General features: G+C 33.5%; 7 protein-coding genes, 1 long non-coding RNA gene and 1 pseudogene across 15 annotated transcripts; 7 read left to right on the top strand and 2 right to left on the bottom strand.

Annotated features, from left to right (window-relative positions):
- Positions 1-12,021: 12,021 nt before the first annotated feature.
- Positions 12,022-18,351, bottom strand: LOC129286268 (transcription factor bHLH48-like). Of its 2 annotated transcripts, XM_054922274.1 has the most exons (7): positions 17,322-18,349; positions 17,082-17,210; positions 16,575-16,640; positions 14,255-14,323; positions 13,910-13,981; positions 13,100-13,307; positions 12,022-12,406 (listed from the first exon to the last, which is right to left on the bottom strand). In XM_054922274.1, the coding sequence occupies exons 1-7, from the start codon at positions 17,853-17,855 to the stop codon at positions 12,369-12,371; spliced, it is 1,116 nt and encodes a 371-aa protein (XP_054778249.1). In that variant the 5' UTR covers positions 17,856-18,349; the 3' UTR covers positions 12,022-12,368. The 2 variants fall into 2 exon arrangements, with proteins under 2 accessions (XP_054778249.1, XP_054778241.1); XM_054922266.1 differs by having other exon boundaries at positions 17,082-18,351.
- An 8,586-nt stretch (positions 18,352-26,937) lies between these two features.
- Positions 26,938-29,365, top strand: LOC129304545 (uncharacterized). The gene is made up of 3 exons (XR_008591713.1): positions 26,938-27,268; positions 28,009-28,719; positions 29,015-29,365. It is a non-coding gene; the product is annotated as an uncharacterized LOC129304545 (long non-coding RNA).
- Positions 29,366-30,323: 958 nt separating this feature from the next.
- On the bottom strand, positions 30,324-31,923 carry LOC129292448 (protein cornichon homolog 1-like). Its single transcript, XM_054930000.1, has 4 exons — positions 31,737-31,923; positions 31,386-31,567; positions 30,809-30,931; positions 30,324-30,724 (listed from the first exon to the last, which is right to left on the bottom strand). The coding sequence occupies exons 1-4, from the start codon at positions 31,812-31,814 to the stop codon at positions 30,649-30,651; spliced, it is 459 nt and encodes a 152-aa protein (XP_054785975.1). The 5' UTR covers positions 31,815-31,923; the 3' UTR covers positions 30,324-30,648.
- Positions 31,924-32,766: 843 nt separating this feature from the next.
- LOC129308221 (OVARIAN TUMOR DOMAIN-containing deubiquitinating enzyme 4) lies at positions 32,767-36,215 on the top strand. 5 transcript variants are annotated; one of them, XM_054949302.1, is made up of 7 exons: positions 32,980-33,119; positions 33,213-33,234; positions 33,933-34,523; positions 34,723-34,844; positions 35,186-35,226; positions 35,741-35,839; positions 35,937-36,215. In XM_054949302.1, exons 3-7 carry the CDS (start codon positions 33,944-33,946, stop codon positions 36,106-36,108), a joined length of 1,014 nt encoding a protein of 337 aa, XP_054805277.1. In that variant the 5' UTR covers positions 32,980-33,119; positions 33,213-33,234; positions 33,933-33,943; the 3' UTR covers positions 36,109-36,215. The 5 variants fall into 5 exon arrangements, with proteins under 5 accessions (XP_054805255.1, XP_054805277.1, XP_054805270.1 ...); XM_054949288.1 differs by having other exon boundaries at positions 33,050-33,119; positions 33,213-33,271; XM_054949280.1 differs by lacking the exons at positions 32,980-33,119; positions 33,213-33,234 and adding an exon at positions 32,767-32,967.
- A 3,129-nt stretch (positions 36,216-39,344) lies between these two features.
- LOC129296421 (receptor protein kinase-like protein ZAR1) lies at positions 39,345-42,902 on the top strand (annotated as a pseudogene).
- Positions 42,903-56,735: 13,833 nt separating this feature from the next.
- On the top strand, positions 56,736-59,704 carry LOC129318469 (transcription factor bHLH130-like). Its single transcript, XM_054963249.1, has 6 exons — positions 56,736-57,636; positions 58,127-58,458; positions 58,568-58,738; positions 58,900-58,965; positions 59,061-59,129; positions 59,229-59,704. The coding sequence occupies exons 1-6, from the start codon at positions 57,168-57,170 to the stop codon at positions 59,298-59,300; spliced, it is 1,179 nt and encodes a 392-aa protein (XP_054819224.1). The 5' UTR covers positions 56,736-57,167; the 3' UTR covers positions 59,301-59,704.
- A 1,278-nt stretch (positions 59,705-60,982) lies between these two features.
- Positions 60,983-64,051, top strand: LOC129318472 (ras-related protein RABA4d). Its single transcript, XM_054963263.1, has 2 exons — positions 60,983-61,557; positions 63,290-64,051. Exons 1-2 carry the CDS (start codon positions 61,331-61,333, stop codon positions 63,729-63,731), a joined length of 669 nt encoding a protein of 222 aa, XP_054819238.1. The 5' UTR covers positions 60,983-61,330; the 3' UTR covers positions 63,732-64,051.
- A 1,452-nt stretch (positions 64,052-65,503) lies between these two features.
- LOC129291061 (protein POLYCHOME) lies at positions 65,504-67,671 on the top strand. Of its 3 annotated transcripts, none has more exons than XM_054928195.1 (3): positions 65,504-65,650; positions 65,875-66,243; positions 66,900-67,671. In XM_054928195.1, exons 2-3 carry the CDS (start codon positions 65,884-65,886, stop codon positions 67,278-67,280), a joined length of 741 nt encoding a protein of 246 aa, XP_054784170.1. In that variant the 5' UTR covers positions 65,504-65,650; positions 65,875-65,883; the 3' UTR covers positions 67,281-67,671. The 3 variants fall into 3 exon arrangements, with proteins under 3 accessions (XP_054784170.1, XP_054784158.1, XP_054784162.1); XM_054928183.1 differs by having other exon boundaries at positions 66,891-67,671; XM_054928187.1 differs by having other exon boundaries at positions 65,551-65,650; positions 65,870-66,243; positions 66,891-67,671.
- A 675-nt stretch (positions 67,672-68,346) lies between these two features.
- Positions 68,347-70,254, top strand: LOC129293162 (3,9-dihydroxypterocarpan 6A-monooxygenase). Its single transcript, XM_054930963.1, is given in 5 exon segments — positions 68,347-69,442; positions 69,537-69,561; positions 69,564-69,791; positions 69,794-70,058; positions 70,060-70,254. Coding segments are annotated over 5 exon segments (1,533 nt in total). The 5' UTR covers positions 68,347-68,524; the 3' UTR covers positions 70,157-70,254.
- The last annotated feature ends 319 nt before the right edge of the window (positions 70,255-70,573 follow it).

The following is a 70,573-nucleotide window of genomic DNA, read 5'->3' as shown; positions in this document are numbered from 1 at the left end:
AAAAAGTCCTTAAAATAGACTTGTATTAGGTTCATAAATAAATATAATTAAAATATTCTTATTCAAGAAAATTGAAGTGAATTGGATTTCAAAAATTTATTAAAATTAAGATATGTTGCTGTTGTAGTTTAATGGCATGAAAGTTCTTCTATAAGCGAGAGAGATTACAAGTTCAATTTCGCTTGTAATTTCAAGCCATTGGTGCCGGCCCCTCTTTTTTGTTTTAAAAAAAGGCCAGGATATATTTGCAGGCTCACAAAATTATTTATAAGGATGATGTAATAAACTTTATAAAGTCCTCCACAATTTAGATTCGTCACAAACAAGATTTCTTAAACTTCAATTTCCTTTTTATTATTTTTTCAGAATCTTTTTTTTTTTTAAAAAAAACTCCTACGCTTATTACTAAAAGAAAGGGTGAGCAAAGCCGCTTTTTTGGGTCAGTTTTAGATGATAACAGAAAAATCCGACGAGCTTAATAGTAACTGATGTCACGATTCGTGCATAAGTCCGACGTTGCAGAGGATGCCCTCATTAATATTTACTTTTTGAATAAACGTGCTCAATATTTGTGGGTGTCTAATTTCTTTTATCGAATCAATTTTTCATTTCTTCAACGCAAGAATATACCCTTTTCTCATAATTAAATATATGTAAATAGAGTGAGTTTTACGCTTTTATATAGCCCACTACTCTTTATACACGGCCAACATGTTCCTGAGTTGCGCATATATAGCTTCTTATAAATTTTAGTATTTTACATTGATATCTCAATTTGATCATTACAATTCATTTACAAGGGAAAATGTCTCTAGGCTAAGTTATTACAAAAACAACTGGAGAGAAAAACTAAATACAGAATAAAAGAAAAACAACTGGATGATATTGTTGGAATCGCATCTTGAGAGTGCTGCTAGAAAAAAATGTTTTGCTCATTAACACTATTAATTATCTGCAAAACATTATTAGGAAGAGCATGTTGAGTGTGGATAGAGTTAATGGATAGAAAGTCTTTCTGCTTTATTGCAATCTGACGTCAAATAACTAATGTAAACTTAAACTTCACGACTCAAAATTTGCTGAATCCAAATCAGTAATATGGTATTCACTTTTATAGAATATGTGAAATACTAATTTATTTTTAAACTATATTAGATGAGATAGTGTTAAAAAATATTTTTTTAACATCAATATCAATAATTTCCTTAGATAGACATGAGGCAGTTTTTAACCATATTTGCTTTATATGTTAATATATTCTCAATTAAATGGCATTGTATTTTTTGAACATGCGTACAAAATATAAGCTGCATCACATAGCCAGCATAAATTACATTGATTATATGTATCGACTCACAAATCTGGACAAGAGGTTTGTTTTTTTTTTTTTTTTACTTATATGCTGTTATCTGAAGGATTTAGATCTCATGAACAGCCTAAATTCACTCACTAAATGAATGTCTTATATGTGACATGATAATAACTATTTGATTTAATTGAATAGTGACAAAAGATTTTGTCATATAATATTTAGAAAGTACTAAATTTTAATTTTTTTAGAGGATATTAAATGAAGATTGTTTTGAATTTTTTAAAAAATATATCTTAATATTTTTTAAGTATTAATAAAATTTAATAGTTGTAATTAGATACTTCTTTTGTTAAAAAGTGTAAGACATTTTTTGAAGAGTATGATTTTAAAAAGTATAAGGCATTTTAAGTCTTTCGACATGTAATTATTAATTTTTTTTTAAAGTGTCCTTATTGATAACAACTTTATATTTATTATAGGGTATTTAATAGGAATAAATATAAAAAATAAGATTAGTTTAAAAGTAAATAATAACTTTATTGAGAGGTGAAATTTGATTAAAAATATTTTATATTTTTAAATAAAAAGAGTATTTATTGAATGAGTGGATCGAATCAAAATTCATTATGGGAATTGGATGCACAAGCGAAAGTAATTAGTGAAGAAAGGAGAAAGGATGAATGTACATAAGCGTGCATGACTATCACACGCATCTATACATAACATACATATATGCATATAAAAACACACGCATCTGTACATAACATGCATATATGCATATAAAAACACACGCACACACGCGAGATTCACTGGGTGGGCCCATATATTCTATCTTTTTAACCGACAATAGTTAAAGAGACTTTAAAATAAAGGATATTTATTGTATTAAAACCCGATGATTATAATAATATAGAGTTTGTTCTGAATTTATTGAGTGAGGAAAAAGCAGAAGTAAGATTCATTATTGCATGGGGCATTCAGCTTACACATTGCACTCGGCCTACGGTTCAGTCAAATAATGCCAAAAGAAAGTGATGCATGTAATTAGTACTTTTTAATCTTTAAGACCCTTCTGCCCTCTGCAGATCAATGAATATAATTGATCCAGAAAACACAATTTTTTCCAGATTCAAGATAAGTTTCTCTCTAACTCTCCAGAACTAAAGAGAAGAGGTAGAGTTGGAAGCTCCTCAAGATTTAATTAAAACATGAGTTTAATATTTGCGTTTCTCATTACTAATTTGGTCTCTCTCTTAATCTTCTTTGATCTCTTCGTTGTTCGGTGACTGAGTAATTGACTTGCCACTCTTTTTTTTTTTTTTTTTTCAAGTCTCTTGCTAGCTCGTTTGGTCATTTCAGGGAATTCCAGATCCATATCCTGCCCGGCTGCCTTCAAATTAACATCCATTCACTGATCTTCCCTGATCGTTTCGAATCTGTGCCACCAAATTTAAAGAACTTTATTTAGGTAAACCTGAGGATCCATATATATATATATATATATATAACTTGGTTATCGATAAAATTAATTCTTCAATTTCAAAATTTCTATCCCATCGCGCCGCATCTTCAGAAATATTTCAGGAAAAATCTAGGGGTACCATAATCACCAACCTAAACTCATTCGAATCCTTATATTGCGTAAGACTTTTTTTTTTAAATGCAATCACATATCGCATGACTCGAATTCAAGATCTCACAATTAGGTGAAATGAATCAATTTTTTTAACTAGTTGAACCAAGTGTTCTTCAATAATAATGATCAACCATGATGTGGCCAAAGGGTGGAAAACTTTGGGCGCCTCTTCATTTGATTAGTTAAAGGGGAAGGTTCAATTCATTAACCTAAACTAAATCCAGACAATTAACACAATATATATTTATAATCAAGTCTCGGCACCAAAAAGAATTCAGAATTTTATTTTAATTAGGGGCGTGGAAATTCTCTGCGTGCTCGCCCCAAAAAAATAATAATAAATATACTTTCTAAAATAATGTCTAAATTAATGTACACTATAAATGTTGCTGGGTGCATTTAATAATTTTGGACTTGTAATTTATTTAGAAGATTTTAAATTGAAATGAGACGAAGATTTTAAATCTCAAAGCTTCTTCTCCATATATACACATATGAATTGGAAAAATAAAATAAAAAAAGTAACATCTTCTAGTAATTTCACCATTAAAGCATTAATGCTGTCATGGTTACGTGAAAATTTTAAATGAAACAAGTGCATTCACAGTAAATCAAAATTAAATTGAACAAGTTTTGTCCAATTAATTTGTGCGTTAAATATTGTACAAATTCTGATTATGTATGTATTGATGATTCAATATCTGGACAGACATACATGGAATCAAATAATCAAACAATAATGTCGTCTGATGAGCCTCCTCCTAATAATCAAAGGAATCATGACAAAAGAAAACAGATTTGCAGGTTAACGTCTCACAGCTTATGTACTGTACTGTAATGTAGTTATGTCTTGTTTATTCTGTTGTTACTTGGATTAATAACATTCTTGTTTTCCGATTACAGTAATAAGAGGAGAGAAAAGCATGATAATCAACGTCCGAAAACTTCTGCGTTCATGGGAGTCAGCAGGTTTGATATTCCTTATTCTGTGCTTAATTGATTGTGTTCATTTTTCAGATTTTGTACAGCTTATAGCTACTGAAAGGTATAAAATTTTCTGGGCATTCAACGCTCACGCAGGCAAGCAAATCGCTGTGAAGCATTCATTTGGGACAGCAGTGTTGTTAAACCTGGAAACAAAGGGAAATCTACAGGTACGAATAAACTTCTATCAGCATATACATTACATAGTACAATAAGGCTCTTCATATTTAAATCAACTTGCTAACCCTTCTATGTTTGCTTGCTTCGCGTGCACCTAGTTTCAAGTGCAGCTTCAGTGTATCTGGGTATGTAATTTCTCCTTTCGTATAGTATCATGTTTAAACACGATGCGAATAAATATCTGATCATTTAGTCGAGTTTCTATTGACATTTTCAACAGTAGTGGAACCCTCGATCTGAAGTAGGAAAATTAAACCTACACTTTTTTTTTGGGCAGGTACGTTCGAGAATGAAGTAGATGCTGCGAAAGCTCGAGACGTGTTTGCCATAAAGTTATGGGGCGAGTCTGCTCGCACCAATTTTCCTGTACGTGGTTCATAAATATTCATGATCGTCGTATCGAAGTGATTAATCAATTTTCTAGCGAGCTTTCATTTCATGATTAAAACACACACACACGTATACCGTTGCAGCCTAGTATCTACGAGAAAGAGCTGCTAGAAATGAAGGACATGAGCAGAGAGGAGTGCATTGCTGCTATCAGAAAGTAAGTTTTTGGTCAATCTCAATCATCAAAGAAAGAAAACACACACACACACACATGCCCGTACAGTTTTAAACGGACATGCTAAACTTAATTAAAATGGTTGAACAAGGATCACTTGTCTGGAGATGAATGTTAGCTTAATAATATTGCACTGATTAAATCCCAAACTTGACGTACTCAGGAAGAGCAATGATGATAAGATGAAGAGGCTGGTTAGTAAGGGCCTCTCAGTCCATCGTGGAGTCTACAGGTTTGCATTTTAAAACTTATCTCAATTCTCAAGTCTCCTATAATCCCTTCTCTCTCTTTCTCTTCAATATCGTTGCACGCAGCACATATATACACATAATATCCATGAAATAGAATCCCAGAGCAGAGTAAATGGCAAGTCAGGACGGGTAAAGGCAAAAACATCCGAGGCCTTTACGTGGGCACATTTGGTGAGTTCATCTGTGAATTGAAGTTCCGTAACGTACATGAATGTGAATTCCTTCATATATGTATGATTTAACAGTTGCCATTTTCCGGGTTTGCATCATCAGATACGGAGGAGGAGGCCGCGAGAGCATATGACATTGCCACAATAAGATTGAAGGGCCCGACAGCGGCTACAAATTTCGACCGGCAATCCTATGATGTCGAAGGCATCCTTAACAGTGATAAGATTCCAATAGGAAAGGGTGCTTCAAAATTGATCAACACATGCACAGCGGACGAGATTCTTCTTCGCATCACTAACAATAGAAACCCACAAGCGACCGCCTCCGACGAAGTAGGTTATCATACGAGCCCTACTAATAATGTTTCTGGGGCAATTGCTGAATCAGTGGGTGAGTTTGGAGTTCCGGTGATTGGATATCCATATCAATACCAGAACACAGGACCATTGGAAGCAGAAAACCAGAGGGTGGCGAAAAGCGAAGCGTTCGTGTATGGGGATACTAATGACCCTACATTTGGAGAGGGGTTTTCTGATCAGTTTCCAATAGAGATAGAAGATGGTACAGAAGCTCTGTGGAATGAAGTGAATGGAGAATCTCTAATGGACCATTTGCTGAGCGGAAATGATTGGTTGAAAGATTCGAGAAAGGTCTTGATTCGATGGCGGACATCGACTGGAGTTTTGCTGAGGAGGTGCCCGAAGAACCAGCCGGTGGGTACCACCACACTGTTAATAAATGATTAAATTTCTTCACGAGTCACCCTAATATTTTGTTTTCCTCGGTTTTTTTTGGGTAAATATTAATGCCTTAGAAACTTTAAATCAGATGCTACTCGGTTCTATTTATAAATCATTTTTATCAATCTCATCAATACCAATACAATAAAAGTACAAGGAATAAAAGTAAGTAAAATTTCAAACATACCCCTATATAACAAATCTAAAAAGTAATGTCCTGTTACTTTTCTCTCTCATAAAGGATAATTTTGGAAATACCTCTTAAATATTACCTAAAAAGACGCACTATGACTTATAAATGAGATCAAATGCACCTTCTAAAATGGGACTTATAAATGGAACTGGAGGGAGTACAGTGTAAGGGTAGTCAAAATAAACAAAAGCATCTCTCTATATTTTTTATTTGCAATTTACTTCTAAGAAATTTGAGTTTTAATTTGCAAATTATTTGCATTCAAATTGTAAATTTGAAGGCCCAAGCTCAACTCAATTTAATTAGCTTTAAAGTAATTAAGAAAAATATTTATGAAACTTTAATCACTAAATCAAGATCATTTGTACTCCACCCATGATGAGTGTCATGATAAAGGAAGTGCTTTTAAATTCAAAAAAAGTGGTAATCATAGAGCTTGAGCACCAAGTCAGGATCATTTATAAATAGAGGAGCTCTCTTTCAACAATCTTACAATCATGATTAGTATTAACCAAATTATCAGTCTCAAATTTCACGTCTACTATTTTATTTTATTTTTTCCTTTTATCATATAGTTTTACTTTTTATTTTTTGTTATATAGCTAGTATAAACCGCCACTCTTTCTTTAATTAATGTATCTCTATTTTTTTATATCTACATTAATTTTCTTTACTTCTCATTCTTACATTCAAATGAACTGTGGTAAGGGAGCCCGAATTTCTCGCATTTGAATAGAAATCAAGTTCTTCCATCATTTTAATACCCCGAGTCTCTAACATGTTTCGCGACACTATACTTGATTATTTTTTACGAACACAAATAAGTAGGTAATTATCATCCTCGACTCAATTAATTAAGATCTATAACTTGCGTTGTCAAAATTAATTGAGCTGCCATTCTTTTCTTTTGCTACCGTTGAGCTGATATTTAACAAACTATCTTAGTGAAATACAATTCAAAGTAAATCAACAGATCTATGAACTCGTTCATTTTGGGAGTATTATATTATACTATTTTGAATTTAATGCTAAATGTAAGGGTGTGTTTGGATTTCAATTGAAAAAAATAATTATTAAAATGTGATGATGTTTAGATAAATTTTCAGAAATTGATTATGGTAAAGTTGATGGTGTTTGAATAATTTTTTCAAAATCAATTTTGAGTGGGTAATTCTGCTATTCAAAGTGACAAGCTATTGATGTTCAGAATTGATTTTTTAAAATGAAACAAATTTTAGCTTATCTCAAATGAAGTATAATGGAGTTTGAGAAAATTAGGGTGTTTGAATAAATTTTTTAAAACCATAGTTTTAAACCTATAATTGATTCTAAAGGGTATTCAAACAGGCCCTAAATATACGTTTACCATATTTTGGCTTTAATTTTTGCAAAGTAGATACTTTATTGCATATTTATTTTATATATGCGTATATCTAAACCTAAATATGATGCTTATAGCTTGATCTGCAGATAATTGTTAGGGATTAATTCATTAATCTGTAGAGAGCCAAAGGATACATTTTACCGCAATATATTTTAGTGTGAACTAAAATAATAAATTAGAGTAGCCTCAATAGACTCGAGAAACCCAAAATGAACAGTGTTTATTATTATAACCTGAGAACAATTCGCGCGGCTCTTTAAATTTTTTGATATAAATTTATGTTGATAATGATATGCTGATTTAGCTTTGTAAATTATTGAATCTGATTTTAATGAAACTTCGTTGGGAATTATGACATAAAAAAAGTAAAAATAGATGTTCTCACCTTAAAAAAAAAATACAAGATTAAATTAACTTTTAGTGCCGTGGATTTTTTTAATTATTGAATAAATCCCTAAATGACTCAAAATAATTTAGGCTTTATAATTTATTAAATTACAGGAATTATATGTGTAATTACTAAGCTGTTTCAAGTCCAGAAATTATAGGGATTAATTTGTTTAGAGTTAAAAAAAACTAAAATTATCCTTGTTTAAGCGAAATTCTGATATTGCCAGAGGAGAATTAGAATGGGGTGGCTTGTATAACTGGAATTCTTATCCATTGCAGATATGGTGGATCCAAATGATTCATACACGCAAATCATGGTAGGAAGCACGCAGCACCATGTGAGAGAAATTACATAAAGTTTCAGTTAGAAAAAGATTACTGTGTTCATTTCTGGCGACAACAACCAATAGCATTGCGAAGAATAGTGTAAAAATAATCGATTTTTAATTTCTGCATGGGCATTTCTGTCAATAGATACGTAAGGCTAAACGTAATCAATAGATACGTAAGGCTAAACGTAAACGAGCAACGTTATTGGATTCAGGTATTCAGTATATACATCTGAATAGGCAGCTACTTTACTTCCGCGCGTTTCTCTGCGTCTTGACCTTCTCATCATCTTTGATGTATATGACTCAGACTCAAGAACAGAAGCGCACAGGATCAGCTTCTTCACTCTGTGACTAAAGAAATTCACGATGATATAGCTAGGTAATTACGTATATATGTTTCGCGTTTAATTGTTGATTTTCGGACATCAGAACCTTCAAATATAACTTGATCGAATTGGAAGGGAGGGAGGAAAATGCTTGGGGCTGCCTGATCTGGGTGACGCTTTCTTGATTTTGCAGGTTTTGCATTATGGTACAGTTCTTAAAATAGCTGATTCAACCGATCTCGTTCTTCTCTTTTGGAAGACAAATGTTGATATATCTTTGCCACCTTTTTATTCAAAGTACTTAATACCCTTGCTTCAAATGACTTCAGTTTGACGAGACAATAAAAGTCCTGACACCCATTTCTTGGCACAAAAATCTGTTGAATATAACCTAATATTCATCCATCTCACTTCTCCTCAACAGTTTACGATATTAAAACTGTAGAAATCGGGGGTTAAGTTTAGTTTGACTATCATAATATGATCCTCGATAATTCATTCTCCTTTTGATCCATTAACTATGTACATATATACTGAAACCATTTTGTGACAATATCGTCGGTAAATAGAAAATTAATTAATTCTCATGTCCGCGCAGGATTTGTGAGCTCTTTATCTGTTAAGTAAATGCTCGAGACGATTGAAGGATGTTTCCCAATTATGACAATGTTTCAGTTTCTGATTGTGCCCAAATTAATAAGGACAATCCCTCAAGATTTCAGGGCGCACTAGAGTATATAGCACCACTCTTATCCTTGTATTCATATATGTATGTATGTATGTACGTACGTCTATTCCTAATATATTTTTCTCCTGAAATCTCCAACATATGGCTTGTATACAATTATATTTGGTTTTTTCCCCCGTCATCTTAAACTCAGGATTACCAATGCACCATTCTACCTATGTCTTGTTCGTGGGGTTGATAAAGCAACAAACGAGGAGAAACCACGTAATGTTTTCTCCCACGCTTTAATTTCATTATTTCACTGTACTGGCCACTTCATGAATCCTCCTTCATAGGTTCAAACTTCTTATAATTGAACCGTATTTAACTAATTACCCCTTTCGATGTATCTTGCAGTATATCTTGGTGAGTGAAACAACTTCCAGCTGTTGTCAATAAAACGGGAAGTGTACTCATAATTCAACTTGACAAGTGTGTTTTTCTTAATTGGAATATCTTTCAATTGAGTGCTATTAATATTATAGTACTTTTGATTTTCTCTGGTTGTTCATTCAACTGCGATAAATAGCAGTCGTGTCATGCGCATGGTTGTTCTTCTTATTAACTCGCTCCTTTGCTAAATTCTCTTTTAGATCCGATCAATGGTTTAATTTTAATTGATGAAAACATGAAAAGAAAGAGTGTGCGGCCAGAGCTCAAGACTTGGTGGCTTTGAAATTTGGTGGACCATTTATGAAAACAAATTTTCCAGTACGCTGCGATATATATCATAATCATGTGTCGTATTTATGTCTGTTTTGTTTTGTTAGTGATACAAGGAATGTAGAGGACGTAACATCTATTTAAAATATTGAAGAGGGATACACAAACTTTCGTATTTCTTGAAGTACCCAGCGATGAGCTTAAATTATTTTATGAGAGATATATTAATTCGTAACATCTAGTAATGACCACACACACACACACACTCTCATTGATAATGATGTGCTCTGGTTGTGCAGACTGTAGTCTTAATGTTGCGTTTTGTTTTCAGATAAGAGAATACGAGGGGGCGTCGGAGGTTATGGCTGACATGACACAAACTGAGGTTGCAGCAACCATGAGGAGGTTTCCCCGAGATGCACTTGAAACTCAGAACATAGAGTTATATAATAGTGTATCTATTTAAACACTTGAACGAACATTAAACCACTCACATTGTCTCCCATGTACAGGTTAAGCAACTTTTTTGTGAGGGCCAAGTCAAGATATCGCGGAGTCATCAGGTATTAAGCAACAATAATAGCATTCTCTCTCTCTCTCTCCTCTCTCACACGCACACTCACGCGTACGTTCTGATGGATGAAATGCAGACATGCATATACTGGGAAATGGCAGGCGGGGATAGCGGGGGAGGAAGACGGAAACAGTTTCTTTAAAACATTCGGTGAAGTGATTAAATAGCTTAATTTAATAATTTGTGTTAAAGAATCTCTTGGGCTTAATTAACAAGAGGGTTGTTGAGTTTGAGCGAACAGAGACGGAGGAGGAGGCGGCGAGGGCTTATGTTGTAGGGAGCATGAGGAAGAATGGGCGGAGGGCCGTCACGAATTTCGGAATGAGGTGTTACAACGTGGAGGCCATATCGAGGGGCGAAACAGACCGACGGGTAATTTACGTGTCAAATGAGGGGGAGGAGGGTGAGGGAAGCTCCTCAGAAGGCTTGGGATTTCGACATGAACCCAAGCGACACAAGAGGAGCAACGCTTGAGTTTGCTTTTGGTGCTCTACATTGTGGCCCTCGCATGCTTTTTCATAGACGGATATTTTCTTTCACATGAACGACTGTGTTCGTAATTTTCAACTCCAGTTCGTTAGTTTAGTGGTTTCTAATTGGGGTCGAGCATGCACGTTTTCACTTTAATTCATCAATTCGTGTCTCACATGCACTCATGCTGTGAGTCGCACGCACCAAACAGAAAGCACCAGAAAACGAGCGAGCTTAAGAAGTGCCCAACTAACTTATTCATGTATGCACCATATTCCTCCGTCTTTATTTCCAGAGTAAAGCTATACTCCTAGACATTATATGTCCACTGCAACACTGCATTAGCTCTCCATTTTAGTCACCTTCCTTCAAATTAATTTCTCTCCCCTCTTTATGTTTTTATGATTATATATATATATATAATAAAACTAATACTTAATGTAATATATTAATAAAGAATCGGATATCTAACTTGTTATAATAAATAAATAAAAAAGAATGCACGGCTAAATCTAATTCTTAAAGATATTCTCTCTCTCTCTCTCTCTCTCTCTCTCTCTCTCTCTCTTTATGGTATAAAGAATTAGTCAATTACACTTATCGTAGCATTCCCGAAAAATTAACACCCATTAGAGAAGCCGACTAGAGAGATAGCTGGTGTGGGGGCTAACAGACGGATTGGAAATGTGGTGGTCAATGAATGGGGTCATAGTCCCTAAATTAAAGTTGGGGGAGAAATCAAATGAAAAGAAAGATGGACTATAGATTGACTTCATTTGATGAAGCGGAAGAGCGAGTGACAAAGGAAAATAAAAGCACATTCTGTAGAGAAAGCAATAGATGAAGCAACTCGGATTTCAACATGGAGGAACTGCCCATACTCCGGAGCTCCAGCAGCCACTGCTCATGGCAGATTCAGCCCCTGATGAACTGCCCCCCAAACTGCAGTTAATTAGCTAAATTCTGTATTTGTGCTTATAATTCCCGGGATCCTCACGACAATAAAATGCAGAAAAATACCAGTGCCATAACCGAATCACATTCACCACAGACAGAATAAGCTTATGCACAAATTAGAATAGCTTCATCAGGCAACTCTTCAAGATCAAGTAATCATCCAAGTTCACAAAGCAACGAGCTCCCTTGATAATTGAGTAACAGTTCGTTCCATAATTTTACAACCCAAATCAATCATCGGCTCATAAATCACTTGACCCAATGAACCCCCTCCCCGGGGAGCGTAGTTAGGTATGCATAGTAATACTTTATCTTTTAATATAACAATAAGAATAGATTACCAGTTCTTATTCCTCTGTGATCGAGGAAAATCCAGGTTGCCGCCTGACTTGGCAAATAGAAGACAGGGAAACCCAGCTCAATGTTGAGGCTGCTCAATTCTCTACTTAATTACTGCTAATACTCTTCTTCATATATACACTACTGTCTACTGCCACTGCCAGCTGCTTCCTTCACATCTCCATCTTCAAATGATTTGGCTGCAGAGAGGCTGCATCGCAATTTAATCAAACTTGATTTTAGTTTCACATTTTCCCTTCTTAGGTCTATTCTTTACATGTTTCCTTAAAATGAACATCTCTGTAAGTCAATATTTGGCGTTTGTAAATTTATTCCAGTCAAGCAAATTATACCTTTTAGATAAAGACTAAAGAAGGGGAGCTCAATTTAATTATTTATTTTGATACCAACGCCTTTCTAAGGTTCTTTTTCTATTTCAGTAAAGACAAAACAATTCCAACCGCAACTAGAGAAGAAGACTCCATATATGTGCCTAAAATATAAAATGAGACACACTATTCATAACTGGTGAATAAGTACATCTCCTTGTGATTTCTATACTCCATTCATTCAGTACTATAAGGCATTTTCTGAAATATCATATTAAAAAATATAAAACATTTTAGGCCTTTCAGTACAGTTTTTCCAACAATACCCTTAATTAGAGATCTAATTAATAAGGTTTTCTAATTAAGATAACCTACTAAATAAAGTTAAAGATAAAACGTAATTTTAAATGTCATTGACTAACTCATTGAGTGTAAATTAGTTAAAAGTGCCTTTAATACCAAATGGAGAGAGTACTTAATATGATTATCCATTGAATCCTAGGTCAATGGGAGCAAGAACCATGACAGACTGCAAGTGGAACTTGTCTTCTGAGAGGAGACATATTCTGACAAACCTGAATTTGCCAACGAGTCATAACTCAAGAGAGAGTATTCTGGGGTCATGAAATTCCGGTTCTCTTCTTCCCTTCCCCAAATCGGTTGGGTGAATGCATCCAATTGCCACTGTTGTTGATATTGCTGTCTATTTCCGTTGTCTGGAACTTCCTTCCACACTGGCTCTGTAACCATGTCGGGGAAGTTGCAGTCCACTCGAGATGCACCCTACAAGTAGAAGGGAGAACATCACACACTCAATCTCAACTCCACATTCGAATTTCCTCCGCGCTCGAATTAGAGATTGAAGCTCAGGGACTTCAGTAAAAAATAACAGATTCGGGCAATCAATTGCATGTGTTTATCTGCCCTGCTTATTTCTACTTCCCATGAGATGGCATGACATCTGACAGAATGTCTTAACTGACTACAAAGTACAAACCATGCTTATTTCAAGTTCACTATTTAAGTTTTTGGGCAAGGAAATGTAAAATAGATAAATAGATAGATTCAAAAAGGGCAATGGTAACACTTTCACAAGTCAACACGACTAGTGAATGCGCAAAGTGGAGCACTTGAGAAAGGAATATATTCCAGTCATATCAGGATTACAAGATTTTGCATCCCAATCTATCAATTTTAAATCGCATAGATTTACTTGTCGCTGACACCAGAGTGATGAGAATATCATCCCACAAACATGCATTCAGAACCAAATCTGAAGAGTTCAGAGAGCTCCCAAGCCACAAACAAATGCAAAGCTTACATATTGCTGCGATTCATGAAAGAAAATGGAAATTCTGTAATGAAATCAAATTCAAATTACTTACTTCGGCGGCCAATATGCTGTCAAGGTCGAAATCAATTCTTGGGCTAACTGCTGCTAGTTTCATTGACAAGAACTGAAGCGAGAGCCCAATTAAATCACAAAAAGTTTCAGTTGGTGAAAGATAACTCAAATATAACTGTACTGTAGTTCAATTTAATTTGCCATTGATATGCTGAGGGAAATGAATTTAACAAGATATTGTTACTGTAAAACATATCAAAGAAATCCAGCCTCTTTTAGAAATTTATAAGCCACATCACATTTATATTCAGAATCGGATTAGCAACTGGGGCCTTTTCATGAATTTAAATCAATCCTTTAAATGTCTGGGATGCGAAAGTCCGACCTCCACTTGACGTTGAAGAGATTGAACATGGTTGATGATTTCATCCAGAACTAACGCTGTTCCTGAAATCTGTGTGGAGACTGTCATGTCAGATATCATGTGAGATGTGACGTTATAGAGCAGCTATATAGGGAAACTCTTGAACAACTATCTGCTAACTCGGACTAGCCAAAAAATTAAGATTATTCGGCTCAATATAAGCTTTGTGCGCAAATTCCCCAAACCAAAAAAAAAAAAAAAGGAGAGAGAGACTCGACATAAGCAAAGTCCAATTTATAAAACAGGGTTGGGTCTAGCTAAAAATGTTAGCTCCCCACAATATAATAAATTAAGATTTAAATTTTTATTAAAAAATATTCATATTTAATGCTTAGTTATATCTCGAATAAAATTATTCTTAATAAGAATATACATATGACTGATCAAAAAAAGGGAAAAAAAAAACTAGCTAATTTATGCAAAAGTGACAGAAAATTGTTCGAAGAAAAAACGGCTTCAAGCAGATTTTTTCCCTTGATCGAGAAAGATCTGCAGAGGAGAATTATTAAAACAGCAACATCATCAGAACAGGGACATGATAAATTTTCTTGCATCGCTGTCAAGCCCACCCATCCCCACAAATGCATTTATTTATCAACCTATTTTAGTCATACAGTTTAATATGCCTACCAAACTCACAAGGATGGTGATACCATCACCGTCACAGTATAGATTAAAATTTCACTCCCATGGAGAGCTCCTAGACACTCGTTTTCAACGCACCCCCCATACGTGACGTGTCTTCCAGTTATGGAAGCACAGTGCTTTTTTCTGTTCAACAAGCCGCGAGACTAAAGAGTGAAGACCGACAAGAAGAGAGATGCTCAAAATCCAGAACACCTATGACGTATGCTTTTTGTCCTGCATTAAGAAGGATCCGAAGGAATGACAGTTTGAGTGTTCTCTACCGGTTAATGGACGATCCATGTGAACCACAGTAATTATGTATAGATTATATAGAATTTGCTTCCATAAAATAGATGATTATTATCAGCCACTCTTCTCAACAAAAACAATTTAAATATACAGATCTAATGTAAAATAACAAAAAAAGACAAATTTCAATATAGAAAAATTACTAGTATGAAAATGAATAAGGGTTGAGGTTATTCTTGAAAGAAAAGAGTTTGCCCAGAGATGGTAAAATTACCGCAAATGTCATTGAAAATTGACTTTTGTTCGTGTGAACAATAAAACAAGATCCTGTCTCTACTTGCTTGGATAACAAATTTTATAGAAATTACACGAGTCCCATATACAAATTTTAATATAAATGGATGGTACCCTTTCTATAAATTTTACATCATATAGACATATAGATATTGAATGGATATGTGTAAAAACATATATTTGTTGTAATATCTATAAACAAAAAAAAAATCACACCAATGATAAACAAACTCCAGAGGATTTTTTTTTTAAAAACCAAAAAACTCAAGTGTTGAAGTCACGCGTCTTTCATTCCTTTTGGTAATTGTCCGTGTCGATTATTTCTTTTCCCCGGGGCCATCCGTTACTTTTCTTGATATAAAAGCAACCAATTTTTTTTAAGGGGAAAAAGGGATCATATCCTTTTTCGGTTTAAAAAAAAAAAAAAGGAACCACATTCAGACCACAATAACAACAGTACAAAAGCTTACCGTGGCTTCGTCGATTTTATTTTCAAATAACTTAAGTTAATAATTAATTTACAATCTAAAAAAATAATAATAAATTTCCAATTTTCACTCATTAAATACAAAATAACATAAGCCAATATTTAATAGATATGTGTGCGCGTATACATATCACCATCCTTGCTTATTTCGTTTAGTACAAAAAAAAAAAAGTAAATGGTTTGGCCGAAAATATTATAATTTTTTTTAAGTAGATCGGATACATAATATAATTTGTGATCTATTCAATAAAAATATAACATTTAAATTATATTAAATATAAATTAATTTTAACATTAATAATAGTAAAAAGAGAAAATATAAAAAATTAAAAGAATGAAATTAACTAAAATAATGTTAAATAAAATTTTATTTAAACGATTTAGAATAGATCACAAAAGAAATGATGTACTGATGTACCTAAATTTCTCAAGATACTAATTCATATTTATATTAAAAAAATATATAAGGGATAAATTAAAAGTTAATATGAAGTTAGACAAAAATTAATGAGAAGACACCTTAGTCAAAGAAAATTACTATATAATACAAGCCATAATTGCAATTGCAGATGATAATAAAACCGTCATAAATAAGTTCCAGTAACCAAAGCACATCGCGCCTACCTTATCGCAGCCGGGGACCAGCTCTTGTAAAAGCTTCATACGGGCGTTAATTTTCTCTCTCCTGGCCTGCACGATTGTTAATATGAAATTATAATTAATAATAGAAGCATTTGCACCGCCCGTTTGAACAGGTAATAAAATCGAATTTTTTGGGTCAAATTTGAATTTTTAATGAAAGTTATATAAACAGTAAAAAAATTAATAATTAATTATCAAATTAGAATTATATTTTAAAATAAACACTAAAATTTTTTTCATAGATTTGATTTTATCGTTAAATAATATATTTTACTTTTTAAATTAAATTAAATAATATTAAATATAATTTTATTAATAATTCAATTGTAAAAAATAATATTTTTATAATAATTTTAACAGTTAAAATCAATTTCAACATCCATACATATTACATTACAACATAATTAATTATAATTAAAATTAATTATATTTATCTGAAATTGAAACGGCCCTAGTAGTTAAACAATTGATTAGTGGTTAACAAGTTACCCTTTCTGCTAAGCTATGGCTGTCTGTAGCCTGACCGCGACGAGCTCGAACATGAATGTATGGAAGTTTCTCTCCGTCTCCGGATGTTTCTTCGGCGACGCTTCTACTCTTCTTCGAGGATTCTTTATCCTGTATTTTAAAGATTCGGTCATTGTTCCATGTTTCAAGCGCCAAATTCATCCAAATCATCGGAAACAGAAACCCTAACTCTTGCTTGATCACAATTCCATTTACAGATACCTTCTTCTCTCGTTCCTTCCTCTTTGCGGCCCTCTCGTTCTTGTTCTCAATCGGGGGGTTAGAGGCGATAATAGAGGTGGACTTCGGATTTGAATCGGTTTCCGGGGGTTCATGCTTCACTCTGTTTAAATTTGCTCGTGAACTAAGTGGAGCCAAGTTGGCCTCCTCCGGTGACGAGTTTTCTTCAGCAAATACGGAAAGCTTAGCGGAGCGTTCGATCAAAGCAGTGTTGGAAGGGAGTCTAAAGGTGTCACTGAAAGAATGAAATCTGTGGGGTTTCTGATCATTGATATGGCTCAAGGGTTCCCCGAAGGCGCGGATCACCGCGGCGGCTCTGTCAGAGTTGGGCGAGCGGAGGATCTCCTTGGCCTGCGCTGCGGGGAGTTCGAGAAGTGCAGTGAACGAGCTAAGATTTTCTGGGGCCGGGGCTATGATTCGCGCGATTTCCTCGTTGAATTGAACGGATTCAAGTGCGGCCCGATCGCGTTCACCAGTGAGACTGAACCCAGTGGAACCTCCTGTAGTTAGCTCCATCGAGTGGAAGTCGAAACAATCGATGATGATCCGATCAGTTATGAGAAATGGAAGCTAAGCCTTCGTAATTTCTGGAGTAACTGAAATACCCGGTTGATTAATTTTACCAGTTTTGAAGCATTATAACGTTAAACGAGAGAATAAGGTGGATTAAGCCGGAGGAGGTAAGGAAGAATGGAAGGCAATTGTAGGAGAAGACAGTGAAATGAGAATGGGAGAGGCGGGGAAGGAGGGAGTGTGTGTGTGTGTGTGTGTGTGGGGAATTTTGAGAATGGAAAGCGGTGAATCAATGGCGGTCAAGCCGGTGGAATTGGGGTGAGTCTTATCCTGGGTGGCTGGAACTGCTTGACAGCCATTTGAAGTATTGCGAAAGCAACGTGGGCAACGTTACGGCCTACGGGGAGGGTGGTGTGTTGAGTTGAAAGTCGAAACGGAACGGGACGAGTATTTTTGGTACTTGCGGACAAAAGCTGAGTTAGTGGAGGGAAGGAGAGTAACAAGCTTCGGGCGGTCCTAGCAATTCTGTTCGTCCATTGTTACCATGGTAAAACCGTCAGAGCAACCAAATCCGGGGACCACCGAATAAAGGCCCTTTTTTCGTTAGCCTTTTTTTCCCCAAAAAAAAAAAAACATGCTCCTATTACTAAAGGAAGAGAGAGAGAGAGAGGATAACAGTTAAGTTTCAGGATAAAAATTAGTAATACAAGTTAAGTTCAAACCATTTTTAAAATACTAACAAAGTTTTTTATCCTTGATGATAAGTCTAACCAAAATTTATAAAAATTTATAAGTTTAGCTTTCAATTTCACAATTTTATTATAATATATTTGTAATTTATTTTTAAATTTTTAACAAACAACACAAACATTCATCTTTAATCTTGAATAGTGTTAAGTCTAACAGTTTCATGAATTTACAATTTTGCTCCCTATTTTGTAATTTTATTATGATACATTTGCAATTTATTTTTCTAATTTTAATGGCAAATGTCAATGTCTGTCTTTAATATTAAAAAATATTTAGTCTAATAACTTTAGGGATTTACAAGTTAGGTTCTCAATTTTATAATTTCATTATGTTGAATTTGTAGCTTATTTTTTAGATTTTAACAAATAACACAAATGTTCATATTTAATGTTAAAAAATATTAAATCTATTATTTATTCTTTGCGTGTCACCTATTTGTCAATAAAATAAACAGATCACCTATTTCTTCATTGCCTATTATTTATTATTCAACGCTATTAAAATTTTAAAAATAAGTTACAAATGCATTATAATAAAATTATAAAATTAAGAGTTGAAATTATAATTTTTTAAAGATGTCTGACTTGTTATCACTAAAAAATCAAACGACTTTGTTGGCATTCTAAAATTGATTATAATTTAATTTAAATTAATTGATCATTTTAGAATTTAACTGTCATAGTTCTTCCTATAAAAAACGGTCACATATACCTTTTTATTTTTTTTATAAGTGAAATTATAAATTTCAAAAAATATTTATTACTTTTTTTAAAATTAATTTTTATAAAGCTCATCAACTCAAGACAAATTTATTCCATTAATTATTGAGATAATTTATTTTAAAATTTTAAATTTAAGACATGATTATTATATTTAGTCATTTTTCTTAAAAAATGTAAGAATTAGTTGTTTTTTTCTCATATTTGAAAACATACAGAGTAATTTTTTTTGGGTAATGACCTTTTTGTAATACACATATTATATATCTTTATTAATATGTGTGTACACACCAGTGTAAAATTGGAAATTTATTATGCAGTGAGATGACTTAAAATACGTGGTCTGTATGGAGAAGACAAACGGAGATTGACAAGGGAGAGATTTTTCTCATGTCCTTCAAATGTATTAATACAAATGGAATGTTATAGTTATAAATATAACATTACATGTTGGCAATACGATAACCAATATAGACGCACTTATATAAGAGGCAAAACTTAAAACCATTAAGAATATGGGGGGCAAAAATTAATTGTCACGTTTTTTTTTTTTTACAAAAAGAGTTGAAAAAAAAAAAGAAGCGAAAAAGTAGTGCTTTGTGGGAGAGCCAGTGGCCGGGGCACTTGTCACTGCTTGGATATCAAAAGTTTCTCATCCATATTGTTAAATGATGAGTAATGGATAATATATTAGTGATAAAATCCATAAATATGGGCGCGAAAATAGATTATAAGGAATGTACAGGTTACATGATTTGAAAAACAACGAGTGCGCATGGAAGATGGAGATCTACAAGCATCAGTATCCATAACTCATAAGAGATTAATCCCAGCTATCGATGCGTTTAATCCCAAGCTTTCTGCTTTAGTCTAATTTAGTGTAAAAGAAATCGCGCTGGATATGAGTTATGAATGTGACTCCTCTTTGTTCATCATTTCAGTTCTACCTGCAGGTGTGTGTAGAAATTAGTTCTACTCATGCATGATTTCTAAATTATATAATTTATTTTCAAATCAATATTAAATATGTATTATTTTGTCGTTATTATTATTTGAAAAGTTATAAGTATGTTACTGTCATTCGTGTTATTGATGGATATTTTACCGGTGCTTAATTCCTTTTGACATGATCTATGCATAGTTATTATAATTTTAATGTCTTGAAAACACATGTCATATAGATTTGATAAATAAATTTTATCTTGATGGTGGGAAGCCTACTTTAGAAATTTAGGATCAATATCAAGCAAGAGTAATTTGTGACCCAAGACCGTGTAGTTCAAAAGAAAAACTTACCAAACTACTCTCTCTGTCTTAAATTATAAAATATTTTTAGATAAAATTTTACATATCAATAACCCTCATTAAATACACCTTATAATTTTATTTTTTTAAAATAAAAATAATTTTTTTTAAATACCCATTATTTAATATTTTAGAATAAAAAACTCATTTAAAATATACTATAATTTGAGATGGAGGAAATACTGTAATATTGATGATATTTATGAAGTCATAAATGCTGGATGTTGAAAGAACACCGCAAAAAATTAGAGCAACAAAGATGAGGAATTGAGATGGACAATGGTTACAAAAAGGAAAAAGAAAATGATCCATAATACTTGCATGTGAAAAAAAAAAAAGGTTTAAAACATTCTTTCAACCAAGAAATGATAATTTAAGATGGCTTGAATACGTGCGAAGAAAATTATTGAAGTTCGTGGTGAAAGGAATTGCAAAGATGATATTTGTTCCTATAAAGATATTCCTTTTGATTTTATTTGAAAAACTTCTTATGGAAGTAATTTTTAAAATATTTCATAATAATTAAATTATTTTTTAATTTTATTTTAACATAAAAGTATTTAATATAATTATATTATTATTTAAAATTAATAAAAAAATAAAGCACACATCATTTTTAATCAAATAATTAAAAATAAGAAAAATAACATTAAAATTCTTTTAAATTATTTAAATGATATTTTAATCTTTTGAAACGTAATAATTCTCTTGAAGCTTCTAAAATTTTTTCTATCATTAAAAAATTAATATAAAAGATTAGACTGTCCTTAATTAAAATAAAAATCTCAAGCTTTAAAAGAAATGATTGCAAACTACTAGTGAATTCTTGTAATTTAAAAAAAAAGTTGTGAGTATTAAAATAAAATTTGTGAATGGCAATTGAGATTTATAGCACTTGCAATGCTTGAAAAATATTATGATTTCAAATATAAATTTACGAATTGTTTTTGAATTCTCACAAATTTAAGAAAGAAAGTTATGAATCTTATAATAAAACTTATAAATGACGATTGATATTTGTAATACATAAAGAATATCAAAATTTAAAATGTGAACTTTCCTATTTATGTTGAATTATTGTGAACTTAAGAAAAAAAATTATGAATCTTATAACAAAATTTATAAATATCGATTGATATTTGTAACACTTAAAAATATCAAAATTTTAAATGCAAACTTACCAATTTATATTGAATTATTGCGATTTTAAGAAAAAATTGTAAATTTTAAAATAAAACTTGTAAATTAAGGGTGCGGAATATCTATTCTAAAACTTGAGATTTTTATTTCAATCGAAGGCAATTTAATTTTTTATATTAATTTTTTAATGATAAAAAAATTTATTGAGACTTCAAAAAAATTATAACATTTTAGTGGACCAAAATGTTATTTATATAATTTAAATTTTTTTTTTGAAAGTGTTTACAATAAGAATCAGAGGGAGTATTTACATAAAGATGGAAGGCATATTTAACAAGTTAGTTAATTATTGATATACTATAATATAATTTAAAAATTATGTAACCGATTTAATTTACAACTAACATTCCTATATTTATATTAGTTCCAATTTATGTTTACGATTTTTTTATTTTTTTTAAATCCAGCTGTGTTTTAAGATGTAAATGTCATTTTCACTGATACGAAAGGCGTGTTTTTTAACTTGTTAGGACAGCGAAAGAAGCAACTAGGTTCAAAGTCGACTAACTACCACCGAAAAGCAACCATGAATATTCAAAAGTCTAAAAATTATGGGACCGATATTTTCGGTTTCCCTTTTTTTTTTTTACCAATTACTCTTCCTATCTCCCTCGCCTTTTTGATCTCGACTTTAATGATTGAAATTTAATATATCATAAATTTATTTCTATATTAAATATTATAATTTGATTTGAATAGCTCAGCAAATCATTTTTTCTTAATCTTGAGATATATTAAATCTCAACTATTGAAATAGATCTCGAAAAGATTGGGGAAGGAAAGCTGACTATTAGAACAAATTGACAAATTGCAAAAACCATTAGGACAATTTGGAAATTTTATACGTGTTTCACAGTTCGCAGAGTCATTCATTCCCCAAGTATACCCTATACCCTAAGAACTAACTTGGAGTTGGAAGACGAGTCCAATTCTTTTTCAAGAAAAAATTAGTGTTAACTCGAGCTAAATATCATATAAGACCCAAACTTTAATTTATTTTTATAAATTAAAATAATAAAATTAGAGAATAAGGAAAAAAAATGTGTCATGTGTGTTGAAACTCTCTAAACTCTGGAGTCTGAACAACTCAGGTCAAAAAAGAACAACGTTAAGCATAGACTTTTTCCCCGTCGAAAACAAATAAGAATAAAATAATATTATTGCCCCTCTCAGCTTTTGCCTTTACAGGTCAGGCCCACTTCACTGACCTCTTGGGCAAGTTACGATCTCTGTCTGATTCACATTTTCCTACTTTGATACGTTTTCCTATTTGGGCTGTGTGTATCCTTGGGCGCTGGTTTCTCCTTTCCTGCGTCCCAGCAATGTTAAGTAATGTTTTTTATTTTAAAAAATGGTGAAAGTTGAGTGTAACAGTGTTGTGTTGACCACGACAACACTGATGCTTTTGCCAGCAACATTCGTGCTTAAACCTTTTTTGAACACAGGGCATGGCCAAGGCCATGAAAATAAATCATCATTAGCTCATATTAGCAGATAATGAATCTCTGTACCCTACAGGTCAGTCGTTGATAATCTTAATGTTTAAATACTCTTGATGCACTCAGTCAACAAATTAGTGTGTACATTTATTTATTTATCTAAGCACATGATCAAAAGTCATGATTTAATCCTTTACGATTGGGTCTTTGATTTTCTTTTTTAAAAATGAAAAGAGGGTGTTCATTTTAGATTATATTTAAAGCGTTTCATGGAGTGAGTGTAAACATTGATCTTAGGGAATCTCTCACATTCCAGCAATGAGCGAGGCCTCTAAAATGTTTAAGATTGCTCACCATATGTCACAACTATTTTGATTATATGAATAATTAAATTAGAGTCAAGAATATGAGTTTGATTATGTGTGTGTGTGTGTGTTGGCCTGAATAATCGGTCACAAGTTTCATGTTAGTTTGAAAAATATGACCCAAATAAAAATAAGTTTTTTTTTTTACCCAGATCATATAACTTGTGAATTGTATGGGTTAACCTTAATGAATAAAGAGTGGCCCAATAACCTATATTAGTTGAAAAAAAAGAATAAAAGAAAAAATGAAAAATATGTTAGATTCATGCTTTTGATAAAATTGATTGGCATAATTAGCTAGCTTAATTCATATATTTTATACAAACATTATGAGTTAATATTTTAATATATTTAAAATGAATTACGAAAGAATATCATATTAAAACTCATTATCATATTTATTTAGGCGTGTTTTTTCAAAATAATTATAAAAAAATAAATTGAAAAAAATGAATTAGATTGGGGTTTTTTATATCCTATATGAAAATGTATTGAACCTAATTTAATCCATATTCTTTTAAACTTATATGAGTTAACTCATATAGTTTGAATTGGCTTATATTCCAACATCAAATCTCATCTAAGTAAGTTGAGATAGTAGCCATTTAGGCTATGATTGGTTCATGGGATGGGCGGGGTGGGAATAAGGAGGGAGTGACCAATCTTGGCGTTTGGTGCATACGAGTATCCATTCAAATACAATGGCTCACAAATGTGAGAGGTTGATTCTAGCTTGACTCAAGTTATTGACAATTATTCATGCTTAAACTAATACCATTGCTTCCGTGCAACTAAGGCCCGCCGCTTCTTAGAACCAAAAACCAAGGAAGGGAAGGTAAAGCTAAGGTGGAGAGCAGCTCGAAGCTAAAGAGCTGAAGCAAGGACCGTGTACCAGCCGACCATATTCCTGGCAAGTAATTATACATCATGTTGCTTCTGCGAAACTTGCTTTGCCATTTGCTATTTCTGTTGTTGATCTTCATCTGATTCTGGTCCTCCAACGCTTAAAAAAGAGTCCTACGAAAGAACGAGGGTTTGAATTTAGCACAGCATGATATTCTTCTGACGATCTGTGATTACTGATTACTGATTACTGATTATATGGCCCCACCCCTCATAACCCAAAGGATGGTGTCCTTTGCTATGAAATACTGCTTTAATCACATGCCATGCATTTCTACGCTTCTCTCTATGTTGATCTCTCTTTTACTTTCTCCCCAGTAGGATGCTTTCTTATCCCGCAAGGTGAAACAATGGACCATGAAAATCAAATGATAGATTTTACATTTTCATGTATGAATTCACCTTAGTCTAACCGCTCCTTATAAAGGATCCAAATTATATACCTGTTTTATAAATCAGGCTCTTATATGACAGTTCTACATGTAGGAGTATACGTGTTGTCAATTGAACCCGGCCCCACTTTTAAATATTCAAAACCACAGTCATTTTATTTTAAAGTCAACACTTTTACCAAGCTTGTCCTTTATTGACAGAACTCAAGACTGGATCATAAACCCACACAACTTTTTTTTAAAATTAAAATTTTTAATTATACTAATATATATATATATATATATATTACAAAATATTTAATTAAATATTAAAATATAAATATTCTTCACTCATTATTATCATCAATTTTATTTAAAAATAAAACATTAAACCCTTCAAAGGGAGGTTCATTTGGAGGAGGAGGTGCTGTTTCAACAACAACATCAACTTCATTTTTATCACTTAAAATAAACATTCAATAAATTATATTATTTTCATATATTAATTCAAAATTTTAAATAAATGATATAAATAAAGTTAAAAAAAAATATAAGTGCTTAAGGCTAGCCCAAATACAAGCTGTTAAAGTCAGGACTTGTGAGGGCAAATCATAAAAAACATTTATACTGAAATTTTTATTTTTTTCAAGACCGACCCTCGAAAAATATAGAGCCTGAAAGAGGAGCCCACTGAACCCAGCCTTATTGATTGCGCTGGGTGGGAGAAGCTTGTTGGGGGGAAAGATGGGGAGAGCAACGTGGTTGAGAGAAATGGAATGGGTATACGATTTTGCCCCTAAAACTTGAGTAAAAATAAAAATTGAACCGGAGGTCCCTTTCTAGGTTCCTCAAGAATAATTTATTCCTCTCAACGGAATGGGTATACGATTTTGCCCCTAAAACTTGAGTAAAATAAAAATTGAACCCGAGGTCCCTTTCTAGGTTCCTCAAGAATAATTTATTCCTTGGAAATTCTTCAGATTCTCCCGCGGGGTTGTGAAATAATGATCCATTTGCAGAGAGAAATAAAGATGGAAAAATTAGCTGTTTGGGAGAAGCTTTCAACACAAGAATTGGCTCTGTCCCCACCTCGCTTCGTCTCCATTTTGTCCCCGTCACTCTCAACCAGATGCGTCTTTTTCTCTCTACTATTTCCGTACTCTCCTTTTTTTTTTTTTTACTTCGTTAACCTGTTGCTATACATAAATATCGAATCAAGATTCCATGCTCTCATGTTCATTAAAATAATAATAATAATAATAATAATAACACCAATCGTTAAAATTATGAGGTTTATCTTTGGCCATTAACCTTAAAAACTGGACTAACAACTCTTATCAACTTTAAGGTTTGGGCAGATAACCCTCCTGAAACTCTAAAAATTGATGCCAAGGTAATTTCTTGGACTGTAAAGCCGTGTGCAAATAAAATTTCTAATAAATTATATTATTTTAGCAAAATAACCGATAAATTAAAAACTGTAGAGTTGTTTGTGTAAAAGTAAAAGTTTAATAGGGTTTATTGTAAAGTTTTAAAAACCAAGGAGAATTGCAGACAACCCGAATCTTAAAGTTTATGTATAATTTAGCCTTTTCTCTCTCTGTTTTTTTTTTTAAAGTAAAACATAAATTTGAAATGATATTTTGATTGTGAACTTGAAAAGTAACGGTATATTAAAGTGAAGTAATAACGACAAGGAGGAGCATCCATGGATGGAGTAGCGTGAAAGTGGAAGACAAGAATAATATTCGCTCGCAGTCCGATTTGGGGAGGCAAGAGAGATGAAAGAATAATATGGAAACCTGAAAGAAGGAAGGAAAGAGAAAGATAAGAGTCACACGTCTTGGGCCCCCCACCCGGAGAATATACACCGAGGAAGAACCCAAAAAACCCAACTCTCAAATTGGCCCAAACATGAGAGAATTAAATTCCACCGATTCTGTCACAGCAGAAAAACAGGAGGAACCAAACGAGACAGCTAAAAGCCATACAAATGGTGTCAGTTTCGTGGCATCGTTTCATTTTGCCAACCTTCTCTTATATCCAACCAACAGCTCTCGCTCTGTAGCCCATCGCCCTCACCCACTTGAAAAATCAAGAAAGTGAATGGTGACTGGTGAGGCTGTGAGAGATCAAGTGGGGATGATGATGTTGTGCAAGTGGTCCAGAACGATTAGGACCAGCGTTCATGATAGAAGGTCCACCCAAACAAGACTACAAGTGTCACTCACTAATCAGTAGTCAGGCTCCCCAGAACCAACCTTAGGGAGTTTAGGATTGATTGCGTTAGATCTACACATCAAAGAGTTCAATTCTAAACATGACTCACATCTTACCCTTCTCTTGCCAATTGAGTCCGTCCAGGTATTATATCATCATATTGCTACTCAATTCAAATATAGAAGATATATCTCTATCTATAAATTACTTTCTTCTATTCCATATTGTGTTTCAAACAAACTCCCAAGAAATTAAACTATCAACTTCCCATCAAAGGCATGCCAGACTAGCATTTGGACACAAAGGGAGAGAAGGGGAAAAAACCAAGTGCTAAACTGCTAATACAATCTCATAAATCTTAAACCCATGCCTTCTAGCCAGGGATAGAGGAGGGGGACCACTAGTAGGATGACCCTCCAAGTTTTTTTTTTTTTTTTAAATATTATATAGCTATTACAGACTCCAATCCTTCAAGATTTATGAAATTCTTGTAATGTACATGCTTCTTAATCTTGGTTCCCTTCTGATTAAATCCCGGCTTAAGCTTGCTACTGGCTTTCTCGTAGCACAGCTTGAGAATCACAAACAAGTACAAGAAGGAAAAAAACAATTCTTCTTCCTCTTTTTTTTGGGGGGGGTGTTTATCATTACAAAGTATAGAAAGACTAAATAAGTCATTCCGTAACAAATACAAGTCTTAGGATTACTATTAACTTTATATTTTAATGCGTTTTGATTTTTAAATAGTCCACAAAACTTTAATCATCCATCCCTTTATTGCGCTGAGGTGGTGGATGTTGAGAGAAATATATCTTTGATTTCTAATTAAGCTGTAACATTTTAGTGACTTCGTTGTAATTTTCTGTTGAAAAAAAAATATTCAGCATTCAGCAACGAGTAGCTTTGAAGATGTGAGTTGTGTCAACATTCTCGCAACCTTCAAGTAAACCAGCTTCTATGCAAAGGGAAGTTGATAGTTTGGATATAGGGATGGATGATACGTTAGGTTTCAGAAATACAACTATTAAAGAGAGCGGTGTTGCTTTCAGAAATACTGCACACAAATAGTTTTCTAGATTTGTCCCTGCCCTTGAAGAACCACAAATAATCTAGGTCCAAGTTACACAGTATTTTCCCGAAGAAAGTCAGCAGTGCATTTTGTACCATTCTAATCGTCGTCTGGCAAGTAATCATCATCTCTCATATATCGAACGAAAGGGCAACCTTTCCATCTCCGTGAACAGTGAACTGTTAACTTTTTAACTTGACTAATGCAGATTGAATTCAAAATTCCCACTAAAATGAGAGGAAAGGAGGGAAGGGACACCGCAGATAAGCTTTCACATTGGTTATCACATCAGCAAATGCCCATCCATGATAAAAACGACTGCTTGAATTATGATATAATATTTTTCATAACTGCTGTTTGGCGTCTAGCTTATTTTCCCATGGAAAAGAAATGCTGGGATAGAACCTCGAGAGCAGATAGGGATCTCAACCCAGCTTCATCCTCAAAACACATTTTACACAAAGATGAGTGAAGAATTGAAACAAGACGATAAATTGCAGACTCAGACAACTTTGTACAAACAAGAGTAAGAGAAATCCCAAATTCAATTGTAGAACCAAATAAAATGGTGAATCAGGAATTTAAAATAGGCCTTTTCTTGTTTGATTATTTCATTATTCTTTTGCTTGTATTATAGTTGACAACCAACAAAATTGGTACCATGTCAAAAAGATTTGTGTTTTCAGAATTCAAAGTTCTCTAAGTAAATGGCATAAGCATGTCTCCAGAAAACCACCCAAATGATTTCCCGGCTGTGATTTTGCAGTTTAGGCAATTATCTATGGTCATAGATACCAACAATTGATATGAATTTGGAACAGGATTTCAGGTACTGTTCTAGGATCCGTTTCCACCAAACTAGCTCCATGATGACAGGTCTGGAGGCAATTCCCTGACAGAAGGGGCTGACATGAGGAAGATGATTTGCAAATTCTGGGACAACGACGATGAGGAAAATTCCAGCAAAGTTATTTACCCCATTAATGTATCTTCTCATAGATAATTTTTTTATGGTCAGAAGACACATCACACAACCACTTCACAAGATCTAAAATTTCAGACTAAGACTAAAATGAAGATATTAAAATCTTTAATCCTTATTAAGAAGGAACAAAAAAGCATCATAAACTACTTCAAGTATCTGCAGTACCATAATCTGATTCAATTAAGCATGAACTGCTTTCACGAGGTCAAGGTTGTCAAAAATCATGATAATTATTTGATGGGCTTGAATTTGAGTTAAATTGATTCGTAACATGGAAACAAAGCTTTGATGAACAAGCAGTCCAGAGATTGACTTTTTTTGCCCCCCATTTTCTCGAGTAAAATTAAATTTCAACACAATATATGAGGAGCTTGTGTTTTGTTCATATTTCAAGCCAAAGCTTCCATGTGAGGTGTATTAGAAATTATTTATGTGCTTATAGCTTCAGCTTTAGAGTTACATTGATACTGAAGAAAGATTAAGATGATGAATCACAACATAAAATTTGCCAAAACTGCAAGCCGAAATGCTACTGCTAAAATTTGACATTGGTTATGGCTGTCACATCGCTGAATGTTATAACATATTATTTATAGGGAGTTATATCTCATCTTCCAGGCAAGGTTCATGTGCACCTTCACACATGGTTAACTGTTCTTTCAAAAGTCAAAACATGCCAATATTGATATCATCATAGGCATTTTCCGAACAAATCAACATATTCTGACTTCTGCATCTTGCATCAAGCCCTCTAATCATAAAATTACTTGATCTGTGATTTGAAACCCCCCCCCCCCCCCAAAAAAAAAAAAAAACCCTCTCTGCATGATCATATTCGCTGATTCAAACATGGAGATAGAAAACAAAAGGTAAAAAAGATGAGGCAGATTCATGTATTATAATATGCTTTTGGTTTAACTAGATGTAACATTTCACGCGTCTAATATATATTTTAAGACTCAAATATAACCAATCCAACCTATAGATTGAAGTTAAATGGAACAGTACAGACATAATCCCATCCATGTACGCGGACACATTCCCTTTTTTCCACCCTAACACATGTATAAACAAAAGTCAACTGAAACTTCGATAGTTAAAAGAGTACCATAAGATGAGGGTAACATGAAAGAGTTTTACTGATATATACAATCCAAGGAAAAGTAAGTTTATTTCATAAAATTTCAAGCATAATGATTCTAGAAGCCTCTAAACCCCAGCTAACTGTCCTCTGATAGCTATTTCTTTAACCATCCTCCATCTTTCATTAGCGAAGAGGAAGGGGAAAGAAATGAACACTCTGATGTATTTTGATCTTGTGACCTTTTGGTCTTAAAGAATCACTTTCTATTCAAAAAGGAAAAAAAAAAAAACCCAGTAACTTGAATAGTTAGTCTTTACATGAGATCAAATGCTAATGATCCACATAACAGTGCCAATTACACATTTCAGAAGGACTACAGACTTTTTCTAGAACTCAAAAAGTGTAGACCGGACATCCTCAAACTTGAAATTGTGAAATAATATTATTCCTGCAGCGATAATCCTACAGGAAGACCTTAATTAGAAAAATTAAAATAACAAAAAGAAGTAATGATGCAATGCGTACTGTTTCAAAGTCAGTGCATACCTGAAGACAACAACAGCAAGAGTCAAAAGATACAAGGCAAACTTGACTATCCGGTATTTCTTCTCGGCATGAACTGCCCTAAACATTTCAGTGACATCAAGAAGATGCTGCTGTTTCGCATACCTGAATCATTAAAATGGCAAAATCATGACAAAAACATGGGAGGTCTTTTCCAAAATCATACACAAAAGTATATTAAACAAAACACACGCACATAATAGTTCATTTGCAAATTAATTAAACTCAGTTATCAATTTAGTTGAACTTTCATTTCTTATATCTAAGCCCAAAACTTGACACATACTCTGGCACATTGCACACATACTGTGACGCAAACGCCATTAAACATTTTATTCGACCACGATCCAACTAAGGATTGAAGAAGCAACTGTTATCACATTCCAGGTTTTCCGCCCTCTAGATGACAATTGTTATAGCCTATGAAACAAGAAGAAAGTCAAACTCTCAATTATCCATAATGATGCCAGAATTGAATAGCAACATCTGGAGCAAGGGCATCAGACCTAATAAGCATAATATTCTTTCAAAAGTTTCAATGGTGTGTGAACGTACATACAGCATCACATGGTAGCCAGTGACAGGAACTGTGACCAAGATCATGAACCAGTGCCCAGTGAGGAGGAAAAGAGCGCAGAGTGCCGCCTGCCCAATAAACTCAGGAACAACGAAGTAATTGACCCGGGAGGAAGCCTCATATGGGTTGACATAGTCAGCCTCCAAGTCTGTTAAGATCAGAATCTTCAGGAGGGAAAGAGAGGAACTTTAAGATTCGTTGAACTTAAAACAGCAGTAATGTGATGTGAATACTCCATATCAATGCGATCGCGTCGGCATTAAATTGACTATGCAAGGATAACAAACTCAAACGACAGTAAGTAATAAAGATATCAGAGAGAAAAAGAAGTACCTGATAACAAGTGGAAGCAAGAAGAGCAAGGTTGAGTGGGAAACAAATTATAAGCCAGAAAAACAAATTCCAACCCATTTCCTGAGGAAGAGAAGATGGTTGCCAGCGGAGGAGGGTTTTCACACAGGGGGGCAGATGTGTGCGTTTTTCCTCCTTCCTTTCGGCCCCAAATGAGGGAGACTATTAGAATGAAGTGTGGACTTTTTATCGGCGAACGGGGCCGAAGCCCATGCAAACGATTTGGTCCTTGATTTTTTATCTCTTGTTTAGTTTATTTTTTGGGCCGAGATCTCTTGCGCAGGCTTTGACGGCATATTGTTTGTATTCCCGTATTTTAAAAATAAAATCGCATTATTTGTCAACTATAGTAAAAGTTTTTGTTTGGAAAAATAACAATTAAGAATTTCATAAAATATTATAAAATAGATATATTAGAATTGTATATTTTGCATAGTTTTTAAGAAATAAACGATATTAGCACAGTTTATTATATGTTTATTAATTTGACTCCCATCTTTTTTTTTTTGGCTAGAGTCCCATTCTTGATTAGAAAATAACGCACCATTACTATTATTAATCTTTTATATTACGTGTTCATGCACACACACATTCTATATCTCTAAGATAAAATTCATAAAAATGATGCCATTCATAAGTAGTGCTCATACAGTCCTACAATATTATTCCTTTTTTATTTTTCCAAGCTTCTTTTGACAATAACATTTGTTTCGTTACAAAAGGAAAAGGATATGAGTATTATTACGGTGAAGATCTATTCAATACATGGATTTGTTACTATTTAATTGGTCACATGTTTTTTTTTTGGCGTTACGTAAAATTTTAAAATGAATTCCATTATTCATGACGTACAAACAAGGTAATTAATCATATATTTTACGGCATATATCAATTTATTGATGTAACACTGATACTAGAAAATGTGCGTCGGCACGTCAAATCCCACGGGGATCATAAAAACGACAGCGTAGCTGCGTTGGATATTGATCCCATCATTGTTTTCCGAAACCTGGACCTAAACGGCAGCGTGTTGCGGTTCGGTGGTGGAACTATGAGGCTGGAAGTGCAAGTCAGGAGCGACAGAACGGAATTGACAGAGTTGGGAGAAGGAGGCGCGACCAGAGGAGTGGCTTCTGTGAGAATCAAAACAAATTTATCAAAATTGCTATCCAAAATCCTGTAACTATTACATTTGGGGGAACTTGGTCCCAAGGTTAGTGTGCTTATTCTTTGCTTCAGCATTTTTTTCGTCGGCGTGTAACTTTTCTCCAGAGTACTTATCCTGATTCACGTGTTTCCCTCTCCAGCTATTTCTTTAGAATTCCCATTAGCTACTCGCTTTTCACATTTATAACATTTGAACAGGTTTATTTCCCTTATAGTTTTCATTTCAGTTCTTCCTTAAATTGCGGGATTCCTTGAAAACCTGTTTCGTTTTTTGTTATGTTGTTATTGTAGGTCCGAGCAATCGCAAGACTCGGTCTGTTAGCTTTTCTCAAATTTATATACCTCTTCATGTATGTTATGGGAGCATTTCGACGGATTAGAATTTAGTATGACCATTCTTTGTACTTCAACTGACATGGCCATTTTATCACAAAATGGAAAACGGGAATGCGAGCAAAGAATATTGAATTTCCCGTCTTTTCTAACTGAAATTACCTTTTTAACCCAAATACTCTTGCTTTACACCAGCATGTTTTGAATTCTGATTTTGAGAGTGCAATTTATATGCGATCTTCGATCCAAGAAAGACCAGAGTCCTGGAGTTCGGTAGCCACTTGGGCTCGTTTGCTACTGGATAAGAGCTTTCTCAACTCATGATATCTTAAATCTTGTCAATAAATTGTATGAAATTTGTTAGGTTCAGCTTGTTACGAGCACAAATTCAAAGGGATAGTCTATTCAAAAGACTAGTCTATTAGATAAGTGAGCCCTTCACACTTGTAACTATAAACCACACTTCACTTGTAAACCTTCTCGATATGCGACTTCTAACATAGTTCTCCTATTGCAACTTAAACATATGATTGCAAATCGACTCAGAAACAGAATTGGAATAGTGAAGTTTCTCTGCATTAGTTGTTATTGTTGAATTGATTTTAAATAGTTAAAATTCATATTCCTAGGAACGTTATTTTGACTAGTTGCTAATTTTTAGAGCTAATTGTGACGCAGGCAATGTAAGCATGAGTGTTTGCTCTCCAGTTTGCTTATCTTCAATAAATGCCGTGGTCCTGAAAGGTCGTGCAAATCTGCTGATTAGCAGCAATACCTGTGGTCTTTTGTCCCAAGGAAAGTCTAGTTCATGTTTTATCCATTTGTCCCCTGGGAATTCTGAGTTACGACATGTTGGTCTTTCTGTTTACACGACACTGTCTTGTCCAACCATTATGGGCCAAACAATCAGGGGAGGTTACTTGGGATCTTGCTTTTCCAAGCAAAGGGACAACATTCAAGTCGTTGGCTCTGTAGGACCTCAGAGGAGGAATCTTGAAATTTCATTGGCTTGCCAAAGTTTGAATATGAGGCTTTTGGTACCTAAACAAAAGCTGCTTCCTAAAGCCAAGTGTGAGGCGGGACCAATAACTTGGCCGCTTGGGTGTGCATCAGCTGGCTTGATTTTTGGATTACTTGTTTGTAATTCAAGTTCCCAAACTGCATATTCTGAGACAGATACAGAGGATAGGAGAAAGGAAGATGACTGCAGCGAGCCATACGTGAAGTTCTCACATGGGAAGAAAGTTTACACTGACTATTCTGTAATTGGTGAGCTGCACATTCTTTCTACTGATAACTTTTTGCATTGTGATAACATAGATATGCATGGTGTAGTTGGTTACATACAGTAATGCAATTGCATATTACATAAATTGCATAAATATATAGAAATAGATAATAGATACAGATATAAAAATTAACTTTCATATATATATTAACTGCATCATAAACTTTCCACATTTTGAAGGAATTCCTGGAGATGGACGATGTTTGTTCTGCTCTGTTGCTCATGGGGCTTGTTTAAGATCTGGTAAAACTTCTCCAAGTGAAAGTCATCAGAGAGAGCTAGCAGACAAGTTACGAAATGAAGTATGTTTTTTGTTGCTTATTTGTGTGGTGGTGTCCTAATAAGCTTAGAATCTCCCTTAGTTCCTCCACCCAAAGAAAAACAACATACAGGATTGAGCACACAGTTAGTCTACATTAATTTGATTTGTTTATATTTCCTGCTGAATAGTTTGTCACGTTTAAATATTATTCCTAAATCAGTGAAAAGTGTTACATGTCTTGACAAAAATGAAAATCGTCTTTCCGTTTAAATCAGAAACCATGCTGTTTGTGTTCTCTTGTTCCATCCTGCTCCCATTAATTCATCAGCTGCCATTATCCCTGATTTTTTTTTTTTTTCATTTTTCTGTTACATTGGTCAGGTTGCTGATGAATTTATCAAAAGAAGGGAAGAGACAGAATGGTAGGCTTTCAAGTTACATATCCATGGATGTTTGTGATTTTAACACTTGGAAGGCCTTTTTGTTAATTCTGAAGACAGATATTTTTCAATCTGTGTTCTCTCTGCAAACGTCACTTATGGATATATGTTCCCAATTAGTGGGGAAAAAAACAGCAGATTGATTGGATCAGATAAGTTATGCATCAACTTCTGGCAGATTAGGTCTGTCTCTAGTCATTTGTTTAAAAAAAAACGTTAAATAATAACTAGAGTAGGTCTTGCGTATTACATGGATTATGAGAAATCAGTTGCAATGGCTCGTGAATAGTGTAGCTTATTAGAATTTTTATAATATACATGGAAATGCCAAATCATTCATGTTTGAAATCATTGATTATTTTCGTTGATTGATGTATCACGAGGATGTCTGTTATGCCTGAATGAGAATGAGAAACTGTGAAACACATACTATTATGATCCCGTGGAATGATTGTTGCTGATGAACTAGGATCCGGTTGTCACATGATATCTGCAGGTTTGTTGAAGGTGATTTCGATACTTATGTTTCCCAAATCCGGAAGCCCCATGTGTGGGGAGGTGAACCTGAACTTTTCATAGCTTCGCATGTTCTGCAGTTAGTGGCCTTCTCTCTTGAACAAGTTATTTAATCTTAATGCATTTGTGTACTTAACAATTTTGGATGTTGAACTAATATGAGGCCAATTCTGCAGGATGCCAATCATAGTGTACATGTACGATGATGATGCTGGGGGCTTGATATCTATTGCTGAGTATGGCCAAGAATATGGTAAAGAAAACCCGATCAGAGTTCTCTACCATGGCTTTGGCCATTATGATGCATTAGAGATTCCTGGAAAGAATGGTCTTAAGTCAAGACTCTAGCAATTTACATGCTCGTCGCAAATCTAAATGAGATGAGCATATCTACTGTACACTTAACAGTACAACAAGGTCAATTGTTTATTTTAGTTAAAACTTGAAAGAATCAATATGGTGATAACTTTGTTTTCGTAACTAGAACAAAAACAAGAACAAGAACAAGAACACTGCTTCCTTAATCTCCTGGCAAACAATTCCGCGTGCACCTTTCTGCTTCCTGGACGGTGGTGGCTTAGAGAATGTAATGTTGTATAGCGAGTTCGGGCTAGGCCTAAGGATGGCTTCAACTATATTACATGCAATGACAAAAGTTAGCGAAATGGCCGCAGTTTAACCCAAAAATAAATTGCTACAAAGAAACACTTCGTATAAGATGATGGTTTAAGCTCCTGCTAGAATATATGATAAAGATTTTAAATTTCTAGGACTTCCTTACGGTGATCCCTTTGGTGTCCTGTGGGTTATATGGCCCCTGGAAGTTATGGTATGCACTCTGGTTTCGTGGCAATCTGCTTAGTAGTGCTGAACGCACATGGCTGCCTCATACCTTTTTATTTTTACTCATTTATTTATTTTTGAGTGGAGGCTGGTTCATGCTTTTTAGAAAATGGACTTTTGAGGTGGGCCATGCAAGCTTCAAAGTGCTTAAAATTATTGTTGGTTGGCCTTTCGGTTAAAGTTAGAACGGTGGAGGGTAGGAATGAAAGGTGGCCCTAGTTTTGTTCCCTGTTCTCTTCACCCTTCTTTTCTTCCTTTTACTGTTCCATTGTCCTTTCACTTACCCCGTTGGCTTCTAATGGACCTTCCACTTTGAATTTCTTGTGATCGAATATTATTAAATTGTAAGATCTGTGACAGTGCTAACAAATAGTAATAGCTACTGGGGAGAAAAAAAGTCACGACTTGTGATGATATTGATGATTCTGTTACCTAAACTCCAGCAAACAATAATAAGGGTTTGGAAAGCCTTGGATCCAAATGGGGCATGGATCATGAGCGAATTAGGTGGTACTTTGATTAAATTAAGATTGAAATCATGTTTACATAACTTTGTCAAATGAACAGTGGTATTCGATAGTGAGGCTTTGTAGTTCGAGCTAGGCTACATTTGGATTTTTCCCCCTCCTGGCCTCATAGGAAGCACTGGGATTCTAGTCTAGAAATTGTGCAAGGGATCAAGCAGAGCACGTGACTCAGAGAAAATTCTTCCCATTTGGATGAAAGAAGCAGTCGCTGGATCCGTGAAACTTGTTTTAATTTTTTGGGTCTGAGGAGGAAGCAGTGTTGTTTAGTGGCAAAACTGAGAAGTAAGAAGAGAGTCACGAGCATGTTGTCCTTGTTATATGATTTTCTGACACCACGCGCTGTATAAACAATTTTTTAAAAATCGCTAGAAACAAAACAAGTAGCCCCTATTTGGACGACTCAGTCCATTTATATCTCCATCTGATGCCGCAGATAACGGATTTTTGTCAATTATTTCTTGGTCCCTTTTTGCCTTCAAATTAATAATTCTTGGACCTTTTTTTATGGGCAAAACAATTAATTATTTTTTAATAAACAATAAAGTATTTTTCTTTCCAAAACTATTATGCGTCTCAGCCCCATAAAGTGGCAAGTGTTTTTACATTGTATAGTGCATGAAGGGAAATTTTCATCTCGATCTTGTTAAAATGTAGATTTTTTAATAAAAATTTCATAGGTTCTTATTGAATTATTTGAGATACTCCGTAATAACAATAGTATTTATTATTTTGCAATGCTTTTATAGAAAACCGACGTCATATTTAATACAATACCGAGTATGAAATATAAAATCCTTGTAAAATAAATAAATAAAATAATATAATATAGGAATTTTTTTGGAAAAATGCTTGGTAATTAATTATGCCGCTCGTTAGTTGAATAAGGATTGTTGTTATTTTTGGATAAAAGTAAAATAAAGAATTACTCATTTGATCTTTGAAATTTTGACTTCATTCTAACTGAATCTTTAAACTTTAATCCATTATAACTTAATGTTTTATAATTTTAATCATTTAAAATATTAATTCTTATATTTAAAAAAATAAATTATAAAGATTACAATTTTGGACTAATATTTTAAATTATCAAACCCTTTTAATCTTTATAAAGATTACAATTTTAAAGTATTTTTAATTTTTTAATTTTATTTTTTAAAATATAGAGATTAATATTTGAATGATTAAAACTATGCAGATTGAAAAAAAAAGTGTTGTCAAGGGGAAAAATTAAGGAATTGAGTTGCAAAATTATAAGAATCAAATTACAACGAGTCAAAATTTATAAATTGAATTATAACTTAATCAAAATTAAAAATATCAAATAATTAATTTTTTAAATAAAACAAAGAAAAGTAGAACAAAATCAATATCAATATAAAATTTATATTAAATCACACAATTTACAGATTACAAATAAGTTACTTATTGCCTCCATATCTAGCTTACTCCACACTACCTGTGCCCCTTCTATAAAAATTATTTTAAATATTACCAAAAAAATTATTTTATAAAATTCCAATCCTTTGTTAACCATTTTTTAAACAAAAATTTAGATAAGTTAGATTTCCAAACTCATTAGTATTGTTAGAGCATGATTTTAAATTTAAAGAACATTTACAGAAATATTTATATATTGCTTATCAACAATGATCTTATATTAGCAGCAAGATTTTATCTTACAATTCCTAAATTGTGGATTAAATATTATCGAACTGGACGAATCTTAATTAGTTATTTGTCAACCATATATTTTACCCCGCTGGAACAAAAACAAAAACAAAAAAACAAAAACCCTTTGTTTTACCTGGGCCTGGGAGGGAGGGAGGGGGAAAGAGAAAGCGAGCGAGCGAGCTACAGTGGCTCCTGGACGTATCTGCATGTTCGGTGAGGCATGAAACGTGGGCTATTTTTTTTAAAAAAAATTATAATACTTACTTTCCTTCATAAATTATTAAATTAATTATAATATTTTATTTCAAATAAAATATTTAAATTATAATTAAAAAATAAAAAATATTATATAATTTATTTATATTTAAAAATTATATTTCTATATTTTTATCGTATTAATATTGATATAGTTGATAAAAAAATTTATAAATAAAATGAGAATATTTACTTATTTTAATATTTATAAATAATAATAATAATAAGTAAAAAGCCCATAGTCAGGAAAATTCAAACTGTCATGGAATTACCACCTCGAAAACATCCCTGCGACAGAATTCAAATGCCAAGCCATCCTCTTCACCTTGGACTCCACACTCTGCAACCTGTGACCCCTTCGTTCTAAACATGCGTTGCAAATGATCCGTTAACATTCCCAGCTTCTGTTTTTTAATCGCCACTTGAAGAATGGAAATGCATCTCCCTCTCCCCATAGCTTCCATTCTCCTTTGCTTCTTAGCTCCCTTCGCCTCCTCATTGAACTCCGATGGTCTCTCTCTGCTCGCCCTCAAAGCCGCCATCGAGTCCGACCCTTCCGGAGTTCTCAACTCGTGGTCCGACTCTGACTCCACCCCATGTCACTGGCCCGGGGTCGTCTGTGCCCATGATCGAGTCACCCATCTTGCCCTGCCCAACAAAGGCCTGACTGGTTACATCCCATCTGAGCTCGGCTTGCTCGACTCGCTCACACAACTTGGTCTTTCGCACAATAACTTCTCCAACGCCATTCCTTCTCGTCTGTTCAACGCGACCGGCCTGGTCGTTTTAGACCTCTCTCATAATTTCCTCTCTGGTCCCATTCCAACTGAGATCGGGTATCTCAAATCACTCAGACATTTGGATTTATCCTCAAATTCCCTTAATGGCTCGCTCCCTGAAGTTCTATCCGAGTTCACTAACCTCGTTGGAACCTTGAATCTCTCGTACAATCACTTCTCTGGTGGGATCCCGGAGTCATTAGGGCGACTCCCTGTGATAGTCAGTTTGGATCTCCAGAACAACAATCTGACAGGCAAAATCCCTCAAGTAGGTTCGTTGCTAAACCAGGGTCCTACTGCTTTCTCCGGCAACCCCGGTCTCTGTGGGTTCCCTTTGCAGAATGCGTGCCCTGAAGCTCAAAATCCCGAGAATTACGCAAGCACCGAAGACCCTGAAAACCCAAACACCGTTAACCCTGGCTTTCCAACAGGATATCAAGAAGCGAAGGCGAAAGTGAGAGGTCGTTCCGTCCTTGTCCCCTTAGTTTTCGGCGTCTCGTTGGTGGTAGCGGCTGTTTCTTTGTCTGTGTGGTTGCTGCGCAGACGACGGACGGTTGATTTGAGCAAGTTGGGGAAGCAAAAATTAGACAATGAAGCCGATGAGGAAGGGGCGAAGGGCAAAAGGGTAAATTCGTGATCGTAGACGAAGGGTTTAATCTGGAATTAGAGGATTTATTAAGGGCGTCCGCATATGTGGTGGGGAAGAGTAAGAGTGGGATTGTTTATAAGGTGGTGGCTCCTGGGAAGGGGTCGGGCGCGGTGGCGACTGTGGTTGCCGTCCGGCGGTTAAGTGAGGGTGATGCCACGTGGAAGTTCAAGGAATTCGAGGCTGAGGTGGAGACCATTGGAAGGGTCAACCACCCTAACATTGTCCGCTTAAGAGCATATTACTATGCAGTTGATGAAAAATTAATCATCACTGATTTCATCCGCAATGGAAGCTTGCACACTGCTCTTCATGGTATTAAATTTCTCAGCCGTTGTTTCTTTATTTTTAATAACGCTGGTTCTCTCTTCATTGAATTATCAAACTATTTTCGGCCAATTATTATCTTGCCATACAGTTATTGGAAATTATAACCAAAATTTAAAATTTGGGCAACTCTTGTGCAAATTGTTCAGTATCACTGTTTCGTCATGTTTTAGGCCAATGTATACGTGCTATATCTAATATGTCTATATGAGTGGAGTACTGAAGTGAGACCATTGTTAAGGCAATAGGTGTATTTCGCTTCTTTTTTGTTGCACTAGATTAAACGTTCTGGGATGTTCAGTAGTATATGGAGCCTAATGATTGTTCACTGTTGGTTTGGTTTTGCTACTCATCAGGATTCATGATGGTCACACCATGAGGTCAAATGGTTAATCATGAATTCAAATTCCACTTTTTACTTTTAAGGGCTAATAGTATGATCATGCGATTGTTATCATAATGGTTTGTAAATGTGGAGGAGCCGGTGAATTAAAGCTGTTTTAATCACCACTGTCTGGTGTAGCTTTCCCGTCCTTATCTTCTTTGTTCCGCTCTGCATATTTTAAGCCACTGGTCGTCTTGTCCTTGAACGAATATTGTATCTTCGCCTGAGACTCGAGGCTCTAAGTGGCTGTTGTCCGTGATGATACCATAATATGACTTAGTGCTGTTGCACCTTGGCTATCCCCGATATGGTTCCTAAATAAATGGACCCTTTTTTACGTGGTCCACCCTGGTGTGGATAGTGTGATAACTGCGAAAAGTCTAACCGGATGGTTTCGACCCCATTCTGGTGACTGAAAAATCCACGTCTCCAATGCGATCGTCTTTATTCCCCGTTGATCTGCCTTGGATTGTGAGCCTCTGGCGGTAGCTGTCCTGTAGCGAATGATCGAGCCCAAGCTGCTTGCACGTCTTTCTGAATGCCAAGCTAGTGAACTGGTGGTCCATAAGAGTAAAAGCTTTCTTTTTTGTTTTTTGGGGAAAACAAGGGGCAATGTTAAACTCTGGTGCTAATGATTGTGAGGTCACTTTCAGCATTTACTCTCCACTTGAAAGCACTGTTTGAAGCTTTTTCTGCACCATGTCTGGTGTTTTTTGGTTGCAGGTGGACCTTCCAATCCTTTGCCGCCATTAACATGGGCAGCGAGGTTAAAAATTGCCCAAGGAGCTGCAAGGGGCTTAATGTACATACACGAGTTCAGCGGTCGGAAATACGTGCATGGCAACGTTAAATCAACAAAAATCTTGCTGGACGACGAACTCCATCCTTTCATATCTGGATTTGGACTCACTCGTCTGATGTCGAGCTGCTCAAAGTCTGCAAGAGGTGCACCAAAGCGGCAGAATTCAAAGCAGTCTATTGCAACCTCTGCAATGGGAGCTTCCCAGAACCAGTACATGGCCCCGGAGGTGCGCATGAGCGGAGGCAAATATACTCAGAAATGTGATGTGTATGCTTTTGGGATAGTGGTGTTAGAACTATTGACAGGGCGGAGGCCGGATTCGGGAGCAGAGAATGAGGGGGAAGTGGTGGAGAGTTTTGTGAGGCAGGCATTCAGGGAAGAGAAGCCCTTGTGCGAGATTATAGACCCGGCACTTTTGTCTGAGGTGCATGCTAAGAAGCAAGTAGTTGCAGCATTTCATCTGGCACTGAACTGCACAGAACACGACCCAGAGTTGCGACCGAGAATGAGAACAGTGTCGGAGAGCCTTGATCGCATCAAGGCACCGTGATCGATTGAAGAGAAGTGCTCAAAATTTTTTGGTTAGGGTGGCTGGGTTTTAAGGTTGGATTGGTGTTGAATTTTGCTAAGATGCTTGGACTTAGGAGTAGGAGCAGCTAGATGTCTGATGTACCTTTGTGTTTCACCATGCATTTTTGTCATGAAAGCCAATGCAGTGCCTCGCCTCGGTTATACTAAAAGCAGTTGAATTTGCGGTTTTTAAATTTAAAAGAAATGATTAATTATGAGCTTTTTTCTATTAGAGTTAATCTTTATTCGAAGTACAATCTAGTGTTAAATGTGAACATTTTTATTAGTGAATAGTAGGGATTTGAACCCTCTGGATTGAGGGATATTAACTATCAAATTATAATCTAATGCTGTGGGGGAAGTTACAAATTTATCTTTAAAAAAATAAATAATAAACACACGTCTTTACCTCAACACCATAACATTATGATCAAATGGTTAATATCACCCGTCAACGGGCAACCATGGGAGCTGAAACTTTGAAATCATCCCTATAACACTAGTTGAATTCTTGGACTCAGACAATAATTAATATCATAATATCTTTGTTGGGTAAAAACGATTGAAGCCCAACTAAAGTAAATTAAATAAGAGGGGATTGAAACCCCAAGCACTCTTTTTCTCCAAGGGGACCTTGAATGAAAAGGCACCGTATCAAGCAGAGAGGGATCTCTGAAGGCCTTAAAATATTATAACATCTTTTTTTCGTTTTTCAAGATATTCTCATAATTGATAGCCGTGACACCAATCCCTCCTAATACCACTTGAAGAATTCTTTCTTCCAAGCGATATTTTCTATAGGCATCTCTAAAAATCAAACTTTAGAATAATGCTCAAGGGGCACAGTTCATGATCATATATGCCACATTCACTTGATAAATATCACAATATTGTAATCATTCCTCGATCACCTGCCCTCTATGAAGCCTTGTAGGCAAACGGTTTTGAATAAAAGATATGGCCCAAAATAAGTTTTTTGGTTAAAATGGCCCAAACTTTTTGAATAGGCTTAGGCGTGCAAAAAAAAGGAAAGCACGGGCCCCCGAAGTCACGCTGTTCAGCTGGCGGCCTAATATGGCCCATATGCTTCATCACTCAGATAAAATCAGATGGTTCAGGTTTCGTAATATTTTAATTTTAAATTTTAACAAGTACGAAGTCTAAGATTAAAAATATATATTTAATTTCAATTTTTTAAGAAATAAAATTTAACATACTTTTTAAATAAGGAAGAAAAATTCACTGCCCCCGTTTTTTTTTTTTTTTACCAATACTGTCTTTATCAAATTTGAACAGCCAAAATGTCATGTCAACAGTGAGTATCGTGCGCTCAATGCTCAATCCAGATGGCCAGCCACCTTCTGGCTAACCTAATTATAGAACATTACAAAGCACTCTTTAAACCATTTGTCATACTCTAATATATAATGCTCTCAAATGAAGATTCAAGAATATACGTTATTATGTAAAGTTTATTTTAAATATTTTTGCTCATGTTATTATTTTATTATAAAATACAAAACCTCCTCCCTTTTGCTAAAAAAAAAAGGGATAAACTTCATGCAATTTGTAGATTCTTAATCTTAGAGGATTTAAATTTTAAAGCTGAATATGTATATGTATTTATTGTTTTTTTGTTAAAACGTTGTAGATTTTACAGTTTTAACGATATTTTAAAAATTAAAAAATTGTAGAGAATTAGCATTGCTTTTGCCGTACTCATTTTGAGTCATTCACAGAAGTTCCGTGACGGTGTTTCTATTTTCAGATAGAATTGGAGCGAAACTGTTTAACATTTGGATTGTTATTTTCAGGTAGAGAGATGCAAGAACATAGAACTGGATAGAGGTCACGTGAGTCGGTGAATGCCCACCAAATTAAAGGCAGAAACGTGAAGGAGGCCATGCTTGGCGCAGGAGATCCAAACATGTCTTTGGTAATATAGGAAATAGGAAATTGAAGAGGAAGAGACTTTGGGACAACACACGTGTCGTTGCTTCAATAGGAAGCTCCATAGCCTTGTCATCTTCAAAAAAAAAAAAAAAAAAAAAGAAAGAAATTGGAAATAAATGCAAGAGAGGATGAGAGGAAATTGAGGGCATCACGTGTGGGTGTCTCCTTCCACACAAACACCACCTTTTTCACTCTCCTTTTCATCCCTCTCTCTGTCTTGTTCCTCTTGTTTCTGGTTTTTTCCCCCTTTTTATTTCTCTTCTTTATCCTTTTTAATTATAGACTTACTTCATCATGACGATAATACAAAGTATTGGAATTTATTTTATGGTTCTAAACATATAAGATGAAACCTTGATATTTTAAAAAATTGTACTATATCTTTCATATAATATTTTCATTAAATATTTTATATAAATTTTATAATAATTTTAGTTTTTAAAAAAGGTAATAAATAAAAAAAGGATGTAGTTGAAAAATATTTATAAAAAATAACTAATATCTCATACTTTTTTACCAAGTAAAATTTTTAGAAAACATTCTATATTGGGATCTGAGAGGAGTTAATTATTTAGAGTTGAGATTCATGAGTTTATGTAAACTTTTTCTTTTTTTTTAGTATTTTTACTCGTATTATTATTTTTCACAAAATATAAAAAATTATTTCTCTTTTTTTAAAAGAAAAATTCCATTAAATCTTTTAAAATTGATATTCATGAATTTATTATTTTTTATAAAATATAAAATCACTTTTTTTTTTAAATTATGTTATCACAGGTGCCGGCCGCTCATCTCCATTCTCCACTTCACCTTTACAGCTTTGCTTTCCCATTTCTAATTGGGAATGACAGACTGTGTTGCTCTGCAAAGATTGTAAATAAAAAATGTGACCAGTAACGTTATTTAATATTTATAGCCTTTTAAAATTAGAACACATCCTCGTTACATTTTCAAAAATAAATTATTAAACACCTAGTTGTTAACAAAAGATATAAATGGACAAACGAGCAAATTAACTTTTCAGTTTTAGATTCAATAATATCATAGGTCAAGAACTCATTTAATATATAAATTGTTCCCTCCACTTTAAAAAATAATGTAATTTGACCTTTATTATTAATAAAAATTAAATTTATCTATTAATTAATCAGAAAATAACAAAAAGGGATACAATAATTACAAAAAAGGAAACAAAATTGGGGTTCTTTTTTGTAATTTTTTGATCTTTTATTATATTTGTTGGTCTTTTTTTATAATTTTTAAAATCTTTTCCTATCATTTTAAATCAACTAATAGTAAAAATTAACTTTTATCAACCGTGAAGCCATATTACTTCGTTATTAAAAATTAAAAAAATAATTTACATAATAAATAAGTTTATAATCTATTGTGTTATTTGACTTAAAATTTAGTGGATAATTTTTAATTTACCCAGTATAGATCATTATATATAGTAAAATGCATGATCACCCTATTGATCTACAATAGGATGAATAGTACTTTAATTTTTTTTTTCAATTTTTAATTTTATATTTTGAATGTTATATGAGACCTGCGGTATAAGAATGAGTGTGGGGTTTATTATGAAAAAAATAATGATAAGCATGAGACCCATAATAAAAATAATAGATATGAGGCTATGTCATTTGGTGTTTATATTTTTTATATGTATCAAATAATAATGTAAAATATGTTTGTCTCACCGTAAATCTATTGTGGGATGAACGGACATTTTTTTAACTTAACGTTAGAAATAAGTATGAGGTTTATAGTGAAAAATTACTGATACATTCTTTTCGTTAAAAAAGATAAGGTATTTTTAACTGAATATCACCTCCCAATAAAGTAGTTATCTACTTTCCAACTCACCCTATATTTCTATATTTATTTATATTAAACACCCTACAATAAATATAAAGTCATTATCAATATAAGCACTTTTGAAAAAAAAAATACAATGATTACACCTCAAAAGAATCCAACTTCTCAAAGAATTTCTTATATTTTTGAACGGATGGAGCATATGAAACCTGTAATAAAAATAATCCACATGCGTGAGATGTTATTTTTTGGTGCTTTTGTTTTTTATATGTGTAAGATAATAACATAAAAAGTGTTTTTTTCATGGTAAATTTGTAACATCCCAATTTAAATTTTAATAGTTAATTTAGGTTAATAGAAATTAAAAAAAATATTTAGAGGTAAGCAAATCAGTAAGAGATGATTATTAAATCTAACTTAGGATATAATTCTAAATTAAAATTTTAAAAAAATATTAATTAAAAAAATTATTAATTAAATTATTATTATTATTATTTATTATTATTAAAAAAAGAGAAAAGAAGAAAAGGTATGAGAAAAAGAAAAAAAAAGAGAAGAAGAAGAAGAAGAAGAAGAGAAGCACTTTCGGCATCCTGTGTGCTGCAATCATTATGTATATATAATAATAATAAAAAAAGGGAGAGAGGGGAAAGAAGAAATAAAAAAAATGTATGACTCATTGAATTTTTATAAAAACTCACATATTTCTTTCGTTTCTTCATTCTTACTTGTGCACGGGCTGAGGTTGAGAGAGCGTCTAGTTTTGCCGGTGCGGGAGATCTGAGTTTTTAATGTAAGAGTTTTTAATAGGATATTTAGGGTGTGATTTTAAACTTTTCAAGACTAAATAAGTGTTCTAAAAAAATTTTCTTAGTCATCCTTCCTCTTTGATTTCTGAATTTATGATGGTAGAAAATTTAGGATTTGGAAGAGGGATGAATTTATGTTGAATAAATATAGTTTTTGAGGTTGTTAGTAGTATAATAAATGTTCTAGAGTATAAATTTGATGATCATCTTTGAATTTGTGGCTTATGGATCAAATTCTAAACTAGATCTGAAAATATATGTTGATTTATTAAGGTTTAGATGATTATTTGGGATGAGAAATAAATTATTATGGTTATAGGATTATGATTCTAAGCTATAGACTCAATTTTTAATTTTTGGGTATTTTAGGTATGAATTTATGAAATTAAAAGAAAATTTTGATAATGAAAATTAGTTTAGAAGCTGATTTTTAGATTATTAATGTTTATTGATAATTAAAAGAGAAGTTAAAAATTTTACTTAATAGTGTTGACTCTAGATTTGTATTAAGATTAAGATTAAGAATTATGTTATATTTTTAATTCTATTATTAGAATTATTTTATTAGTTTCAAAAATTAAAACTAATATTTATAAATAATATGTTATTTGTAGATTGTATTATTGGTGAAGATTGTGGTGGGAGAGAAATTGTAAGGAATAATTTATTGAAAAAGCCACAAGATAACCATACTTTTAATTTGTGATTAGTGTTACTTCATGTTAATTGGGTGATTATTGAGAAAATTATGAATTTTTGTAATATTGTATAATTATGTAATATTATTATGAATTTGTTTGATTATTGTAAGAGGTGTTGGGAGACTTGCTATCATTGTTGTATTTATGTGCCACGTGGTACGCCTCTATTGGAGTTCAATAGGTGGCTTATAAGGGCTCAGGCTAATTTACCTTTGGTCGGGTAATTTAGCACCGAGTAAGGGTTACGGCTCGAGATTAATGGAGGGATATAAAGATGGTTATCTGTGTGTATTGTAATATTTCTTATATTTGTTGAAATTATATTATTTTTAATTCTCACCTAATAAGCACACACTTAACTATTTATATATACCATCATAAATTGACTATGGTTACTGAAACTTTTGAGTTTCATTATATGGTTAACAATTTTTAAGAGAAGAGCCACGAGTGACACGTGGAGGAATCCCAGAGGCTTAGTGGCATAGATCCACTGTCTCTTTTGGGTATTTGATTTATGATTTATAATATGTTATATTGTCAATATTAGGGCTTTTTGTTTATTGACAATTATATGAATATATAAATATAATTATGCCTTTCAAACTATTTATATTTTTGGTACACTTTGAATGATTGTAATTTTAATATTTGGTTTACTTTGGATTTGTTAAAATGACATGATTATGAGGCCAAATAACTGGCTTGTTTTGAAAATTAACTAAATTATTTATTTTACTTATTGGGAGTATAAGGATGAACAAATGTGATTTAGTTTACTTGTTGGAAGTATAAGGATGGACAAATGTGATTTAGCCTAATGGCATGTGGGAGGTAAAAATTTATCTGAAATGTTGTATTGTGCAAGTTTAAGCCAATTATAAAATATTTTTTATATTAAATTTATTGATATAAAATGTGTTGGGTGGCTGTAACCCAACTATGATTGAGTTAAATTATTTTAAAAAAAAATTGGTGTGTTACAAAATTTATGGTGAAATGAATGCTAATTTCTTACAATTTCTAGATTTTGTTAAGATCACATGCATTTAGAATAAAATTAAACATAGCTATATAAATAAATTTACTATTCATCTAAGAGTGTTTTTGACAATGCTTTACGATATTAAAATAATTTTTTAGTTTTAAATCATAAAGCGTGGGACCTGCATGAAAAAGAAATAGGTGTGGGAACCTTGGCTAAAAAATGATAGTAGAGATTAGATTCAATGAAAATGATAAATACTTTGGTATTAAAAAATATAAAATATTTTTAATTGAATCTCACCTCCAATAAAATAGTTATCTGCTTTCAAACTAATACTATTTTCTTATATTTATTCTTATTAAATATCCTATAATAAATATAAAGTCATTCATCAATAGGAATACTTTTAAAAAAATATAATGATTATACTTTAAAAATCTAAAATTACTTTACATTTTTGAACGAAAGGAGTATAAAATTTGCAATGATAATATAAATTTAATTTAAAAAGAAGATGTAAACTTTTTATATCTCAAAAGATCATGTGGGCTTTATTGTAAAAATAATAGGTGTAAAATTTATAGTAGAAAATGATAGTTGATATAAGACTTATAGTAAAAATAATACACGTTGGACATACAATGAAATTACAAATTCAGCAAAGATAAAGTGTACAAAAATATGTATTTAACTTAATGATTTCGTTTTCAAAATTTAATTTTTAATTATGCAGGAACAATACTTTCTAAAATAATAAACTATTCTTTATATTAGGGATAATAGACAATTTAAGAGGGGTTTGCATATTTTAAAAGACTGAAAAGAAGTATATATAGCCATAGTAAAATAATAGAGGAGATGTTGGTGTATTTTACTCACATATTTTTTAAAGTTGCCAGCTGGTTCGGATCAAACAAAAAATATTAGCTATTGACGGCATAACAAATTAATATTTGAATTGTTGTTAGGAGAGATATCAATATGTAATACTTGCTTGTATTTCAAATGGAATTATTTCCAACAGAAGAATATACTTGCATGCAATAAAAATGTAAAGCTAAGCAAGAAATTGTAAAATAAACTTTTTTTATTGTTTAAATTTTAATTTATACTGGAATAACAAATCCTAAGATAATAACTACTTTCTTTGTTAGAAAATGTAAGGTATTTTTTGAGAAGTTAGGTGTTAAAAAATATAAAGTATTTTTAATTTTTCAATGTGTAATTATTACCCTGTTTTTAAAAATGTCCCTGTTGATTAATGCCTTTATATTTATTGTAAGGTATTTAATAAAGGTAAATATAGAAAGATAGGGTTAGTTTAAAAGTAGATAAATGCTTTATTAGGGATGAGATTCAATTAAAAATATTTTATATTTTTGAATGAAGGGAGTAATTCTTTGTACTATTTTCCTATGCCAAAGTAACAAATTTTTATCAAAGGAAAAAAATTAAAGTAGTATGTGTAAAAATAGAACGAGTTGGTGTTTATATTTTTATTATGAAGGTATGTTATTTATATTTTCAATATATGTAAATAAACAATAAAAAATAAAAAGGTTGTTATAGCTAATGTGTTTCTGCTTAACTCGGCCTATGAGTAATAGATATGAAAAATGAAATATAATTTTATTTTAAAATAATAAATTATAAAACAAAACATATTTAAATGTTAATTCTTGTAAGGATGACAAAGCTTGGGATAACAAAATTTTTTATATTTATTACATGCACGGATAACAGATCATAAAATATGTTGTATGAAAATAAAACAAATTATTATTCGTATTTTTTATGCACTAGGTAAAATATATATTATTAATATATAAAAGAAGCCCATGGTTTGAAAATCTATAAAAAAACATTATTGCAATTACATGCTTGAGAGATGATCATAAAATATGTTTGAAAATTTGGTTAAAGATATTTTTGTATTTTCTCTTCCCTTTCTTTTGTGTTTAATCTTTGATTTTGTTTTCTAGTGAATTTTTTAATTTTTTTTCCTTCTAACAAATGAAAATGAAAATCCTAAAATGCATAAATAAATTATGGAAAAATATTAAAATACCCTAGTCAAACTTGAATTAATAGTCAATGTTTATAATTTTTAACAATGGGATAAAAATATTCTATTTTTTAAACTTTTGAAAAAATGCTTAAAAAAAAGTTTAGGATGTCAGGTACTTCCAAAGCAAAAGTTTTAAAATATTTTTTAAAGAGTTGGATGTTAAAAAATATAAGGTATTTTTAATTTTTAAGGTGTAATCATTGCCATTTTTTTCAAAAATGCTTTTAATGAATGAATAATTTTATATTTATTTCAAAATGAAACATTTTATTAAATAGGAGTAAATATAAAAAGATAGTGTTGGTTTGAAAAAAAATATTCCCTCTGTCTCTATATATAAAGTGTTTTCTAAAAGCTTATTTTGTCTTTAAATATAAGGGGTGGCAATGATATTTTTAAGTAAGTAAAAAATTTTATCCTTATTTTAAAAAATGAAATGGAACATTAATTGTTTATTTTTCCTACCACCATTATAATATTAATTATGATATTATTAAAGATAAAATTAAAAAATTATTGTATTTTTATGTGATTTCAACTAAATAACAAACTTTTATTGATATGTAGAAATCAATTAAAAATACTTTATATATAGAGATGGAGGGAGTAATTATTTTATTAAGAAGTAAAATTTGATTAAAAATATTTTATATTTATAAATTAAAAAAGTGAATATTAGTTTATTCTTAAAGCTACAGTGGGTTCTAAATCTAAATTAGAGCTAACAGGCCAAGAAAGTATAGATTCCTTTCTGCTCTAATAATAACAATGTCCGCATTTTTTGATGAAAACGAGATCCTTCAATTATTGATGCCCGTTTTGGAAAAATCCACGATGTCACACCAACGTCACCTGGGAATCAAAGAATGTCGCCTTGCATGTTCCATACCATGGGTATTATGATGAGTCCCCTCGAGCCACTTCGTTCCCCTCTGACATCACTTTTCTCGTCACGGCAAATTGACCACGGTATTACCCCCCCAATCCCCCCCCCCCCTCAATTTTTTTTTTCAAAATGCTATAAATTTAAAAATATTTTACATTATATTATAAATGAAAATTTAACTTTTATCAAGTCATATTTTAATTTTTTTAAAATTAATTTGTGTCAAACTGATTTCAATATAACCATATAAAATAAAATAAAAAATTATTCAAGAATTTTGTCATCTTTTTATTTTTTATTTAGAGAGCTTGATATTATCAACTCACCTTGTGTTGAGTTAGAGGTGGTAAATAAATCAAATCTAAATAAGCTCAAAAAAATATATTTAAGAGTTTAAAATTTTTTTACTTTAAGTTTATATTGACCATCTAAATAAGTCTAAACCCAAATAGGTTTTGTTGAAGTACCCAATTTCTTTTTTGTTAGTAATAATATGAAATTAACATTCATCTCAATTTTCACTTAGCCTTTATAAATTAAAGTTTTAATATTTTAATAATTATTTGTTTGAATGTCTTTTGAAAATGGTAAATGTTACTTTCACGTGAGAATGCAAAATATGTGAACTGTAAGTCTTGAAGAGGATTTATGAAGACAAGATGAAAGTTTGAGTAAGTGTTAATTTTATATTTTTAATAATAAAAAAGAATTTAGATATTTATTTAGAGACCATTCTGATCCAAGTTAGCTTAAATTTTTTTGGGTTTTTTGAGTTGCTTGAATAAACTAAAAGTTTATAAATTTCTAAATGCAACCCTAAGAGTTTTTAAGTTCATTCAAACTAGCCCATTGAATCTGGGCTGAATTATCACTTTTAGCTTGATGTAATGTAGGCTCAAAATATTTGGTACTCTATGCAAAAAGAAGAAGAAGGTTTTAAAAATCTGGAACATTTTTTTATTTTATTTTATTATTATGTTAAAATTGATCTGACATAAATTGATTTGAATACAAAGTGTTAGAAAAGAGAAATTTTAAAACTTAGTTTGGTAGAAGCCAAATTCTCATCTATAGTATAAAAGAATATCTTTAAAACTTATAGTACTTTGGCAAATAAATTTTTGTTTTGGTATGGCATCATGGTTAATTTACCACGCATCACCCTTGTATTTGTTAGAGTCAGTTGTTTTGGCTCAATAGACCATCTTGAATCTACCAGAAAAATAATATTTTTTAATATTCGGCTCTCTTTAGGCTTGGCTAAAATACCTAAATAAAGATATTTTTTTAAAAACTATAACATATAATAAATATTTATTAATTTTTTAAATATTATGTCATTTTTATATTAAAATACTATATATTTGAGTGTATTACTATAGTTATTTAAAAAATATTAAAAATATTTATATTTTATATTTTTATTATTTTCAATCAATAAAATATCTCAAAGTAATATTTTAAATATATATTGATTTTTATATTTTAAGACCTACATATTTTTTAAAAAGATTTGAGCCCTATACATCATTTTAGTGTCAAAAAAATATATTTTACATTTTTTATAAAATAAGAAATATAATTTTAAATTTAAAAATTAAATTAAAAATAATGTTAAAAAATAAAATTTGAGAGTGTACAAATTTTTGGCTTTATTACTAGATAAACAAAATAAATAAAACAATAACTTTGAAAAATTATTTAGTTGCTTTATTATTGGATAAACAAAATAAATAAAACAATAACTTTCAAAAATTATTTAGTTATCATTCATGACAGATTTAGTTAAAAATTAAGAATAAATTAGAGTAAATACCCCTTATATGTGAGGTTAAACAATATAAAAACTTAAAGAAAAATAATTTAAAAAATAGTATTTTACTCATAATTAAATAATTATTTTATATACTATAATGATGACTATTTTTTTTTATATTCTTAAAAATAAAAAGTATAGTTTATACAAAAGTTATTAAAAAAATTTGAACTATCTAGGTAAATAATTTTAAATTAGTAGTCTAATCTTGATTAAATTGAAGTCAGCTTGATCATAATTAAAAAAATATAATTTAATAAAAATAGATAAGATATTTATATATGAACATGATAAGAGTAATATTTAAATAACCAAGACATTTGTTTACAAGTAAATGAAACATCTATAAGAAAATTACACATAATACAACAAAACAACAAAGAAGTTACTTAAATATAAATTTGATAAGTGATTATTTTTTCTTTTATTCTTTTAAAGTCAAAACAATACTTTATATTTAACAAAGTTACTTAAAAATTAAAAATAATTCAAAACATGTAAAAATATAAAAAAAATTTGGTATTCGGGCCAGCTGAAGCCCAAAAATGTTAGGGCTAAACTTGATAATATGATTTTTTTTTAATATAAGGCTGGATATTTTAAACCTAGCTTACCCAAATTATCAGCTCTAATATTTTTGGAACCACTTGTTCACTTAATGCTAATGTCTGTGCCCATGGAAATATTAGGTGTGTTTGTATTTAAACTAGCAAATTTTTTTAATAAAATATTGATTAATAAAACATGATTATATTTGAATAATATTTTTTAAAAAATTGATTTCGATGGTTAAACATGTCTGAGTAATTTTTTAGAATTAGTTATCAAGGCAAAAAAAAAATGCTCAAATGTTAATAATTAATCATCAATGGAAAAAAGAAAGATAATGCAGATGGAGCTTCAGAATGTAAATAGAGTTTGAAAAAAATTATAGATATTAGGATAAAAATTTTTAAAATCGAACCTAAATATGATTCTGGATATGTATCCAAGTAGGATTGTTGGCTCACAAAGTCAAGTGACCTTAATTAACTCAATAAACATGAGCCACTTAGATTCTACCATGAATAAAAATTGGCTTGAGTGGAAAAGAGGTACAAGGCTTGTAATTTCCCTCACCTTTTAAAAGGAGATTAACACGAACACGTGTTTAACTGCAAAAAAAATTAATACTATGTTAATCTGAGACATGCATATATGGTTGAATTAATTTAAGCAACGAAGATGGTTTTCTTGTTTTACTTTTTCATGGATCTGCAAAAATGAGAAGTAATGGGGCCACATCTTGAGGGTGCAAGCCTGTAAAAGTCTTTATTTGCAATCCCGAATACTTGAATTGTTTTTATATTATTATTAAAGGAAAAAAACACAAGAAGTTAATTACTTTATATAGATTTATTTTCACTCTCTCGATGGTTAGTCTCAGATGAGCACTTGTTTAAAAAAGTACGATATAGTCTCGAGTTTCATAAAAATATATTAATGTTTTTAAATAAAATTGACACAGGCTCCAAAAAAAAAAAAAAACTCTAGCAATTTAAGGTTCCTGGCCTGCCTGAATAAGCTAAAAAATAGAGACATCAAGACTTGGCTATATAATTTTTTTTTATTTGCTCGGGCATTTTAAAACCTGGTTCACCATACCATGGACTCTATTCAAAATAATACCTCATCAATATCTCACTTCATGGAATTGTGAGTGTTTTGCAGCAATTAAGGAAGTCAGCATTGTTAAGGACAAACCCAGTACGCTGGCACGAGAAAAGAAGGGACAACCTAGTGCAAGTTTACAAATATTGACAATAATCGTATAAAATAATTTTATTTTTGATGACTATAAAAAAACTTCATTAAAATTAGCTGGACGTAGCTAGAGAAGAGCTGAGTATGAGAATAAAAAAATATTATTAAAATATATAAAATATTTTCTGAGATATTAAATATTTAAAAATGTGAGGTATTTTTAAAATTCTAAAATACAACTAATGCATTTTTTTAAGTGCCGATAATAAATAAATTATTTTATATTTATTTTAAAAGTAAAATATTTTATTAAATAAATATAAATATGAAAAGATGATAGTATTAATTTATAAATAATTAACTATTTTATTAAAAGATAATATTTAATTAAAAACATTTTATATTTTTAAATGTAGAAATTACCATATTAATATCACAGACATGGAGGACAGGAGACGGATCAGGCAAGCATAATAGTTAGTATACTATTACTATTACTGTTTATAAATCACACTATTACTGATCTCTGTCTCTTAGATTACATGGAAAAGGGCTGCGCCTGCGCGTCTAATGTAAGGAAAGCCTAATGTGAGTGGTGCTTGGTGGAAAGGGAAGTATTATAAAAGGAAAGACGGCGCATGTGAACAGTGGAGAGCGAAAACGACGTGTTGACAAAAGAAAGGAAAGCCCGAAAACGACAAGGCGTAGAGGTGGTGGTCGCGCCGTAGCAGCATGAATTTGCCGTGCCCAAACCCACATTACCGGGTTAATGTATTTTTTAATTATTAATAATAACATCCATGCTCTAACAACTGTGACGTCAGTGAATTTCACCGCAGTCAGCCCCTCTTATCCTCCCCACTGGATGGGCCTCAAACCAATTTATTATTGTTCTTCACCGTTTTAAAAAGAGTCTAGACGTTTTCTTCAACTTCACCATGGTTTTCGTATTTTCTAAGATATTATTTATTATTTCAGGATCACAATGTAAATTATTTTTTAAAAATTTTATTTAGTTCAAAATATAAAATATCGAGTAAGTATTGTATATTTTTAATTATAAGATTACTTTCTTAAGTAATTAATAAATTTTTGAAAAAAATTAAATATTATATATATTATATTCAAGAAAAAATTGAAAAGGTGTAAATTTTTTTTAAAAAATGTAAGATTTTAATCATTTGTTTTAAAAAATATAAATTAATAAATAATAATTTATATTATAATCTGAATAAAATCTGCATTTTAACGAACTACTCCACAAGAGTGTGTGGTGAGGGTAGTTCAGGACCTGTGAAATTTAAATGAATGAAAGACACACGGGACGCCGATTGATGGCTTCTTTGTACTTTATTATTTGGCTGAACTCGCGCTGCAACTTTAAATAAATACTGCCTCCTCCTCTCTCTCTGTCTCTCATTATTCACAAGATCTTCCTTGCTTTCAAGACCAAATCTGAAGTTGTACTGATAATCTTTATTTATATATTGCTGCCTCCTTGTCCTTTTCACTGGATCTCTCTTCCCTCATATCTCTCCTTCCCGCCTCCCGTCTCTGCTCTGTTTTACTTTTAATTCATTCACTGCTCTTTCTATCCGGCTAGGGTTCTCTTCCGTTTCGGTTGCTTCTTCCGGAAGATCTTATCTCCACCTGCTTAGGAACTAAGCTGATAGAAAAATTCTCAGAATTTTCTCGGATAAAGGCGGTCAATCTTTTTCACTATGATTCCCCAGCTTCTGATATCCGCTTGACTTCTCCTGCTTGCTTCGAACTATATAGCGGTAGGACGTGACGAAGTGAGGATACGGGAGCATTTTATGGATTCCAATTCCTTTCTCAATTATCAGCACCAACGTCAGCCCAATTCCGGGTTGCTTCGGTTTCGCTCTGCCCCGACTTCGGTTCTTTCAAATTTCACCCAAGCCCTTGGTTCTGATCTCGGCAAGGGCGATAATCCGTGGGAGACTTCCGAATCCGATAAATTAATCTCTAGATTCGTAAATAACAACGAACCGGATTCTCCTGGTTTCCAGGAATTCGAAGCCAAGGCCCCTGAAGCACCGGCCGAGACAGCACTCAACCATATGAACTCTTATAATGGTTTGCCCCCTCACTACCCGAGGCAAAATTCTACGGCGAGTTCCGCCATGGATAGTTCATATGGTCATGGACTGGTGGGTTCATTTGAAATGGATCCTCAAACGCAGCCGAAGGGCTTCACTCCGAATCTTCTCAGGCAAAGTAGCTCCCCTGCCGGGCTTTTCTCCAACACTTCCTTTCCAAACGGTATTGTACTTTTTCTGCTTCGTCTTTTCCTTTCTGATTTTTGTAGCCTGCTTTTCAGATGGTTGATGGTTCCGAGTTTTTTTGTGGTTTCGGAATTGTATTCGAGGGATGAGAGTTACAAATTATTGCTAGGAAGCTTAGCAGATTTTAGAATATCGGTTTGCTGCATTTTTAGCGAGAAAATCTCCTGAATGGTATCCTGATAACTGATAATTTATCGGCTGAACTGAACTACCAACAGCTTATTAGTTGCGTTGTGCACGACCTGCAACTGCATCTAAACGTTTATTGAATTCTAGCTCATGAAATATTAAACACCCCTATGCTTGGCATTTTTGGTACTCATATCAACTTTCATGATAATTCCTTCCATTTGAGGATCTATACAATTATGGTAGATGGTGGATATATTGGCTCGAGCCCCCAACCCTGTTTCTTGAGTCGTTTTCTTAAATCTCAGTCGAAATTGCTGAATTGGTCGGTATTGTAGGGTATTCCAATTCTACCATTAAGGGTGTTGGAAACTATGGTGGGTCGAATGGCAGGAATAGTGAAGGGAGTCCGTCCATGAGCAGATTGAAGAATCAGTTCGGGTTCTTATCAAGAAGTGGTTCTTCCCTGGGAATGTTATCACAAATCTCTGAGATAGAGGGTGAGAACACCGAAGCAACCAACCCTGACAACGGGGGTTTGGGATCTGTCAATGCTTTTGACCCTGGGTTTCCGTACAGTTCCTGGAATGATACGTCCCATCTCTCAGAAAATCTCGGTGGCTTGAAAAGAGAGCCAAGTAACGGTGAAAAATTATTCTCTAATTCTCAGGTATAGCAATGTTGCTCATCATTTTCTTTCAGTTTTTTCTTGCCCTTTTGTTTTTCCAGTTTTATTCTTCAGGTACTTGTTCTTGACACTAATAAGTTGTGATACTCAGAATGGACCGCTTGGAAATCGGGTTCCTATGTTATCTCATCACTTGAGTTTGCCAAAACCTTCAGCAGATATGAGTGCCATGGAGAAGCTTCTTCAATTCCCAGACTCTGTTCCTTGTAAAATAAGAGCAAAGCGAGGCTGTGCTACCCATCCTCGAAGCATTGCAGAAAGGGTAAGAATTGTGTCTCTACACCATTTTCAGCGCATGGAATTCACTATCAACTTTTCGTTTGCAAAATCTCAATATGAGAAATACATTCTTCAGAGTATATTGAACTCATGAATTAATTCGTCAAAGATGATTCTAAGAATAAACTGTTTTTGGTTTTTTAGGTTAGAAGAACTCGGATCAGTGAACGGATGAGGAAACTTCAAGAGCTTGTCCCAAACATGGACAAGGTAAGCCAATATGAGACGTCCGGATCTAACACCGGAATGTAATATATAATTGCCGTGGAAGTCTTTTAGTTGAACTCCATGTTTGTCTTTGACAGCAAACGAACACAGCAGACATGTTGGACTTGGCTGTTGAGTACATTAAAGATCTTCAAAAACAATTCAAGGTATAGATACACAAGGAGAATTGAATTGGATTACCCAGGTTATGAATGACATGTTCTCATTGATGATCTGCTCTTTGAAACTTTCACCACTTTCTGCAGACTCTCAGCGAGACAAGGGCAAACTGCAAATGTATAAGCACGCAGAAGTCAGATACAAATCATGTTGTTTGAGTTGCTGCTGTGCTGGGTAGTAAGCGAAGCATGCAATGTGGGATAGTGATAGAATCGTGCCTTACAAGTTACATGCTGCTCGGAGAAATTTAAGTAGGACGTTGATGCATAAGATACTTTTTAAAATCTTTATCGCTCGCCATACAGGAAGTTCGCTGTTCTTCACCACAACATTTAGGTTCTTTCACGCTAGCAAGAGGGGTTTCAATTACAGGGTCAATAAAGGGAATAGTTATATTTGTAATTTTGTATAGCAGAATTGTAATCGATATTTATTATCTATCAGGTGAAAGTAATTTACCATCCTTCTTTTTTCAAAAATAACTTCTTTCGAATAAAACTAGTCGCGTTTCAGGGAATTGTTGCGACTTGAATGAGGTGTAGATGTGAATCGCCATTTAATTTTTGTACAGCGTCTCAATTTTATTGAATTTGTCAATGGATGGATGGGTTATGCTTATACATGGATATCGCCCTTTAAAACTTCTCAGATGGGGCATATGCAATGGAAAGTGCTGCCAAGCTTCCTTTTTTTTTTTTTTTTTATTGTTTTTAAAAAGAAGGGTGTAAAAGCAGAGGGTTATGTCAACCATCCTCTCTCTTGAACGCTCAGTTATCTGCCTGATTCTTTTGATGATTTTCCTTGCAGGGTTCTCCCTTTACTGATATAGTATGATAACTTGCAATTTGGTTGAAAAATGTTTTTGTTTTTCTTACATTTAAACTTGAGTAAAAGTGCAATCTAATTATGTATTATTTTTTCAGGAGCATCTGGTAGTCTAAATTATTAGATGGTGCAAAATGAATAATAATTTTTAAAAATAAAATATCTAGTAATTCATCATTAACTTTAGTGGATGGACGTTATATAGGGTTTATAATAATAGTAACACTCCACATCAGTGGTGCAAATGTGTAAATTTAGTCATGAATTATTTTTTGAGGAACACTAGGTAGCATCTACTATAAAAAATAGATCATCCAATACATTTTCATCAATTTTGATCAAACATCATTTATTTTTATACTCATGAGACTCACAATGTATCAATCTCTTCAATTTTTTTACCTTCTTCCTCAATTTTTAACTCGAAAAGAAGAAGTTTAAAAAGTTTTTATTTGAAAATAATTACAAAGATGATGCTAACAAAGTAAAAGAAATAATTTATTGTTAAATTAAGCTAAAATCAAGTTTCTACCATACGTAGTAAAATCAAACTTATATTTCATTAGCATTGTCCTCGTGAATGCCTTCCGATAAGAACTCTTTGAACCTCTTTTTTTTGAACTCAAATTAAGAATGGAGACAAGAAAATTGGAGGAATTAATACGTTGTGGGTTTCATAAATATAAAAATAATTTTAAAAACAACTAAATAAAAAATACTTACATAAATAAATTTTTAAATTTTTTTATTTTCAAAAATAAAAAATAGTTTTTTTAAAAAGAAAATAAACAGGCTCTTTATTTTCTCATTCGTTGATCACTAAATCTCTCAAAATAATTTAAATATTATTATTTTTAATCATCCACCCTCAAACTGTCAATCCCTCATTGAATTTAACATTACCTGATTTTTATTCTTTTTTGTACGAATTTTTTGTGATCTCGTATTATTTTTTTTTTTTCTGAGCTCATAGGGGTCGAGTACCGGTTTCACACTTACGACCATTTGGTTCCCGCAAAATGCCGTTAAACACCAGCAGGTCCCACCACACAGGACGTCGTTAATCGTTACTTGCCTGACTCCCCACCCTCTCCCTCTCCTCTCCGATTTCCTTTCCTCCAACTTCTTCGATCTTTCCTCCCAAACCCTAGCCCTGATTTCCATCCCCACCCCCCTCACTCTCTCTCTCTTTTCCCCATCTAGGTCTCCCTCTTCTTTCTTTTCTTTCCTCTTTTGTCAATGATCAATCAGCGATCCAAGCTCTGATCGTAGGAAGGCCCTACGGTAACCATTTCATGCTCGATTCTGCATTTTTATAAGGTGGGATTGAGGGGGCAATCTGTTGGGATTTGTTGCGGCGAGAATGTCGAATTTGTACGGTGATTACAATCAGAAGATTGATTATGTATTCAAAGTGGTCTTGATCGGGGATTCTGCCGTGGGGAAAACTCAGCTGCTCGCACGTTTTGCAAGGAATGAATTCAGCCTGGATTCCAAGGCCACTATCGGGGTTGAATTCCAGACGAAAACGCTCATCATTGATTCCAAAACGGTCAAGGCACAGATTTGGGACACAGCAGGACAAGAAAGGTTGGCCTTGTTAACCCTGTTCACTTCATAACTTCCATCTGCGTTTCCTTGATTTCCGAGTCTCTCTATTTATTTTGGAAGTTATAATTGAACCAGCCTTGGTTTCTTAAGAGTATTAATTTAAAATTGTGTACGTCTTTGTGGCAGTAGTGATTTTTGTCAGAACAAATAATTGTTGGTTAATTGGATGCGGAAAAATTAATGCACTATTCTCCACGAGTCAATAAAAGAAAAGATAGCGTGGGAAATTGGAATAAAGGTTTCTGCAATTACTTTAGGCAAGTAGGATAAGCCATCTTTTGAACACAACAGGAACTGTTTTCTCGATTTATTACTCTTCTATTTTCTTTTCTTTTATTCCAGATCTTAAATGAATTCATACTACACTACTGTGGTGTTTGCTGGAGGAAATGCTGAGACAAAAGTAGTATGTTTTTTTACATAACCGTGTCTGGAAGCTCTTTGTTGAGTGGGTTTTTCTATATCCTAGGATTGCTATCTAGAGAGTGTAGGAGGACCCAGGAGCAGTGGCAGAAGGGGGGGGGGGGGGCTAGCAGAGTAGCAGGGGCTGTGACCCTCCAATTTTTAAAATTTTTCTTTTTATTATATAGGTGTTACATACTTTTGTCCCCTCTAAAATTTATGAAAACTTTATGATATATGTATTTTTTAATCTGGGCTAGAAAGTTTCTTTGCTGACGATTCCACAAGTAGTAATAACAATGGATTATATGATCACTGTTTGCTTGTTTGCAATGCAACTTTCCTTGTGAAGAGAACAGAATAAAGCGGCATCTAATTTTTTATTTTGTCCAGGATGCTTTAAGCCTTCGTGGAACCTTATTTAGAGATTGATATGGTTCTCTTGTTTATAACACCAACCATTTTATTTCGTTAGAGAGAAATATATGAAAGAAAGTATGATTGCGACAGAAATCTTGAAGAATTCATACATATATGTTATTTCCTATTTTAGTGCGTGCGAGTTGTTTATTTCACTGATTCTTTCAGTATTAAGGCAATCGGCTTGTTGAGTTGTCATGATTGCATGCATTATATTTTTGTGTACAGTGCTACACTCATGCGTGAAGTTATTCTATTCTCCACTCAGACAATTAGGAGATAACTGTACAGAGTGTGCATCTGCATAAAACTGCTTCTATGGTCACTGGTCACTAACCAATAGCATGATCCATGGTCAGTGTCTTGTTGAACAGAAAGGACTAGGTTGTTTGGGGATCATGTTTTGATCAATATTGATGGAACAGTGATTGTAAGATTTGACTTTATATCGTTCACTTGGTTTATCTACTGGATTGTTAGGATAGTTGTCTTCTAGCCATGTGTACTAACTCGAGCTAGACAACCTTCTCTTTGTTGTAAAAAGAAAATATTTCAAACGGCCATTCTAAATCAACCTTTTGTTTTTTGATTAATTTTAATTTGTAAAGTCAAAAAATAATTCATAAACAAAAAAGTATGATTTGGATTGGACTTTTTGAAGAATTTTAATTTAAGTGCTTCATTAAACTAATCCAAATATTTACCTAGTGAAAATCTTAAGGCAACTTTTTGGTTGGATATGTAGGTCGTTATTTTCCTTTGGTTTGGTTTTGTTCATTTCAAATTTGCTTCGGACTTTGGATTTGATCTGAGAGCGTAGGATTTGTATAGCTTGAACTTTTGTCTACTTTTGTAACGTCTGAGTGTTACCTATTATTGTGTGCTTCAGGTACAGAGCAGTTACTAGTGCATACTACAGAGGTGCTGTTGGGGCAATGTTAGTGTATGACGTGACAAAGCGTCAGTCATTTGATCACATGGCTAGATGGTTAGAGGAACTGAGAGGTCACGCGGACAAAAACATAGTGATTATGCTGATAGGCAACAAATGTGATCTGGGAACTCTTAGAGCGGTGCCAACTGAAGACGCAGAAGAGTTTGCGCAAAGAGAGAAACTGTTCTTTATGGAGACATCAGCGCTAGAGTCCACCAACGTGGAAACTACTTTTCTGACCATTCTAACGGAGATATACCGAATAATAAGGAAGAATACATTAACTTCCAATGAGGAGGGAGAGTCGAGTGGTTCAGGGCTGTTGACGGGAACCAGGATTATTGTTCCTAACCAGGAGCCAGAAACTGGCAAGAAGGGCTGCTGCTTTGGGTCCTAGCTTTACTTTAGATGCTGCTTCCGCATACTCCTCTTACCTTTGTACTTTGTAGAGAGGCTTCGTATGGTTCTTGGTCAGGATTTTATGTTTGCCCCTTGTCATTCCTTTTTTCCCCTCTTTCGAACTTCTTAGGATCTAAATTTGTCGATACAAATTCTCACCAGATGAGATGCCTGAACGCACGCTTGGAACTTCAAATGTTACCTGCATCCTTAGGATTGAGTATTTTGTATAACTTAGACCGGCTTTACTTAGTCTTCACAGACGTAGTGGATCTATTTCAATCTTTCAGGTCGGGCGTTCTCCCAATGTTTACACAATTACAGTGTTTCATAGTGATACACATAAAAGCACGTTCGGATTGATGAGCAAAAATTCAAGACTTCAATGAAAAATAAACTTTATTATATTTAAAAGGCCATGATTAAAAATGAAAATATGATTGAGTAAAAATTAAACTTTATTTTATATATATATATATATATATATATTTGAGTTAAAAAGGGCAAGCGTAGCTTGAAAGAGTGCAGTTACGAGGAAACGAAAATAACTCCCTTCATTAAGGTATGAAGGAAGAACAAAATCAAAACAGGTAATCGTGAACGTGCAATTATAGGCACTTCTCGCGACTAGGTCGTCACAAATGAGGCCTTCTTTATGGGTATGATGGAGTTCGAAGTCTTGCAGTCCATTGAGGTGAGCTTGATCTGTTGAATGATATCCCAGGTTGGGTGTTCTGGAGTACCATCTCTGACAACAAGATTCAGGGCTTCAAGAGAGTTTGTGAACATTTTAACACGAGGAAATTTCCGTTGATGACAGATATCAACTCCGGCTTTTATGGCCAGAAATTCAGCTTCAGTACAGGAGACAGAACCAAGGTATTGTTCAAATCCTAGAAACCAAGTTCCATGAGAGTCTCTGATTATGCCACTACACGCACCTGCTTGTGAGTTCAACACTGAGGCGTCAACATGTAGTCGAAGGAATCCCAATGAGGGGGTGACCAGGCTGTATCATCTCTGCTTCTGGTTTGAAAAATAAAGCATTTTTTCTTGTGTGTGGACCATATCAAGTGATAGTGTGATGGGTGGGATTATTATCATCGCAAAATGTGTGTTTGGAGGCAGACAATTATCCTTTATTAAAATATAAAATGCACTAGAGATGCTTCTTCTTCTTCAAGCCAAACCAAAGGACGCAGTTCCAAAATCTAGTTGGCCATTAGTTTCACACATTCACTCAAATCAAATCACAAGATACAACAAAAATAGAAAATTAAAGTAGTGATTATGAAATTTGATCAATGATTTGAATTGTTATAGGCCCAGTGATTCCTCAACATCTAATTACATCTCCACAGTGACAAGTAAAGCTGTTGTGCATAGGTCTGATCTATGTTAAAAAAAAAAAAAAACTTCCCACTTATATTAGCGTGTAATTCCTTGAATGACTAATTGAGTAGATTAAATTCATTGCAAGCAAAACATGACTTTCTACAATTAGTGAGTGTATTTCTAAAATAAAAACTATAGAAAAACATTGAATAAATTTGGATTATTTAGTCTTAATTTAGATAGTCCAACCACTGAATGCAGTGACGAGGGGTCCGGGATTGAAATTGGATTACAATAGTTTAGTCATATTGGAAGGTCCAAATAAGAAACAAATAGTTACAGTAAAGCCCAAAGAAGAATTTGATTTCAATGTAATCCCGCCTTTCGGCTAATTTGAAAGGGGAAGCACGCTCCCACACGTGTGGAGGTTTTGTTCTCAATCTCATCATCATCTTTAAAGACCGCCATTTTTCAATTTCAAAATTTGCCCATTTCGTTTCTCCCTCAAAACCAACCTTCTCCTCCATCTTCATTTCTTCACGCGCAGAGACACCGCCATCAATAACCCCAGCCATTTTGAAGGTAACGCTGTCTACTCTATTCTCCTCAACTTCGTTACTCTTACCACTCCATCATCCGATCGATCTGCCTCTGTTCCACAATGAGGCATCTCGGTCGTTCTTCGTTTCGTAACTGGTGACCCAAAAAGATAGGAATGTCGTCTTCTCGTCAAGTTAGTATTCTCGGATCTCCAAACCAAAATAAGTAATGCTGTGTGTTGTTTTTTCTTTTTCGCTGAAGCTTAGATAATAGATATGCCGGAATCAAGAGACAGATTGTCAAGACCCCTTGACATTGCAGCAATATTTGCTCGTCGGCGAGCTAATATTTCTGGCATTCTCGATGACGAGTTAGAGTCAGCTTTATTCGGACCCATCGTAAGACGACAGACCTCTACCTCGACGAATAACGGCAGTGGAAGGGGCCGTTTCGGGTCCCCAAGGACGATTGGGCGCGGACGTGCACGCGGGCTTAATCTTTACAGGTCCTCCGCTACGGGTTTGGAAAATACTCCGCCAGGAACGACACGGCGGGGGAGGGGGCGACGCTCACGGAGTCTTCTACCTTCTTGGCACCCAAGAACTCCTCTGCGAGACATCACTGCGGTTACGAGGGTAAAGAACACTTATCTGTTGCTTGTCGTGTTTATGATTATTATTATTATCATTATTATCTTTTATATCTGCTTTAGGGTTTTCTTGCTATGCTAGAACATCGTTGTATTTGGCAGTATCTGATTTATAACGTGAATACATATGTATACAAGAAGAACACCGTATATTGAACTCGCGATTAGCTTTTTTTCCCACTCTTTTTAACTTCCGATTTTTTGATTGGGTGCGTCTGATTAACAGTTATTCATGAATGAAAGGACATGTGCTCAATTAATTTTTGTAAAAAAAAAAAAAGTAAATATTCGTTTGAACTTCGAATTTTTCTTGGTTGTTTTGTATTTTATTATAACACTATTCTTCCGGCACGAACCCAATGATATTTTTACTTTCTTCTTTAGACCATCTTTTGCCATGCGGGAATAGCTGCAAGCCATTGCAGGGAGCTGCTTTTTTGTCTAGGCGGGCCAATTTTTTGAAAACTTGCAAAGATGAGTCATGTAATGCATATAATAAAGGAGGCAGAAGAACTTTTTTTTCACATTTATTGCATTTTGAGGCATGCCGGTTGCTGTCCAGTATTGTGGTGTCGAGGCATTCTGCTTGAATTTGGAGATTTTTGTAAATTTCATAGTGCTAATTTCTATCAGGCAATCCAGAGGAGGAGAGAACGCTTGGGAGATAACGAGGGCCAGCAAACTGAGAGTCCAAATCCTTCAGATCAGTTGCTCTCTGATCCTTCTATTATAGTGTCTAGTCCTCAACTCGAGCTTGGCACATCAGTGAACTCTTCAAGTGCAGTTGTCGGTGTTAAACTCCAAACACCTTCTGCCGGTAAAGCGCCAATGATTTTACTTGATATTACAACAAGCAAGTCAGAAGGAGAATCGGAACTTCTAACGCCTCAGAAGCAACTTCTAAACTCTATTGACAAAGTTGAGGAAGTTGTTAGGGAGGAATTACAGAAATTTAGGAGAACGCCTACAGCAAAAAAGGCAGAGAGGGAAAAAAGAGTTCGTACATTGATGTCCATGCGCTGATTTTTGAAGCATATAACACTTGCATTTGGAGTTAGGACTGCTTAGATATCTGAGATCGGAACAGAAGGACAGCGAACCTCTGGTGCGATCAATCATTATCTGATGATATCCTCCAGTTAGTTGTTTCAGAAGCTGAAATTTGGTTCCCAGTTTGCTTGTATCAGTTACTTTTGAAGCCTGGTTTATTAGGTGTTAAAGAACTTTACTCTTACTTTTAGCGGAACGTCCTGAGCAGGACAAGTAAGCATGTTGATGTGTACTGGAGATTATTTGATTTAAGGATAGTGCATCCCTTGTGCATACTAGTTATAGTGGCAGTTTCAACTGTTGAACTCATGGATATTATATTCCTCCTATTGGTTACCAAGTATTATGACGGCAAAATTATACATCCTACGGAGTTCTTCCCTGCTGCTGTTATCCACCATCTATATTCATTTTCCTCCTACGGTGCAATGGCTCGAGGTGGTTTATTTTATTCTGCGGACAGTTTCTCTGTTGACGTCATTCTTCCAAAATATAAAATAAGTCTATCGATAATCATTATTGTACGAAAGAATCGGCGTGATTGATAAAATAGAAGATCTTCAAATTGATGGTTTGGGTTTGTTCAAAGTTGGTGCAACGTAATTTGTCTTCTTTAATCAGAAAACCATCTGGCTCTTAATTTTTTATTTTTTACTTGTAAAAATTATAGTGTGATTTTTTAATTTCAATCAAGGACAAGTTTACTATTCCTCCATTCAGCCTTAGTTTTGTCTGGACAATTGCAAGTGAGCCCTTTCACATAATTGAGGAGGAAATAGCGGACCCTTTGATGTTATCATCAAGGAAGAATCACATTTAAAATCTTAAAAAATAATTGTTTACAGAAAAAGACCAATAACAAATTTTATTTGAAAAACATAATTTTATTTTTCATTTTATTAACAATTAATTTTATATTTTTTTTGTTTGTAAATAATTGTCTTCTTAGGTCTTTAAATGTGATTGTCTCTAAAAACAATTACAAAATGCTGAGAGATTTTGCTTTCAAAAATAACATCATTCTATTGCCTTTCAAACATCTCATATACTGGCGCACGCCGAAAGAAAGATATCTTCTAACAATCAACCAAAGTTACTCATTCTTTTAACATGAAATTGTATTGGTAATAAATTAATACATTATAAATAAGCCACCCATCTCAACCTTTGAACTCCAAACTACATAAACCTTATTTTCTGGTCAAAAGAACCGAACCATGGCTGCCCTTACCGACAGCATCTTGTTCTACAGCATAAGCTGCTTAGTGTTGTTGCTCGTCTGCACTGTGCTTTTCATTTTCAAGTCCTTTAGCATACAACTTGTGAATTCTGGGAGCAAACATCGTACCCCACCGAGCCCACCGGCTCTACCTATCATTGGCCACCTTCACCTTGTTGGCTCAGTCATTCCCAAGTGTTTCCAGAGCCTGGCTCGCCTTTATGGCCCTCTCATGCGGCTTCGTTTAGGTGCGTCCACAACCTTAATTGTGTCCAACGCTCAAGTTGCTGGCGAAGTTTTCAAAACCCATGAACTCAACTTTTGTTATCGCCCAGAGTTTGGATCCTCTGATTATTGCCCCTACAAAGGCTCTTATTTCCTCACTGCCCCTTACGGTCCGTACTGGCGTTTCATGAAGAAACTATGCGTCACCCAACTCCTCTCAACCTCCCAGATCGGTCGCCTCACTTATGTCCGAGACCAGGAGATCAAGCGCCTTTTGGATTCTCTTCTGCAGTTTTCTAGTGAAGCTAAGGCTTGTGATTTGAGCTTAAAGTTCACTACTTTGACCAACAATATCTTATGTCGGATGGCTATGAGCACCACTTGCGATGCCGAGCAGATTCATGGGCTGGTTCGTGAGTGCTTGGAGTTAGGATCTAAGCTAAGCTTAGGTGAAGTTTTGGGACCTCTTGCAAAGTTGGACTTATTTGGGTACGGGAAAAAGGTGGCAAAAGTTAAGGGTGAGTTCGATCAAATACTGGAGATGATCATGAAAGATCATGAGGAGAAACTTAGTCAGATGTGTTCTGAAGCAGAAGAGAGGAGAGACATGATGGACATATTATTACAAGTTTATAGAGATCCAAATGCTGAAGTGAAGCTAAAAAGAAACGACCTTAAGGTTTTCTTTCTTGTAAGTCTCATTTTCCCTTCTAATTTCTCCAACCCCCCCCCCCCTCACGATAAACATATGAAACTGTTTGATGAATATTCATGTTATGTGGAAGGAAATACTCCTAGCAGGCACAGACACTACTCAGTGGCGTTGCAGTGGGCAATGGCAGAGATCATAAACCACCCAAGAGTATTGGATAAGCTAAGGGAAGAGATGGATTCAATAGTAGGGACAAGAAGATCAGTCAAAGAGAGCGATGTTCCAAATCTGCCTTACCTGCAAGCAGTTGTGAAGGAGGTTCTGAGACTCCACCCATCAGCTCCTTTTGCTCTCAGGCAATGCGCAGAAGACTGCAACATCAACGGCTACATCTCAAGGGACAAACCAGGACCCTCGTCAACGTCTACGCTATCATGAGGGACCCACAAGTGTGGGCCAACCCTGAGGAGTTCATACCAGAGAGGTTCTTGGGTGGATCTCAGAGTCTGATGGAAATGAAGGGTCAAGATCTCAGATACGTTCCATTTGGGAGCGGAAGAAGGGGATGCCCTGGGGCATCCCTTGCTGTGACTGTGATTCAATCCACCATTGCTGCATTGATTCAATGCTTTGATTGGAAAGTGGAAGGTGGAAACCAAAGTTGATACGGCAGAAGGGTCAGGATTCTCTGTGGGATTAGCCAAACCACTTGTTTGCTACCCTATCCATCGTCTTGATCTATTTTCGGTTTAGTATTCGTAAACAATAAGATTGAAGGGTTCTGCTTCCTTACGGTTTGTCTTTTGTATCTTAACTGTAATTAAAGAAAGAAATAAAGTTGTTTCTATGCATGTGATAGTTGATTGGTGATGCCCTTTGACGAGATCTTAAAAAAAATCTATATGCATAACTTAAATTCTCATTTTAAGCCTAAGATTCGTTCAAACTCTAGCTCTCAACTCTAAAACATTATAAAATCATTATATCTAAGAAATTAAATTGACTCCCATTATCTTAAATAAATCATTGGGTTTGGTCAAAACCTATTAAAGAATAAAGGAGAAATCCCCAACTCTCAAATTTCAGAAAATTCACATAAGAGAAGGAAGAATGATTATGAAGCTTGCCTAAGTATTAATCTAGCTTAGATTGCTCTCAAAGTAGTCAAAA

The sequence above is a fragment of the Prosopis cineraria genome, unplaced genomic scaffold (genome assembly GCF_029017545.1).
Source record: "Prosopis cineraria cultivar Desert tree isolate PC_DT_omini unplaced genomic scaffold, ASM2901754v1 PC1, whole genome shotgun sequence".
NCBI lineage: Eukaryota > Viridiplantae > Streptophyta > Magnoliopsida > Fabales > Fabaceae > Prosopis > Prosopis cineraria.
Note: the sequence above shows the minus strand (reverse complement) of the source record. Positions and strands in the feature narration are given on the sequence as shown.

Excerpts from the sequence above, each read along its gene's own strand:
- LOC129286268 (XM_054922266.1), bottom strand. The coding sequence starts at position 17,855 with ATGGAGCTAACTACAGGAGGTTCCACTGGGTTCAGTCTCACTGGTGAA. Across the intron at positions 16,641-17,081 it reads GCCATAGCTTAGCAGAAAGG|GCCAGGAGAGAGAAAATTAA; the intron begins GTAACTTGTTAA and ends ACAATCGTGCAG. Across the intron at positions 12,407-13,099 it reads TGACTCGTTGGCAAATTCAG|CCTCTCTGCAGCCAAATCAT; the intron begins GTTTGTCAGAAT and ends ATTGCGATGCAG.
- LOC129292448 (XM_054930000.1), bottom strand. The coding sequence starts at position 31,814 with ATGGGTTGGAATTTGTTTTTCTGGCTTATAATTTGTTTCCCACTCAAC. Across the intron at positions 31,568-31,736 it reads TTGCTTCCACTTGTTATCAG|ATTCTGATCTTAACAGACTT; the intron begins GTACTTCTTTTT and ends TCCCTCCTGAAG. Across the intron at positions 30,725-30,808 it reads CTTGCTGTTGTTGTCTTCAG|GATTATCGCTGCAGGAATAA; the intron begins GTATGCACTGAC and ends GTCTTCCTGTAG.
- LOC129308221 (XM_054949273.1), top strand. The coding sequence starts at position 33,274 with ATGTTATGGGAGCATTTCGACGGATTAGAATTTA. Across the intron at positions 34,845-35,185 it reads CAGACAAGTTACGAAATGAA|GTTGCTGATGAATTTATCAA; the intron begins GTATGTTTTTTG and ends TACATTGGTCAG. Across the intron at positions 35,840-35,936 it reads ATAGCTTCGCATGTTCTGCA|GATGCCAATCATAGTGTACA; the intron begins GTTAGTGGCCTT and ends CCAATTCTGCAG.
- LOC129318469 (XM_054963249.1), top strand. The coding sequence starts at position 57,168 with ATGGATTCCAATTCCTTTCTCAATTATCAGCACCAACGTCAGCCCAAT. Across the intron at positions 58,739-58,899 it reads CTCGAAGCATTGCAGAAAGG|GTTAGAAGAACTCGGATCAG; the intron begins GTAAGAATTGTG and ends TTGGTTTTTTAG. Across the intron at positions 58,966-59,060 it reads TTGTCCCAAACATGGACAAG|CAAACGAACACAGCAGACAT; the intron begins GTAAGCCAATAT and ends TGTCTTTGACAG.
- LOC129318472 (XM_054963263.1), top strand. The coding sequence starts at position 61,331 with ATGTCGAATTTGTACGGTGATTACAATCAGAAGATTGATTATGTATTC. Across the intron at positions 61,558-63,289 it reads GACACAGCAGGACAAGAAAG|GTACAGAGCAGTTACTAGTG; the intron begins GTTGGCCTTGTT and ends TGTGTGCTTCAG.
- LOC129291061 (XM_054928183.1), top strand. The coding sequence starts at position 65,884 with ATGCCGGAATCAAGAGACAGATTGTCAAGACCCCTTGACATTGCAGCA. Across the intron at positions 66,244-66,890 it reads ACATCACTGCGGTTACGAGG|GCAATCCAGAGGAGGAGAGA; the intron begins GTAAAGAACACT and ends AATTTCTATCAG.